This window comes from Anastrepha obliqua, chromosome 3, assembly GCF_027943255.1.
Source record: "Anastrepha obliqua isolate idAnaObli1 chromosome 3, idAnaObli1_1.0, whole genome shotgun sequence".
Lineage (NCBI taxonomy): Eukaryota > Metazoa > Arthropoda > Insecta > Diptera > Tephritidae > Anastrepha > Anastrepha obliqua.
In genome coordinates this window covers 133922625-133994713 of record NC_072894.1, presented here as the reverse complement: position 1 = coordinate 133994713, position 72089 = coordinate 133922625, and the positions used below count along the sequence as shown (strand labels likewise).

The window sequence follows — 72089 nt, the reverse complement described above, 5'->3', positions numbered from 1 at the left end:
CGAATTGCGTTGGTGGTGCGAAGATGCTGCTGTTGCCGCTGGTGGTATGTGGTAGCTACGGCATTAGTAGCGAAGAATATGCGACAATCACCAGCAACCACTGAAATATCCAAGCAACTGGCTTGACTTGAGTGATTGGCTGGCTCACTGACTGTCTGAGTGCCGGTTAAGCGGATTGGTGGCATACGAAATTTCACAGAATTTGAACTTATGGAGATTTGGACAGAGCAAGCGACTAGTGAGAGTAGAGGAAATAGAAGCAACAGCAGGTGAAGTGGCAGCTTTGGATTTAACACTTTTGGTTTGACGCTTATAGTTTTGTGTTTTGTTTTTGTGCTTTTGTTTTTTTCTTATTCCCCTTTTTTTATTTTACATCACTGTTTCCCGCATTTTGTTGTGTATTCAAATCGACTAAATCGCATGAAAAGCTGCATGCGCGTGCGTTTTCAATTTGCGGTGCCTTTAATTTTTGGCCACACAATGCGCCCTAATACAAGTACCTCCCTGTGTGTGTGTGTGTAAGCGCGTATCAGCGGTAGCACAAAAGCGCCATCGCATATCGATTACAATCGAGCACGTTTGCAATTTTTGCGGTGACTTTTTTAATGAAATTTCATTCAAAGATGAAAAGCGCGTTTACAGTGGGCGCGCAACAACAGCAAACAATGGAAGAAAAGAAATGTGCTAACGCGAATATAGGCCGCGCCAAGGGTTGATCTGATTGTTAGGCGTACCACAGAATAGCTGAAGTGGATCTGCACCTACACACACACACGCATACTCGCAAGTAAACATTTGGTTGTATGTAAAATCGTAATAAAAATTTGTCATCAGCTTAAAGTAGCAACAACAAGCGCAGCAAAATTCCCACATTCAACCCAAGTGGCATGCAGCGTTGCAGAGAGCGCACATTCGTACATGCAACACACACTCGCATACATTCCATTCATATTGTCAAACATGTCAAACCAATCGCAAATATTTGGTCGCATTAATTCATCACAATTGCAATCAGTCAAGCCGATCGATTGGCAGGCCATGCAAGGACAAATGCATGCTTACACACACATACACATACAAACATCTATGCCTATATAGGTAAGCATGCGCGTGCTGTGCGTTGCATTTACGTGGCTCACCCTCCATGTGAACATTTGTGCGTTGCGGTTTTTTCATTGCTGCTGCAAATTAAGTCAAGTTGAAAGATAAATTACCGGCTGTTGAGTGCTGCTGCTGTTCTTCAATGTTCAAACGTTGCATTGACGTGTATTGCAAATAGAATTAATTTGGGCAAACAAAAAAAATTGAAATAAAAAAAACAGAAAGAAAAAAATTAAAAAAGAAGCATTAAAAAACAAATCATCACTAGCATAATAGCGGGAGAATCTATGAAAAACTCGAATTGCATGTGTCGCAAACAATGCGTACCAATTACGCACACATACGCACTGATTGTGCGTAGTCGAGCGTAATGAAGAGCTGCCTGAATCGCTCTGGTTTTTTTGTTGCGTTCGCTGACTATGAATTCGGGTCTTCCTTTTCCTTGCTTATGCCACTCTGAGGCAAACAAATTTCTCTTGCAACAGTGTAAACAAATGCCAGAGTTCTGCAAATAGTCGCACGGAATAGTCAGTTATTTTTTAAAGGCTTAACAGGGAGTTGTGGGCCACAGAGATGCAAAGTTTCCGTTGATGAACTCGCTAAGATACAAATATTTCACCAAGAACTCGAATACACTCAGAAAGAAGTGTGATAAACAAGTCTCGTAGTAAACCTCAATGAGTTGAGTAGAGATGTAGATATGTCTGGCCAATCTGGTAGTCATGGTTGGTGTACTTCTAAGTGTTGCCATCGAGGTACTTCAACGGTATGGCGATCGCTATATTCGGTTTGTGTGCTTGCTTGCTGGTCTAGAGGACGGTCTGGTGCTAGTTTGGTTCGCGTGGTGGTCGATTCGATATATTTGACGATTTATGTATTTGCTCTGTCAGTCTGTAAAATGTCTCAATGTGGCCTGCTTAATCAGATGATTGGATGTATTTGTGTTCAGATTGGCGGTTTGTTTGGTCCCTGTTCTAGTGATAGGGAGTAGTAGTTATTGGGCCTGGTTATTGTTGTTGTTTGATCAGCATAACCAATCCCCATACTTGTACGGGGAATGCTGATGGAGTGACAGTCCTTGGCCAGATATACATCCGGCTCGTTCCGGTAACGTAGAACAGGCTTTCGTGGGGACGAGTAGTTTGATTGTTGCTTGCTGTCTGGTCCATCTGGCCTACTTTTGTGGCAGTCTGCTTGCAGTCTAACTATATCGTTCTGGTCCGTTTTACACATCCGGACTGGCTGGTTTACTTGCTAGTAAGTTTACTGGTATACTACTTGGTGATCTGCCGTCGTTCTGGGGTTAACCTGACCTGTATGCAACTCTGTTGCGCCTCTGATAAGTTTGCTGGTGTCCTTGGGCGGTGTGCTACCTGTTTTCTTGGTTCCGATGGCTTAATGTTTACCTGGTCGGTGTGATGGTAGCTTGGTGGAAGGTTGATTGGTTTGATCAGTTTGATGCTCTGTCTGGACGCTCTAGTAACTTGGGTAGTATAAGTGAAATATTCGTTACTTTGCGTGATGGATAGGGAAGGAGTTTGATACATTTTGCCCATTTTGTGATAGATTTCCTGGTATGTTTCATGAATTTGGTGCTCTATCTCATCGCCTTCTGATGGGTCTTAGCGGCTTGGCACTCTACCTGTTCTGTTATCACTTTAGTAGTCTATAAGGTGATTTCCTGTCTAGTCTGCTCGACGCTTTACAGGGGTAATCTGCTACTCTGATTCCTCAGTTTGGTTGTGAGTCTCTAGGCAGTGTAGTCGATATATTTCTTTGTCTGGCCGGTGTGTCGGTAAGTTGGTTGATATGGTTCGCTATGCAATCCGTATATAGGTCAGTTGGCCAGTGCGTTTGGTGGGCTTACTCTATATTTACCAGTGAATGGTTTGATCTGATGATCACTCGGTCGGTTGAGTTAAGATGTTGGATTTTCTGTTAGATCTGGAGATCTGTATGGTCGTTTTCACATTGTTACGGAGGTAGTTGTTATAACGGTTTGTTTCGTGAGTCTACCGGCGTTTTCTGTTGGAAGACCTCGTCTGTCCCATTGGCTGCTGGTACCTCAGTTTTTTGTTTTTATAAAATATTTTCGTGAGTCAAAAATTCGAGAAATTGAACAAGAGAGGACAATTTGTATCTTAAAACATCTGTAGTATGATTATAAGTCGGATATGCCTTAACATTAATATTCATAAACATTTTGTTTCGGTTTTTATTTTATTGTCCACTTATGCATTCACTTTGCTGTGCCGTTTAAATAGAGTATCATATTTCTTAAAAGGTTCATTACACTTGAAACTAAACGCAAACATAGCTAACGTAATTATTTTATGTGCGGCGCGTGAATGCTAGAATCATATTACATAAGTAAACACCGAAAAATTGTTATTGGCTTGCATTGACAAAAATTACTATAAAAACGCTTGTACATAGTATGTAAGATACAAGAAAGAAAACAATCGTTTTACAAGCTGGATGCCTAGCTTGAAATGATAAAATAAATAAATATATTTCAAATAACAAACAATACTTTCTTTAAATCAATACATTTCTTTACATGGCGATCCTGCCAGCTTGAGCATTGATTTTGCTAAGCTATTAAATGCAAGTTTCTTGCACAACCAAAGTGCAAAATGTTGCATGAGTGCTGACAATATCTGCACCAAAAATTGCAATATATTTGCAAGTGCCCTAAAAAGCACCAAATATTAAGTCCTGACGTGATCAGCCAAAACGATCCGTCAGCTGCGGAAGGAAGAACCTGGTTAAGCTATTACAACCAAAAAATAAAAATAGATGAACAACCCAGCTCAAGGGCCGCAACCAATCTCCTTGGAGGAATACAGGAGACGGAACGGCCTCAACAAAAAACCAAAAGAGGTTTCCATCCCAAAGGTGAGCAAGCCAAAAAGAAGAGGAGGCTACACCACCAGAATAAAGAGGGAAATAAGCATACTCATCAGGGAGGTAAACCAGCAGCCACCACCATCCTGGGAAAAAGCTAGCGCAATCTGGGAGCGCGTAACCCAACTGGAATTCCTGCTCCAGCAGAGAAAAGAAATCAAGTAAATATACATAAAACACTGTGCATGATTGAATGCAGACAGTTAGAGTCTGTAAGCGTTAACCGCTCGAGACAAAAATAAAATTTACTCAGAAGGTCATTTTTATGAAAATGTTTGAATTGTTATAATATGTTAAATATAATGTGTTTACTTAATGAATGAATTAACTTGAAAAAAAAAAAAAAAACAATACATAAATCTAATGTAAACAAACAAAATATATATTATATCCTTACATTACGGTATAAGGTCCCCAATAGATAGTCTTTCAGAAATGGTAAAAACCTTATCAAAAGTTGATAAACCCAATGCCAATGTAGTAAACGAAGTAGTCGTTAATACTGGCTTAAATTTAATATTCAGAAATTTGCTTAATTATAATCACAGTCATAACCTTATTGATATTAGCATTAAAATTATATGCTATGCATAATAAAAAACTAAAGAAAAAGTATATGAGTAGATCTAATGAGTTAGACAAAATATGAACAAATGGTCCGAAATTCATAAAACTTTACTGATAGAAAAGGAAAATTTCAAAAAATCGTTTAAATGTATCAATAAAAATATACAAATAAAACAGGAAACAGTTAAAAAACATTTAGAAAATTTAGTATTAGCATTAGAATCAATTAGAAATTTATCTTATATAAATTTCGAGCGACATACAAAGGATCATCAAAAAGAGGCTCTTGACATATTTTGGCAACTACGAGATCAATTAGTAAAAGTATTAGCCAAACACAACATCCAACAGGAAGTATCTCATTCGATTAATGAGAAAATTTCAATAAATATTATTGAAAACCCACCAGCTAATCTATTAACAAAGCTAGAAGCAGTTTCCTCAGAAACAGATTGTCCAATTACTAATTCAGAAATAGAGTCAGAAGAAGAAGGCGAAATGACACAAACAGTTGTGGAGTTTCTCAGCACGGCTGCAAAGCTAGTGACTGAATTCGATGGTAAACCAGAAAATCTACGGTCATTCTTAGATTCCTTAGAATTAGTTAAAGTGATCAAGGGTGAGCACGAAACTGTTGCTGTTTCACTCATAAAAACAAAATTAAAAGGGAATGCCAGAAATCTCATAGACACAGAAACAACAATCTCTGAAATAATCACAAAACTTAACAGGTCAGTTAAAGGAGAATCGGTAGAAGTATTAGCTGCAAAAATAATGAGTATCAGACAGAACAACAAACCAGCTAATAGTTATTGTAATGAGATAGAAGCTCTTACAAAAAACTTAGAAAATGCCTATATCACAGATGGGTTGTCGGCAGAACTCGCAAGCAAATACTCGACACAAACTGCAGTAAAAGCATAGACCAAAAACTGCAGCATTGAAAAAGTCAAATTAATAATGGAAACTGGCCATTTTACAAATATGAACGATGCGATAAGCAAATTCATTGGTAGCTGCTAGAAAAGATAATCACGTCGCGGACGCTTTGTCTCGCATTACAATCAATGACTTAAAAGAAATAAATGAAAAGAATCAAAATTTATACAAAATAATGACTAGATCAATGTCGAAAAATAACAGCAATCCAACTACACAGCAGCACATTAAAACATATGATAAGCCCAAAATATATGTCCCAATTAATAACACTGACGTCAGGAAATACAATAAATTAAAGAGTACACCCACGCGATGTTACGTCAAACGAGGAAAATCTATAATGGCATATATAAAAATTGATGACTTATTTGTTAATGGGAAAATTGACTTAGGACAATTCTTCTCTAGGCTCGACGAAGTGGCCGACAAATATGGCATTAATAACTTACAAGTGGCACCTAGCGAGAAAATTTTCGAATTTGTCTCGATTAATGATTTTAAAAATAAGGGCAATATGATATTAAATAAAGTAAAAGTAGCGCTACTGAATGAGGTGACCCACATTAATGATGCTAAAACTGTAATGGACATTCTAAAAAGATACCACGATGACCCTATAGAAGGCGGTCATTGCGGAATTTTCAGAACACTTATGAAAATTAAAAGACATTACTTCTGGAAAAAAATGTCAAAAGATGTTGCTAAGTACGTAAAAACTTGCGAAAAATGCTAAAAAACCAAAATAACAAAGCATTTAAAAAGCCCCATGACTATAACACCAACACCTACAGGTATATTTGATACAGTTATTGTAGACACAATAGACCCACTACCTACAACAATTAATGGCAATACTTATGCAGTCACAATAATATGCGACATGGCAAAATATTTAGTCACGATACCCATTCAAGACAAAAACGCCAAGACAGTGGCGAAAGCAATATTTGAAAAGTTTATTCTTACCTACGGTCCAATGAAGACGTTCATTTCGGGCATGGGTACAGAATACAAAAATTCAATACTAACAGAGCTATGTGAATTGCTAAAAATAGAGAAAATTAATTCAACTGCTTACCACCACCAAACACTAGGAGTAATAGAAAGATCACATAAAACTTTCAATCAATACGTAAGATCTTACATATCGATTGACAAAAATGACTGGGATGAGTGGCTACAATACTTCACATCAGTGGCGGATCCAGGATTTCATAAAGGGGGGGGGGTCCGGGGTATTTTAGAAGGTAACTGTAACTGACGTTTCTGGACAAGCTTTAGCGAATTCTATCAAGGATTACCTGATCGACATCGGCGTGGATTGTTCTTTTATGTATGGCCAAGGATATGACGGAGCTCCAGCAATGAGTGGCGAATTTCACGGAGCACAGGCTTATTTGAAATCATTTTTTCCTCTTGCAATTTATGTGCATTGCGCTGCACATAGCTTCTGTTTAACAATTAATGCAGCTTGCGAAGTAACCAGTATTGAAAACGCGTTGGGGACTGTGGGATCAATTGAAGCATTTTTTCACTGGCCCAAGAGACAAAGCATCTTGAAGAACGAAATTGCCAAAATGACGAATAAAAGTGAAAAAAGTAGAAAAAAATTGAAGTCTATCTGTCCTACAAGATGGGCTCAATCTCATGAAGCTGTATCAACGTACGTCGAACTTCAACCGTCTGTTATTGAAGCGTTAGAAGAAATAAAAACATGGAAGGATCGAGATACTTCACGCACAGCATCTCAACTTTTGACCGCAATTTTCACAGTCGAATTTCAAATGTCCTGCCAAATAATGGAATCGATTAATTCCCTCGTTCTACCATTAAGTCGAGAATTGCAGTTGAAGAATCAAGATCTAGGAGAAGCAACAAAATTGGCTGATGATGCTTTGAATGATTTCAAGGAAAAGCGGGAAAACGTAGATTCATGCTTCCACATTGTTTATGAAAAAGTTTCTGAAATTTGTTCTAAATACGAAATTGAAATGAAAACGCCTCGTCGATGCCCAGGACAAAAATACCGTTGCAACATTGAAACGCAAACAGTTGAAGAATACTACAAAATCGCATTCTACATTCCATTTCTCGATACGTACATTTGTCATCTCCAGAGTCGGTTTCAAAAACACAAAACAGTCTTTCAAAGTGTCGGACAGCTGTTTCTCAAACAAGAATTTGATGAAAAAAAATGCGCCGATCTTTACCTATTTTACGAAGAAGTATTGGATTGTTCCGAGAGTAATTTCATTTCAGAAGTCAAAATGTGGAGACAACGAATCCGCAATCAGAACATCGAAAATTCACTTGATGCATTATCAGTAAGTAGCTCCTAATATAGAAAAAGCAATTTAACTGTGGATTTGAACAGAATAAGGTACATAAATATTTCTATTGAGAATTTAAGCAGAAGCAATTTTTTCAGATCATGAATAATGAAACTTTCAAAAACGTCAACAAAATGTTGCGAATTTTGGCAGTGTTACCTGTGACAACAGCAACTCCAGAACGATCGTTTTCGACCTTAAGAAGGATAAAGGATTATCTGAGAAACACAATGGGACAGGAGCGTCTCAACGGTCTTGCATCTTTGAACATCCATCATCGCATTGATTTAACTGATGAGGAAATTCTCAGAAAGTTTTTTGAGAAGCCTCGAAAATTTAAAAGTGTTTAAAACCTCTTGTATATTGTTCATCATCTATCGATTTGTCAAAAAGATATTTAATAACACAGTCCTGCGAGGTACAGTTTCTAAAATGGCTATGGTGCTTCTTGAAGGTTTTTTTGTGTTAAAAACGAATCTGATCTTGAAAATGCTCCAGCACGTCAGGACTTTTGGCAATTTGTGGTTAAATAGTCAAGAAATGCCGATTTTGGACATTTTATCATTTTCTTAACGCCCTCTTTAATGGCGCAACAGATTCTTAGAAAACTATGTATGTTCGACATTGGTGTCGATGATTACAAATCTGGTGTTAGTTTTTTAAAATTAAAAATGGCTGATCCAATATGGCGGACGATCTTTCGAAAATTTAATGTAATTCGCTTGAAACTTGTTATGCATGTCTAAAAGTCTTAAATTCAAAATAGTATAACTTTTTTTTCATTCATCCTAGAAGTCTTTTAAAAAATGGATTTTAAAGCTACAGAGTATTACTTTGCGATTCCGTTGTGGAAAATAAAAAAAAAAATTTACCTTACTCAAAAAAAATTCATAAAGATGTCCAAAATCGGCATTTCTTGACTATTTAACCACAAATTGCCAAAAGTTCTGACGTGCTGGAGCATTTTCAAGATCAAATTCGTTTTCAGCACAAAAAAAACTTCAAGAGACACTCGTAGCCGTTTTAGAAATTGGACAAAAATGAAATTACGCAGGCCCGTGTAATTATTCAAAATTTTGAATTGCGTCCGTCGTATTATAATTGTTTTTATTATAAAATAAATTAAAACTGGAAGAAAAATTTAATAAACTGCTAATGCATATAAAAAAATATTGTTTTTTTTAACTTGACTCATACAGAATTGAAACATAAAATTTTAGAGCATGATTCCAATGGGGGGGTCCGGACCCGAAAACCCCCCCCCCCCCGTGGATCCGCCACTGCTTCACATACTGTTTTAACACCACTCCTTCTACAGTACATGACTATTGTCCGTATGAATTAGTTTTTGGAAAAACACCAAACATGTTTCAGCAGTTCAAAAATGTAGACCAAATTACTCCATTATATAACATAGATAACTACGCTAGAGAAGTAAAATTTAGGCTAGAAGTAGCACATAAAAGAGCTCGCAATATGATAGACATAGCTAAAATTAAGCAAAAAACATGTTATGATAAAAATAGTTTAGATCACAATTTTAGCATAGGCAATTTAGTTTTACTTAGGAATGAAGTGGCCCATAAACTGGAACCCCAATATTGTGGGCCTTATACCATTAAAGCAATAGATAATAAAAATAATGTTACTATAGTCGATAAGTTATCTTTAAAAGAACAAATAGTTCACAAAAATAGGCTTAAGATTTATCAACAATAAGTAGTTTTAAAGACGCGTCTAAACTTAGAAAATTAATACAATATATACATATATGTATATAAAATTAAGATTACTCTTATGTACATATTTTTATTTCAACAATTCAATGTAAAAGAACAAAAAAAAAGTTGTATGAGCATTCTTCCGAAGAAGGGAGGTGTAGTATGATTATAAGTCGGATATGCCTTAACATTAATATTCATAAACATTTTGTTTTGGTTTTTATTTTATTGTCCACTTATGCATTCACTTTGCTGTGCCGTTTAAATAGAGTATCATATTTCTTAAAAGGTTCATTACACTTGAAACTAAACGCAAACATAGCTAACGTAATTATTTTATGTGCGGCGCGTGAATGCTAGAATCATATTACATATGTAAGTAAACACCGAAAAATTGTTATTGGCTTGCATTGACAAAAATTACTATAAAAACGCTTGTACATAGTATGTAAGATACAAGAAAGAAAACAATCGTTTTACAAGCTGGATGTCTAGCTTGAAATGATAAAATAAATAAATATATTTCAAATAACAAACAATACTTTCTTTAAATCAATACATTTCTTTACACATCTACTTAGTTACGTAGTTAAAGTTATTTTGCTATAATAGATTTTTCTATTTACAAAACTTTAATTCCCATAAATTGAATTAAAAGTTAAATCGAAGTTAAATTCCACACAATTTTCAATAAATAAAAGAATTTTAAAAATGTCTGTATTTTGGCTGGTAGCTTTCAACTTGCGAACCAAATTATATAGCATTAGGCCGCCCCGAAGTTTTCATATAAAAAAACGCAAATTTGCCATAAATAAATTTGCTAAATTTGCGCATTGCCACTGTAACTACACGAACAAAATATGTGCATACGTATGTACGCATACAATGATGCTTATGTGACTGTTCCTCGCACATAAGCATTCACTGCAAATTACGCTATTTACGCAAATTTTATTGCGATCATTTTTTGACACCCTTCCTGCTTTATTTTGGTTATTTTTGTTATTTAGAAGACTCGAACGAAGAGTACAAAGCCAAGACATTTTAACCCTTTTAGGGCGTTTATTTTTAAGTAAAAAAATTGCCAAAATAAATGTGCGAAAATAGTCGGCAAACGGCCAAGCAAATGCGAACGGTCACACATGGCGATGAATGCGCCTGGGGATATGCTTGTGCATTTGGCTAAATGTATGCTAATCTCGCTGTCGTTGTGTGCGGTGTGGCATTGTATTAGGATGCTAAAACATTTTTTCTGCACATGAATTTGCCGAATTCGTGTGTGCGCTATGGGATTTTCAATTTCCGCACTAAATCAGCCAATTTTTGAAAATATTTTTTCCTTTCGATATTTTACACATTTTTTTAACCTTCTTTCGCCCTTCTTACACATGTGTTTCATGTGTTTATAGCTTATTTTTAGCTGTTTATAGCAGCTTTCTTCTGTCTTTCATGGCCTGCTTTGCTTGTGTTTGTGTTATATTTTATTTAATAGCTTCCTTTGCTCCAAAACAATTCGCTTTTCACCCTTTTATTCACCCTCGGGCCATTTATTTGTCGCTTTGTCTATTTTGTGTAACTTTTTTCTCTGCCTTTGTGTATATAAATACATACACATATTCGGCTCTATGTCTTTACAATATATTTGTTTGTCTTTATGCGCCTTTGTCAGTCACAATTTGACGCCATTATCTACGTTAAACGACCTCTCGCCTCAATAAGCAATCACTGTGATTGAACAGCGCATCCCGTTGCTCACCATTCCTCCCGGCTACTTCATGTTTACATACATACACACATATCGACATTCATTGATGAGTATGTACAAGCGCTCTTCTAAATAAAGTTGTAAACTCAAAGACGTGCGACATTATCGAAGATGTGTGTATTTTTGAATGAAGACAGCAATTCCGTGGCGGAACCAAAATAAAAACAAATATACATTTATTTTAAAAATGTATCCATGTCACGCTTACGGCCGCGGATTTCTTTGCAAAAATTGTTTAAGTGGATTTGCACGAGATTTTTAGGCTTTACAGCAATGCAAAATATTTCCTTCAGAGATTTGACAGCAGCAGAAATTTGACAAAAGTTTAAAAATTTGCGCTTCCGGATTAAAGATTTTACTAAATTTGTACTAGGGTAGTTTGAATAGAATATATGAAGAATAAATAAATTTCAATACTTAACTCTCACTCTTAAGAACCTATATGAATTGAAAAAAAGTTGGAAATATTCGTTTGCTTAAAAAATCTTCATTTAGAAGTGACATACTTTTTATATGGAAAAATACACTTTTTCGTAGATTTGGTAGAGAAATCAAAAAACAATATGTATTTAAAGGGGTTTCCAATAACAGGTGTTATTTTGAATAGCCCGCTATTTCGGTAGATGTCACTTTTGAAGCTGTCATTTTTTGATATTTGACAAGTAGAAACTACGCCATTAATAAAAATGGAACGATATGCGCTTAAACAACGCATTGAAATTATTAAAATTCACTATAAAAATGGTGAAAATTTGGGAGACACGGTTTGTAAAACTCGAACATTTTTCTGTCATCGTGAAGCACCTTGTCGGACTGCAATACAGAAATTGGTGAGGAATAAAACCCGTGCACGTGGCTCAAGAACAGCTGAAAATATTGCTGTTGTAGCCGAAAGTGTTGAAGAAAACCCAGGATTGTCCATTCCTCGTCGTTCTTTGGAATTCCACACATTCCACAAACGTCATTACACCGCTTAAGGCTTATGAAGTCCATTTAACACAAGCACTCAAGCCGGTTGATCATCAACAACGTCGTATCTTGGCAGATTGGGTCATTGAAATGCATGAAAATTATCCGGAATTTATATGGCCGGAATTGGATGGTATTGATCTGGACAACGCTCATTTTCAACAAGACGGCGCTACAAGCCACACAAGCTAAGAAACCATTGATCTTTTATCAAAATAACAGCTCTTATTTGCTTTATTTTTTTCAAGACTTCAATTCACAATACTCAGGAATTATTTTTTAATTTTCTATACAGTTTAATACTTAATTATACAATTTGTTGTATAAAATTTGGGGGAAAAAAATATAATGCTCCCAGAAATTCCACAAAATGTAGAAACGCGAAAAATCGTTTGCTGAAATTATTCAATTTGACTTAGTTCCCCATAAATTTGTCACAACCATGGCTTCATCCCTGGTAAATCGATTGTTTCAAATGTGGCTGTTATCAGATTGCATATCAGCTTTTGACAAAGATTGTTGTAGGAAAAGTTTTATTTCATCTGTATTATCTAAAAAGTAAAAAAAAACCAAAAATCAAAAATCAAAAAGAAACAAATAGTTCTAAACTTCACTCAAGTGTAATTAATGATTTTTCAACAGCCAACTGCGCTGAAAGTTTCCAACTACATACATAATTATATACCAGAAAGCATATGTTTTAACTGAAAGTAAGGCACTCATATTTGCTCTCACTTTTAATGTAATTACTTTGTGGTTATGTGCATTTCGATACGAACGCCTCAAATGGTATGGAAAACTGCCACTTGTGTGGTATAATCGTTGGTTTTCTCAATGGCATTCTGGTTTCTTGTTGAGAGTCAGGGGAAAGATCGGTGGAAGTAGTATTGGTAATTGTATGGCAAAAAACAAGTAAAATTATGTAGAGGTATGCAATCGGTTTGAAACAATTGAAACCCAATTGGGTATCATTACACGGAAGAGACTTTTACTTAGTGGAAGTGGAAGATTTTGACTGCATGCGATGAAAATATAAAATTAATAATAACGAAAAAGCCGTAAACTTTTATGTAGAATTATAGCAAAGCCTCAGTCATTATTAAAATAAAAGTAAGGAGAAAATCTGAATTGCGCTAATTTTCAAATTTGGAAAACCAAATTTTGTTAAAATTTTACGTAAAGTTTTTTTTCCTAATTGAATTATTAATAATGAAAGAATTATGAAAAAAATGTCCCCAAAAAAACTTTTCCTAAACTAAGTTTCCTAAACATTTTTTTATAAAGTATATTTTGTCTTAAAAGTACTCTTTCTCTAGTCTCAGCTATTTTTAAAACAATCTGAAAAAATTTGAGGGGAGGAAGATTTTCAAAAAAAAAAAAAGATTTTTTCCAAAAATTTTTCCTAAAAAATGTTTTAATTTAAAAACATAACACATTTCTAAAAAAATATTTTTTCCTAAAAAATGTTCCTAAAATAAGTTTCCTAAAAACCTTTTTTTAAATTTATTTTATCTTAATAATACCCTTTCCCTATCTCAGCTATTTTTAAAAATTTGAAAAAAAGAAATTGAGGGGAGAGTGAAGAAAAAATTAAACAAATTTTCCCAAATATTTTGAATAAGAGAAAATTATTATTTTCCTAAAAAGTGTTTTCATATTAAAAAATGAAGGAAACCATTTTTTTAAACAGTTTAGCATAAGTTTAGGAAATAATTTTTTCCAAAAAACTTTTTTTAAGTATATTTTATTTTAAAATCTTTCTTTCTTAGTCTTATACATTATTAAGAAAAAATCAGAAAAAAATTTGAGGGGAGGGTGATTTTCAAAAATAAAAAATAATAATTTCCCAAAAATTCGGAATAACAAAAATTATTACAATATTTTCCTAAAAAAAGTCTTATTTTTCGAAAATTATGAAAATAAATTTTTTCTCCCAAAAAATTTTCCTAAATAAGTTTCTTAAAAACTTTTTTTAAGTATATTTTACCTTAAAAGTACTCTTTCTCTAGTCTCCTATATTATTAAAACATTTGGTAAGTGATTTTCAATTTATTATAAACAATATTTTTTTCATAAATACGTTTTCCTAAAATAAGTTGTAAGGTTATCATATACATTTATACATCCGGGAAAAAAGGAAACGCACTTGTAAATGCTACGGTTGCTTTATTTCAACTAACTATACATATGAAAACTAAGAATAACGATTGAACAATATGTACATGGTTTGCTATGATTCTTACAATCATGGGTTGCTATGATTCCTACATAAGTTTCCTAAAGGAAGTATATTTTACCTTATATATTTTTCTAACTGTTAAAACGTACCCTTTCTCTGGTATTTCTTTTTAAAATTCTTTACCAGAATTTATTTAATACCTAAAAATTAATACATTTTTTTTAATTTCTTACTTCCTATTATACTCAAGCCCACAAGTTTACCAATTTTTAGAAGAATTAACGCCTATGCCCAAAATACTTGAATCACTTGACAAGGAATCACTCACTCCACACTTAGTCCCTCATTGTTTCTTAAGGGGTCCCGGTGGTCTAGAGCTCGAAAATTTAGGGTACCTGTATTTTTAGGAGTTTACAAAAAAAAAAAATGAAGAACGATATTTAAATTTTTTAAACTTAAAAGCTTTAAAGTTAAATGAACTTCTTTTACATACAAAAATGAAAACAAATTTTTTATTTTAATTTTAAACATTTTAAAAATTGGGCTGAAGTTGACCCTCCCGAAAAATTGGACCTGGACGGTGTTGTCCACAAAAACCTGCAGCATTATTAATCAGTATGACTGTAGCTATGTCCCGTACTGAATTGAAAAAAAAAAATTGACAAAATGGCGCGGTTTTAAGATTCACGCTTTAAAGCTCAGGTTTGTCCAGTTTTTTAATAAAAAAAATACGAAATAATTGAAAAAATAATATGATTCTAGTGCAACCGATAGCCATTGATGTTGTGAACACTATACTAAGATTTAAGATGATTCGATTGAATAGTTTTTTTGTTTTGACAACACCAGGCCGAAAAAAGTAGTTTTGAGATAATTGAGTCTAAAGTTTTTTTCATTGATGCCGCCTGTAGAATAAAAAATACTGGGAATATCCTTCCAAAAATTTGACAGTATATTCTTAAAAGTCAAAACTTTCGAAACTAAAAAAAACGATTTTTTGAAAATTCTAGACCACCCTTAAGTAAAACTTTACAACAGGAGCTTGATGTGTGAATGAAAAATTCTAATGGTAATGTTAATTCAAGGTGGTGTAAAATTATTTATCCAAAATATTCGTAATATTAAAAATATAAAATTCAAATAGAATAGCGTTTGGAGAAAAAAATGTTTGATAACATTTGCACATAACAAATCCGATATTGGTTAGCTAAACAAAAGCATAACCTTTAAACTCGCCATCTGTTCAGTTTCACTAAAAGCGAGCCGTAATATTTTTAAATATGCAACAACAAAATGAATTTCTATGAACTTTAAATTGCAACACTCCACCTTTTCAATTACTCCAGCTCATAAACCACAAATCATCGTTGGATCGCTCATTTTATCGCACGCATTCCCTGTCTGTCCCTCACCATCATTTCTTCGTTTGTTGAAAACAAAAAGAGCCCCAGCTTTTGTTGCCCGTGCGCGAGAGTGCGCCAAATATTTTTGTTTAGTGGCAAATTAAAAATTCAAACAATGTGTTGATGCTTCACACCCAACATGACCGCCAACATATCTGCATATCCATACATACTTAAACATACTCACACATATGCATAACTTAACTTTTTCCAACTGCCACAACAGCTTCTGCCTATCTCATAAGCATAATTAATATGCAAAAACAACAAAAGCGCAAATGCTGCTAACAACCCGCGGCTCATACACACTGACATACATACATGCCAGCTCAGACATATTTTTATATATAAAGGTTCACTTATCTGTTTGGGTTAGTGAAGAAAACAGCTATCGAAGCTAACTGCAAGGTGGTGAAAACTGTTGCTGCCAACAGCGCTTGACTTGTCGCTGATGAGATGTCTGTTGGTCGGGTCGTTGGCGTTAGTGGTGGAGACTGTGGAAAGTGAATTTGTGGGTTTGCCGTTGTCGTCTCCTTCAGTTTTTTTGACCAAACAAGCATACATTTGAGGCTTCATTATCACTGCTTCCATGTCATCCCTTCCGGAGGACTCGCTTTTATTTTATTGTATTATGAATTCGCTCATTTGTTCATTCAGAGGCGATTTTGGTTAAAGGTACGCACATACATAGACATATTTGAGTAGACAAAATTACAAAATTACATATGCGAGTGCATTAGGGTGCATCACTTTTGATACAAACAAAAAACAAAAAAAATCGGATCTGTTTTTAGGTGGGAATTTTAGAAGCCTTAATATTTTAAGACATTTGCAAATATATCTCGAAAAAATATTAAGTTTTACATTAGATAGAGCCTATGGAGAGTTACAAGTGAAATACATCTCATTTTTGTTGCTCCTTTAATAAAAATTTTAAGCAAATCTCTTTAGGGTAAACTCTTCTATCTGTAGTCTGAGGAGATTTTAGGAAAAATCATTTTATAAATTAATTTTAAATATTTATTTACATAACAAAAAAAAATCGATTTTACAGGTATTTTGAAGTCTTCCAACTCATGGAAATCTTAATAATTTTCCGAAATATTTTTGTGGAATAATAAATTTTATAAGAACCATTTACTTTTTGACGCACTCTAATACACATATTTGTATATAAGTTCGTATGTGTTTTGTTAGCTTTGAAAGTATTGCTATTTACATATATTTAATAATTATGCGGTCTCCTTCTGTTAGAAGCCAGCAAAAGCCACTATATCCGCGTTTTAATTCTATCAAAACCTTTTAGTCGTAAAAATGTATGTACACCTCGACATTCATTCGCATATGTGGACTCTCAAAAGGTGTGTCTGCGAAGGGGTTGCCTTTGGGCTATAAAGCCCCAAATAATTTATGGTTATTGTCAAGTGCCTGACATGCTGACAGTAACTCCTGCATTTCCTATCTCCTGTTGAAATAAAATAACAAGCAAAAGACCCAACAAAGGTTTAAAAAATCAGAGACATATCTGAGAAAACGTCAGCGTTTGCACTTAGAAGATAACAGCCTTTTCGAATGCGAATTTCCATTATTTTCCAAACACCTTGCAATTATTTTAAAACAATAAATTCAATTTAACAATTCAGGACGTCAGCAACATAAGGCTGATTAAGCATGAATTGGATCCTCTTGGAGAGGAATTTTCCGGTACATATCAATTATCTTAGATATCCACTATAGACTGTGCGTAATTGTTCTCGAAAAAGATGGTCTCTAAAATGGTAAAGCGCAACTGTTGAAATGCGGGATATTCATAATGGAAGCACTGAGAAATTTATACCTATTCCTCCTCTGGCAAATATTCAAAGGGGCCCAATAATCTGTGGGTGACCAGATTAGTCCAGCAAATCAAGCTTCTACTTGTGAAAACATCATATCCCGAGGCGTTTACATAATGGAATCTATTTCCCAAGTCTTGTCTGAAACTCTCTGCTTGTATTTTAGTCTGCGTTCTCAGTCGTTTCTTTCTCATGCTAATCGGTGCCAGTTGGAAATACCAAGTTAAACCAAGTTCTTCTCTACCTGATCTTTCCAACACAAAGGAGGTCTTCCTCTGCTACCATCACTTTTTAAAAATTAAAAAAACAAAAAATCCACAAATTAAACATATTCTTATGAAAATTTCAAAATGTTTAATTATAATTCTTGGTCAAAATTCGGATACACAGTTGTATGGCCTATTGAATTAAAATAGAATAAAGTTTTAAATGGCTCGCAAGTCGCGCTGATTTTTATAATTTTTTTGCTAGTAGTGTCATACATTTTCCTCATATAAAAGAAATATCGAATGTTATATGGAAGAAAATGCTATAGCTAGAAAAAGTCATCAGATGCTGTTTCAACGTTAGTTTTTCGTTCTTGGGTGAAGATTGGATCCTTTCAGTAGCCTCAAATGATTTGAAGAATTGGTCCCTTTCGGTGAGACACTTCGGAAGGTTTTTGACCACAGTCAATAATTTAATTTGTTAGTCACAGCTTCACCCTGATCCTCCTTAAGATAGAGGCTTGACCTTTTTCTTCCATCCGTATTCAATCCTTATACCATCACCTAGGCATCCCTTGCCAGCCTAAGTGCTGTTTTTACTGCAGAGCAAAACATTTTATTACTAAAGATAAAATTTTCAGAAGCGTATTTTGCGCCACCTGATTAAGTAAGCTATTTGCCGTCCTTAAAAGTTTTTTTTTTTTTTATTTTGTTCATTGTATATAATTTCAATTTTTATATCAAGAAATTTTTTTTTGCTGTAACAGGAGCAAACCGTTTGAGATCTCGAGATAGATAAAATTATATTAAATCATATTTTCTGCCCTTCAGAATGTTTACTGATCCGCCTGTGCGTTTCCACATATTCAGCAGTAGTTATAATTTCATAAATGTATGCGCATGTGTGTGTGTTGGTGATGAAAGCTATGAAAGGTTCATGGCAATTGTTTTAATTGAAGCCGTATTAACATATTTTCATTGCCACATCGCCATCCTTTTTCAATTAGTCACGTGAAAAGGGCAGTTGCTGTCCATACTTTGTGTTTCATGCAATCAGCGCAGACTGTAGCGCTTAAATGTATTTATGGCAAGTAGAGGTTTAAAACATTATTCAACTACAGAGTGGGATGAAAGTATTTTCTTTAATTTCATGGACTTATTTAGTGCGCAGGAAAGGCCTTTGAAAAAAATATTTAATTCGAGTAAAGGCTTATATATGTCTTTTGTGTCTTCGGTAACCTTAAATGAAATTTCTAACGAATATTTTCGTAGAACATTACTGCAATTCTGACTTATTTCAAATGAAGTTCTTCTTTTATTAGGTGGAGGCGTGCCAATCTTCATATGATCATTAGTTTCATAAGCCTCTTGGGCTTCGGGTAAATCATAAGGCTCCAAAGTTGAATATTATAGACTTATCTCCCATCTGGACCTCAAAAATCATACCCCTACGAAAGATATTTTTTTAGCGATTTAGGATTTTAGTAATCTGGAGCTGAGAATGCTTGAGGACGGAAATTTAATTAATATAATTTTTTTGACAAAGTAGTTAATTAGGAATACCAACGCTCGTTCTTAATTCAGAATATGGAGACAGTAGTGAAAGAGATTCACCCTGAGTTATTTACCTCGAGTTATTCTGCAGAGCTTCTACTTCAATTTGATAGAATACTCTTTTTAGACAATTTTGATGTAAAAAGGCAACCTTTCTTTTTTCCATATAAACAGTGATGAATGGCACTTGACATGGTTCAAATTATTCTGCGCTGTATTTCTTTTTTAGAGTTTGGATTTAGTACTAAATTCGACAGATGGGAACTAGTACAAAATTTCACAATTTATTTTATATTTTCCAACTATTTAGTCTTAAATTTGAATGGGCACAAAACTCGGTTTCTGCCAGCGCCTGCTTCTAAATTCGATGGAGTAAATCCTGAGATTCTAGACTCGACTTTTGAGAAAGGCAAGAAACTGTTCAGTTTTACTTAAAAGAAAAATTTTACTTTAAATAAAAATGTAATCATTTAAGCTTGAGTGAATTTGAAAGAGATACTTTAGATGCTGCTGAGTTTCCTTTTTTCTCATTTTTTATGGAACTCACAATGAACGGTATTTTTTATCACATCTCTCTTTTGTTGACAAAAAGTTGCCATTTTGATTTAATATATTAAACAACTTTTCTTGTGCTTTTTGTTTTAAAAAATAATCAGCGTCTAAATTTCATAAGCGAAACGTGCAATCTTAATTAAAAATTAAACAAAATAATTCATACAAGCGAAAACAATCCCAACTACAAAAGTTAATCACAATAACAAATTTTTACTACAATTTTCTGACTAACTCCCATTCCTTACTGTTTTTTTTGTAGGTAAATCGCGTCATTTTACGGTGAATGGTTTTAATACGCATGCACAGCAACAACAACAATCGCAACAGCAAAGCCAGAGTGACGTGCGTAACATTTACAATAATCCTTACATACCACCATCAGCACCAACAAGCACACCAAACCAACAACAACAACAGCAAACTCATCGTTTACAGCAGCAACAACAACAACAATTGTTGTATAAATCTATCGCCAGCGGCGTTGTGGGAGGTGTTGGAAATAGCGGTGCCAATCAATACGATTACCCACCAACAGCCTCCACTGAACTTCAACATCAGCAGCAACTGCAGCAACAACAACTACAGCAACATCAGCAGTTTCAACTACAGCAGCAACAACAACAGCAATTGAGCAACGTCTTGGAGGCAGAGAACAGCACCTTCACCAGTCATAACAAAGGTAGGATCTTGAAATTTTTTTCAACACTTTTTATTTTTGATTGAATTTCGGGTAAGTATTATATTTAAAATTTTTGGAGAAAAAGTGCACATTGTATGTTATAAATTTAGATGTTTGATTATTTTTGAGAACGACATATGTTTGAAAAAATTAAAAACTTCGGGCTAGCATCTCGAATATATTGATAATCTTTGAGTTTTCATGTGTCAAAAAGATTCTGATTCTAAACAAAATATGCTAAAATTTCAAAAGGAAAATTTAATTATGGCAAATGCTTTTAGATAAGAAGTTTCTGGTTTTAAGAATGTAAGAGTAAGAGTAATGCATTATTGACACGATTTTAATGACCAAGGGCAAAAAAGTATGGTGACAGGAAACTGACGAAAAACTAAAATTTTCGGGTCAATATCTCTAAGGAAAACAGTGGACGTACCTATGCTATATATCATTTTTTAGTTTTTTCTGGAAATTTTGTATATAAATTAAATCAGTTTCTGCCACTGAATTAAAAAAAAAAAATAAACAATCCAGTTGAAGAATTATGTATACTTCAAGTTTGAGTTGTAAAAATATCTCGAAATTCTTCACAACTCGGAAACCCAAGCGAACAAAAACCCAGACAAATAATTTAGCAAATTGATTTCTGTTCCTTTCTCCATTTTAAAATTTGTGAATGAAGTCAATTCGCTTTTAGGAAAGAGAAATTTGCAACAAGCTATTGCTATATTTTTAGATGTTTATTATATACGCTTAATTCGATAATTTCAGTAAGAAAAAAATTCAAAAATATTTCGATAAAATTTCGTAAACACTTGCCTTATGTCTTATGTCTTATGTCTTATGTCTTATGTCTTATGTCTTATGTCTTATGTCTTATGTCTTATGTCTTATGTCTTATGTCTTATGTCTTATGTCTTATGTCTTATGTCTTATGTCTTATGTCTTATGTCTTATGTCTTATGTCTTATGTCTTATGTCTTATGTCTTATGTCTTATGTCTTATGTCTTATGTCTTATGTCTTATGTCTTATGTCTTATGTCTTATGTCTTATGTCTTATGTCTTATGTCTTATGTCTTTGTCTTATGTCTTATGTCTTATGTCTTATGTCTTATGTCTTATGTCTTATGTCTTATGTCTTATGTCTTATGTCTTATGACTTATGTCTTATGTCTTATGTCTTATGTCTTATGTCTTATGTCTTATGTCTTATGTCTTATGTCTTATGTCTTATGTCTTATGTCTTATGTCTTATGTCTTATGTCTTATGTCTTATGTCTTATGTCTTATGTCTTATGTCTTATGTCTTATGTCTTATGTCTTATGTCTTATGTCTTATGTCTTATGTCTTATGTCTTATGTCTTATGTCTTATGTCTTATGTCTTATGTCTTATGTCTTATGTCTTATGTCTTATGTCTTATGTCTTATGTCTTATGTCTTATGTCTTATGTCTTATGTCTTATGTCTTATGTCTTATGTCTTATGTCTTATGTCTTATGTCTTATGTCTTATGTCTTATGTCTTATGTCTTATGTCTTATGTCTTATGTCTTATGTCTTATGTCTTATGTCTTATGTCTTATGTCTTATGTCTTATGTCTTATGTCTTATGTCTTATGTCTTATGTCTTATGTCTTATGTCTTATGTCTTATGTCTTATGTCTTATGTCTTATGTCTTATGTCTTATGTCTTATGTCTTATGTCTTATGTCTTATGTCTTATGTCTTATGTCTTATGTCTTATGTCTTATGTCTTATGTCTTATGTCTTATGTCTTATGTCTTATGTCTTATGTCTTATGTCTTATGTCTTATGTCTTATGTCTTATGTCTTATGTCTTATGTCTTATGTCTTATGTCTTATGTCTTATGTCTTATGTCTTATGTCTTATGTCTTATGTCTTATGTCTTATGTCTTATGTCTTATGTCTTATGTCTTATGTCTTATGTCTTATGTCTTATGTCTTATGTCTTATGTCTTATGTCTTATGTCTTATGTCTTATGTCTTATGTCTTATGTCTTATGTCTTATGTCTTATGTCTTATGTCTTATGTCTTATGTCTTATGTCTTATGTCTTATGTCTTATGTCTTATGTCTTATGTCTTATGTCTTATGTCTTATGTCTTATGTCTTATGTCTTATGTCTTATGTCTTATGTCTTATGTCTTATGTCTTATGTCTTATGTCTTATGTCTTATGTCTTATGTCTTATGTCTTATGTCTTATGTCTTATGTCTTATGTCTTATGTCTTATGTCTTATGTCTTATGTCTTATGTCTTATGTCTTATGTCTTATGTCTTATGTCTTATGTCTTATGTCTTATGTCTTATGTCTTATGTCTTATGTCTTATGTCTTATGTCTTATGTCTTATGTCTTATGTCTTATGTCTTATGTCTTATGTCTTATGTCTTATGTCTTATGTCTTATGTCTTATGTCTTATGTCTTATGTCTTATGTCTTATGTCTTATGTCTTATGTCTTATGTCTTATGTCTTATGTCTTATGTCTTATGTCTTATGTCTTATGTCTTATGTCTTATGTCTTATGTCTTATGTCTTATGTCTTATGTCTTATGTCTTATGTCTTATGTCTTATGTCTTATGTCTTATGTGGTTATGTCTTATGTCTTATGTCTTATGTCTTATGTCTTATGTGTTATGTCTTATGTCTTATGTCTTATGTCTTATGTCTTATATCTTATGTCTTATGTGTTATGTCTTATGTCTTATGTCTTATGTCTTATGTCTTATGTCTTATGTCTTATGTCTTATGTCTTATGTCTTATGTCTTATGTCTTATGTCTTATGTCTTATGTCTTATGTCTTGTGTCTTATGTCTTATGTCTTATGTCTTATGTCTTATGTCTTATGTCTTATGTCTTATGTCTTATGTCTTATGTCTTATGTCTTATGTCTTATGTCTTATGTCTTATGTCTTATGTCTTATGTCTTATGTCTTATGTCTTATGTCTTATGTCTTATGTCTTATGTCTTATGTCTTATGTCTTATGTCTTATGTCTTATGTCTTATGTCTTATGTCTTATGTCTTATGTCTTATGTCTTATGTCTTATGTCTTATGTCTTATGTCTTATGTCTTATGTCTTATGCCTTATGTCTTATGTCTTATGTCTTATGTCTTATGTCTTATGTCTCATGTTTTATTTTTTATGTTTGTATAATATTTTATGTCTTATACGTTAAGTTTTATGTCTCATGTTTATGTTTTATGTTTTATGTTTCATGTTTTATATTTTAAGTTCCTTGTCTTTTTTTGGGCTGTCACTTTCGGGGTGTGATTAGTGGCCAACAGCTTTCATGGGTTTTTTTCCTCTAAAAATTAAATATTCCCCTTAGCAACTTTAACCGCAAAATGAGACTGAAATATGTGCAGCATTGACAAGAAGTTAAATTAAACCCTAAATCATAATGCAATTAAATGTGAAGAAAACCTGGAGTGGGCAGATTAAAAGAATCTTTCCCCTAGAAAGTACCCTCACTACCATATTTAGCCATTCCTAGCATAGTTTAGTGTCGGCTGAATTAGAAAGGACAGCAATAAAGGGATAACAAAAGTGGACAACAGTGGGATAACAATTGGAGCAACCAGACGCAAGAAACTCAGGTGGGCAAATGCCCGAGAAGTACTACTAACAACGGCAATCAGCGTTGGATATAAAAAAATTATGGCAGCCGAGCTATTCAAAGAGGCAGCCAAGTAGCTGGCCGACAGTGGCATTAACAACAAATCACACCACTGGGGGCAAGAGTGTTGCGGATAACTGCAAAGGCGAGACTGACCATAAAATGTGGCCAAGTGCAATTGCCACATTGAGGCAGTCAGCTATGGCAGCAGCAACATCAGCGGTGATGATGAAGCCGATGGTGCCAGCGAGCGACTTTGAAGACGCTGAGGAGCAACAGTGAAATAAAAATTTCAACAGAGATACCAAAGAGACAGGGAAGGGAGCGAGGAAGAATAAACTGTGTATAAAAGCCTGAACTGCAGACAATTTAACAAGCAGCAAGTCAGCAAGCAATACAAATACAACACAGAGAAGCGAGTATAAGGAAGCCAGTGTAAAGAGGTTAAGACGGTAAAGAAAAGAAAAAGGATATAAAAAAGTAAAAAAAAAACACACATGCACAACCACGCGTATGTATGTGTCTGACAGCGAAGCGTAAGGCTCTGCATCGCCTAGCTGACTGTGTGAATGCTTGTGGCAAGTCTTGCTTGCAATAAACTTAAATCACGATTAAAAGTGTGATTATCCTTGCGGCGTGCAACAAATCGCTTGTTGCAACAGAGCACGACAGCCTGCTGCCAACTGGCGCACTCACAGCCAAAAACATACACTGAAGATAACAGCGTGGGTGTTTGTGTTGGCAACTGGATTATGCCGCCTATGCGCTGTTGCAAGCGAAAGTTGCGCTGTATTTTTATGTTCTACTTGCTTCGCATTCCAGCAGAAGCAATGCACACAGACGCATACACGCACGTGACTTTTGTATAATGCATTGCAACAACACTTGTTGGCAGTGCCTGTGATTTCTGTTCTTGCAACGCGCAACAGCTCAATGACACATCATAAAATCGTATGCCTTACGATTATACTGTTGTTGCATGTAGAAGAGGCTGCTTGTGTAAGCAATGTGCGTGTTGGTGTTAATGTTTGATGCTTATCATGCAGATGATCCTGTTTGTGGAAACGAACTTTGCAGATGCCAGCTACACTATTTTGAATTTATGCGATCCCTTCGGACTCGTTGGCCAGAAAACGCAAAGTGTGTGTTGGGGACTTTCGCTGCCCTTTGATGGTGTGATTTTCTTGTAGAGTATAGCAATTGAAAGATTTTGGGTAAACCGGAACTGAGGACTCAAAATTATCTAACCAAAAGGCCCACGTAGCATCTCAAAAAATAGTTGAGCGGCGTTAATTCACACAAACTCAGAGTCCAGTTTCCTCGAACTTCTAGTCCAATAAATTCAATGTTTCTATGCAATACAGTAAGTGGCGCTAGTCCATTGGAATCACATATTGGTGAGATCTAAAATACCTGTCACAGTCCACAAGAATCCGATATCCGTCAGATTCCACTTGCGCATCTTTTAAGAAATGCTGAGCCAGTGCGTTTTTCAGGGTGTAGCACATTTTGTGACTATTCCATTACTTTACGAATCCATTTAAAAATTAGCCTCATTACTTAAGAAGATTTCCGTCAAAAAGGCAGGGCCAGCCTTGCACCCCGCCTGGAATGAGGTGTCTTGAATTTTCTTGTACAATCTATCAAACGCTAAAAATATTCCCAAATGGTATATTCACTCCTTCATCTATTCTTTATACGTTGATTTGAAATTTCTGGATTGAACGATGGTATGTGGCTTCTGCGCATTGTCGAAGCTCGGGTGTACCTATTGAAAATCGTTCCTTAGAGTTTAAGTACCTTTTTATACACAATTATAAAACCAGTTTATTTGTAGGAAGTCCATGTATGTATTGTGGAACTCGCTGGAAAAGGTGACATCAGTTAAGAAGCTGGAGTGGGTCCAACGGCCTTGCCTTGTTGGAATCAGTGGGCCGATTCGAACCACTCCTACTCCAGCGCTCAACGCTATGCCGAATATAGCAACCGTAGACATTCCAAAAAAAAAAAAAAAATTGCCGCTGCATTCGCCGCAATCAGTTTGAGGTATTCGGTCCATAAGTTAGACTTAAGCTACAGACACTTTCGTATTCTTAAAAACTTTGTGTTCATCCCCATGGTGCTGGATCATTGTGCACCCGCTCTAGATCTGAGAGCAACTTTTTCCACTCATATCCCATCAAGGAAAGAGTGAGCGGGGTGTATCATTTGGAGGTAGGGCATGCGAGGAGCTCCTCATCAAGCTCATATTTAGGCTTCCGAACTGTTGTAGTATTTTCCAAGCGGAAGTAGTCGCTATTAAGGAATCAGTGGATTGGTTGTTTGCTTACGCAATTACTGTAAAGGATTTAAATATCTACTTCGACAGCCAAGCGGCAATTAGGGCCTTGAGCTCGTTGTTTGTGCGTTCGAAATTAGTCGTGGAATGCCTGACTTCTCTCCCGATTGCATCCGAGTACTTCGATATTGGGCACATTTGGTTCCCGGCCACAACGGCATAGAGGGAAACTGCTGGGCAGTTGAACTGACTAGGCAGAGAACACTGGTCAGCTTTGACCACCTGTGGTTTGCTACTGGAAAGATGGTCCTCATGTCAACTAAGCGAGCGCTGAGCTAGTGCGCAAAAAAGTCGTGCAAGCCTTCTGGCACGGGTAGATCAGGGCTGCTCGAGAAACCTTCCAAGACTAACAAAGCCGCAGCTCTCAAATTTGGTAGGTATTCTTACCGGACATTGTCTGTTAGGTGTCCATGCGGTGAGACTTGGGATTACGTCAATTTCTTTCTGAAGAAACTGTGTGGAGGACTAGGTGGAATCATCTCAGCACCTACTTCTCAGGTACCCTGCTCTCGTCGGACAAAGGTTTAGAGCTTTCACTTTTTCGCTCCACTTACGGATATTGCGGGTTTAAATATCACACCTCTGGTGAAATTTATCAGTAGCTTGAAGCGGTTAATACGAACGTAAATCCCCACTGCTGGTCGTCATCCACTAATCCAAAGCCTTTTTGTTACTTCTTTCCACCAGTCTGGTTTCTTTCCTTTTCCTCCTCCCCTCCTCCTGTATGGTATCATAGCGTACAAATTTTGAATTCTTGTCCAAATGCGCCCCTCGTAAGAGTAGCCATTTATCTTAACCTAACCTAAGTACCCTTTGCCTTTGCAGTGACCCTTGCTAGATATTTATATTGTGGCGACAAAATGCGACAAATGCTAATAAACCGAGCTGTGTTGAATAAACATTTAGAGAATTGCAAGCCGTGTAGTATCTAAAAAACAAGAGTGCTGGATTGCAGGTGTAAGACCTTATCAATATATACTAAGTGGAACTCTTACTCAATGATATTCGATTCCGATTATTGAGTGAAGCGAAAGAAATCCTTAACATGTCGACCCTCAATTAAATTCAGACAGGAAACAAGGATAATAAAAAAGGAGAAATTTATTTATAGGCGATAAAAATATAATATCAGTATGCATAAAGTACAGCCAGGACGCTCTATGCGCTGTTCTCTAGACAGATATGCGTTGGTACAAAATTTACAGAAAAGCTAATTGCCGGGGTAGGAAAGAAAATTGCCGGGGTAGGAAAGAAACATTTTGCGAATTTTCTAAATTTGCAATGCAATGCAAATAAGCAGATAACAGGCAGATGACACTGCCACATACATGAAATACACCTCCGCAATGCTGCAAATAACAAATGTATGGGCTGTGGGTCAAAAGCCAGACAGACATATTTCAAAGGAAGTAGATGGGCAAATAAACTCAACTGTTGGGGCGCAAATGAACTACACCGTCCAGCGATGCTCGCCCATGACTGAGGGTGCAGGCGCTTGTCAGTTGTTTCTTCATGTAATTTCTACAAACGCACAGACACATAGACTTGCACAGTTAAATAAACATACGCATGGGCCCATAAAACCCCTCCGTTAATTTCCACATGTCGGCCTTTTCTGCCAATGGCCGCAACGAATTTTCCTATTGCCAATATTTACATTGTCATTTAAGATTATCCAAATTGAGAATCTCGGCGGAAATTTGCACTGTAAAATGCACATAAACGCACAAGCACACAAATAAATAAACAAACTTGCAGGACATCGCCTATGCACAAAGGAAATGCCTATTTATAGTTACTCTGTGAGACGCTAGAGGACACGAGGGACTAGCAATTTGAGTTTAGTGTCCATTTGACTGAATTTGTTGTACCCATCCACAGTCACATGTATGTGATTGCATATCCAAGTATTTGTTTATATGTTCAGATATGTGCCTTATGCTTGTTTTGTTGTTGTTGCGCGTAATTTAAACAATACGCATGAAAAGGCAATCAATTGATTAGAGAGCGGGCATCTTACTCGACTCGGCTCGCTTCGAATTCGTTACACCCAACCGATAGTGGGAAAGAAATGTCCGAGGGTACGAAAATATGGTGCAAGTTGGCTATTTATTTTTGCGTATTAAGGATTGGCTGGGCTGACTGGTCATTGGGTGTCAATTGTATATTTAAGAAGAAACTGTTGACTAGCTTTGGCAAAATAAAAAGGAGTGAGTGAGTCGGCTGTGTGGGGAGCTTACTAAAAGGCAGTGGAGTAGAAAATAGGATTTTCATAAGATAGAATAGGCTGGCGACTTAATTTATTGGGGTTATTTTGTGTGTTACAATCCGAATGACAATACAAATTTCAATGGCAAAAGCAAAGATTTCAACTATAGCTTTTTGACATTTATTGTAAAGGCTACCAACACTGATTGTCAAATGAGAACTGAGTACTACTTCGTCGTGAGCTACATACGAAGTTTCACACATATTTCACGGCACTGCAATTTGTATGGATTTAGACAGCCATTTCACGTAGAATGCAAATTTAATACTATGGGTATATTTTAAATAGTTTTAAAAATAATTTCAAAATCACAGGATTTTGAAAAAATGCTGTGTGAGAAAATAAAAAATTTGAACTAAAAAGTTTGAACTAAATATGTTGAAAATATAAAGAAATGGATTCTAAAATAGTAAAAATACTATAATAATAATTTATCCTAGTAGGTGGTCCAATGACCGACACTGCGACCTAAAAGATCTTTTGTGTCAAGCTACCTAATTTAATATGGATGATCCTTCTGATCATCCGCGAAAGTTGCCCGACCACTACATCAGGTTCTAGTTTGCCTAGTTGTTCTCTGCCTTTGGAAAGGAGTTGGTTGAAAGCCATGTTCTTCCAACAATTTTTCTGCTATACGTATAAACCTTAGTATATCTGTAATAGGAGCTTTCTTTATTTCTTCCGGATCCAGTTGATCACGGTGGAAAATTTGCATTCTGGTTCTAGCCAGTGCAACGCACTCGCACAATAAGTGCTCCGTTGTTTCATCATCTTCAAGACAGAGTCTACACTCAGTGTCCCTGAGGAATTGAATTCTGTTAAGATGATAGTTTAGATAGTAGTGGCCCGTAAGAAAGCCTACTATTTTCCTGATATCTACTTTTCGTAAGTTAATCAGTTCCTTTTTGTAGGTAAAGGGTCTAACCAACCTCTTGGCTTGACGAAGTTTCAGATTATTTTCCCAGTAAGCTATTCTGAGAGTATGTTCCCACTGGTGTACCCTGGATTTAGCTTCCGCCCAGTTGATACCACAATATGGTTCTGGTCCTATAAGGTCTGATGTCGATCCAGCCCTTGCCAGTTCATCAGCAATTTCGTTACCCTCGATTCCAGAGTGACCTGGAACCCAGCAAAGTACAACCGTATTTTTTGTACTTAATTTTTGAAGATTGTTTACACATTCTTCCGCTAGTCTCGACTCCAAAGAATGAGACATTAGTGCTTTCAGTGCCGCTTGGCTGTCCGAATATATAGTTATGTGGGCCCCTTTGATACCCCTTTTTAGATTTGTCAGTGCACAGATCGAAATCGCTTGGATTTCGGCCTGGAAGACACTGGGCCATTTGCCCATGGGTTCTGAAATTTTTGTGTTGGGTCCAAGGATCCCGGCACCAACTCCAGTATTTGTTTTTGAACCATCAGTGAACCATATTAGACTTTTTGGGTTAACCCAAGGTCCTCCAATTTCCCATTCATCACGGTCTGAGATAATTATCTCATAATTTCTGTTGAAGACCCGTTTCGGAATCATGTAGTCTGTTACTGAACAGCTAATATCCTTATCCGGTATTTTTCTTAGAATACTCATATGACCAAAGTCACTGTATTCCTTATTTGACAAGATTTGCATTTTTAGTGCATTTCTGGCTGCACATTTCCATATGAATATATGCAGTGGGGATAGTCCTACTATCGCTTCAATTGCAGTTGTGGGACAGTTTCGCATGGCACCTGTTATAGACAAACAGGCCTGCCTTTGAAGACTTGCCAGTAATTTCTTGGCTGTTTCTTGTGTGGTTTTGGGCCACCAAACAAGGGACGCATAGGTGATGATTGGTCGAATCATCATTGTATACATCCAATGAATCATTTTGGAGTCAATACCCCATGTTCTCCCCAGGAGACTGCGACATGCCCACATGGCTCTGGTGGCTTTATCTATCACCGATTTAAGGTGAGAGTTCCAATTTAATCTTTTATCCAGAACAACTCCTAAATATTTGACCTCATTGGAATAGTTTATATTTGTTCCTTCGACAGTAATTGAACCAAGGTCCAACCTAAAAAAAAAAAGTAAAAATACTAAATTAAATAAATATATTTTTAAATTGATAGTTTTATAGATTCCTCGTGAATTAAGGACACAACAAAAATTAAAAAAATATTGATGATGTGAAGTCATATTTTGTCATATTTTTTTAATAAACTGAGATTTTTTTTATTATGACATTTGTAAGAAAATATATGTATTTTTGTATATTCAAAATTTTTTCTTCGTTTGAAATTTAAACCATTTCAGTTTTTTTTTTAACTATATTTTCAATTCTTATTTATATATGTTTATATTTTAAAATTGTATGTAATTATATTTTATTATAATTTTTTTATATCCTTTCGTTTGTTTTGGGAATTTCAATTTCCAATTATTTCGAAGTAATTTTTTTAGATTTTTGTAGGTACTGAAACATATTTTTTTAATTCAAATATTTTTATTGTAGTTTGAAAATGTCTTGAAATTTTAAGTTTTCAGTCCTTTACAATTATTTTAAAATTTTCTTTGGTGATCAACATCAAGACGCACCCCGCAAAATAAGAGGAGGAGTGCGGCCAAACATCTAACGGAAGTGTACCCGCCAATTATTTATTTAGTTTTTTAATTTTCTAGATATTACATTTTATATGTATAATCTACTATTTAAATATTTGGTTTCTATTTTGGAATTTTAATTTTGAATTATTGATAAATGTGTTTTAGTTTCAAAGATTTATAGGAATTCAATAACCATTTTCATAGAAATTTAAATATTGATTTTATTTATGTAAAATAAATTTAGCTTCAAATTGCGTTGAAATTTAAAATTTTTATTTCCTTACCAATATTTTAAAATTTTGATAAGTGTTTGAAAACAATATTTTTGAAATCTTTTCAGTTTTATTTTTTGAAAATTTCAGTTTTCAGTTACCAACAAATTTTTAAAAATAGTCTAAATATGTTTTTTAGTCTCCATTAGACAACTTTTTTGTATTTAATATTTTTTTATTTAAGAAATATTTTAATAAATTTTATATTTGAATATTTTTTTTTATTTCAAATATTGTGAAGTAATATAAATCTGCGTGATTAGAAATCTTAAAATTTTGAAAGTTATTATTGTATTTCTGCAAAGTTTTTCGAAGGTATATCTGGCTGATCAGAATGATCTCACATAGACCACCAAACAAACAATTTCGGAATCTAAAATTTTCAGTTTTTCATGGCACTTTAAATTTTCTTCTACTTGTATATTGGCATCGAATTTTAAGTTGAAAAATATGAAAAATTTTTAAATTTAGAACTTTGAAATGTTTATCATAATAAAGTTAGAGTTAAGCCTTTTTAAAAAAATTTTATTTAAAATTTGTGTAAGAATAATAAGATTTAAATTTAAAATTATAAAAAAGAATTAAACTGATAATTTTTTGGAAAATTTCAATAGCAAAGTACAATACAAAAAAGGATTGAAGTGGAGATCATTTTTGTACATAAGATCCTTTCAAATTTTGAGTTTTCAGTTTTTCTACAAATGTTTTAAAATCAAGACAGACAGATTTAATTTAAAAAAATTTAAAAATTTTTAAATTCATAATTCATAATTTGTTGGAAAATGTTCAGACCAAAGATCAAAAAGCAGCAATGAAATGAAAATAGGTTTTTTTTAACTAAACATTTTTAATTTTTCGTTTTAAAATTTTATGTCTGCAGTTATCATATTTTAAAATATTTTTTTTTCTTATTTTTTTATTTATTTTACATTTGAGAAATTTAAGAATAGTGAGCTCAAAAGTATTAAGAATTTTAAAATTGGTAATTTTTTCACAATATTCCACAGCAAAGTACAAAAAAAGCAATGAATTGAAAATAGTTTTTTTTTTTGGCTTTTTCTTAAAATCTTCTTTTCTTGGAAATTTTGAGTTTTCAGTTATTAAAATTTTCCAAATTTTTTTTTTTTATTTGTGTGCGAATAATACAATTTTGAAAAAAAAAAATTTAAATTAAATTATAAATTAGCCCTAAAAAATTTTAATATATGTTTTTTTAAAAATACGTACCCTCAAATCTATAGTAACTTAAAAATTAACTCTTATACGCTACCATATTCTAATATTTTTTTAAATGTAGCAACACCTTGCTTTTTCCCCCGCCTTTTGAATATCATTTCCAAGCGACAGACAGGTTTTCGTTATACAGTAAGAGAGTAAAGGGTCACTTTTTTTCCCACAAAATCAAAAGAAATTTGCACGAAATTGTCACAGTTCGGCAGCTGTTCACTTGTTAAGAAGTCTATAATCTTCTGCTATTTGAAAACTTCTAATGAACTTTGTTTAGCCTTGCGCTGCCAGCAACAAGCAGCAAAAGGGTCAATGTATGTCCGACAAGGCAAAGATAATACAGCAAAAGAGGATTACTTATCGCATATTTTGACATAAGTTAGGCTGGCTGAAGGAAAAGGAGGCCAATTGCTAGTTCTTAGTACACTAAAACAAATAAAAAGTACACATAAAGTACAAATGAACTCATTCCGAGCAAATATTGTTTGGGGTGGAGAAGACCCGGTGATTCAGCAGATTCGCACTTTTTGAAAGTTTTTACGGCGAATCATTTTTGCTTGAGAATGTTTCAAATTAAGTGCAACCACACACTGAATCCATGTCGCTTAGTGTAAATCTGCAAATTTTCAATGACCATTTGTGCGTCGCCTATTTGCCTTTCCACCCCAGTTCAGAGGCTCAGTGGCGTTGAGTAAAAATCTAAAAGGCCGATGGGTCAGCAGTGATAAGTCAATGGATTTGTTTACCTTCTGTGCAATGCCGAGTTAAGTCTGCACGAATTATTTTGCCTTTTTTATTTATTTTTATGTTCATAATTGTTGTTGCGTTCAATGTATGAGTTCCCATTTTTGTTGTTATAAATTTAGCCAACTTATTTACCCAACCGGTCGGCTTGAAGGCTTTTGACTATTGTTACTGCTTACATATACATACATATATTTACACACACACATATATACATACCTAAGTATATCCAATGCCATGCCTCACTTGTCGGCACAATCGCTTAATTTTAGTTGCTGCCCTGCTGTCCTTTTCAACAATATTTCTACCTTCTACTCAGCTACCCTTCACTCTTGCTTTCAGTGTCCATTTTAAATATCACATATCTTTTTCCCCCACTGCCGCTTTAGCGAAAACAATTGACGGTTTTGCGCTGTAACTGGACATATGTATGGCCAATTCTACTATTTGTTTCATTGTGTTTTCAGAATATTGGTTGTTTTGCCTGACTTGGAAAGGGGTAATCGAAAAAATTATGCCATTCTCTGTTTGCTTACTCAACTCACACTGCCCCATATTCTGCCCTTTACTATCCCTTCGTCATTTTCGCTAAAGCTAAGCTTTTGTTTTTATTTGCATTCCATTCAAGGATATTCGATCAATCCTTTACGAACAAATAATGCAAAATTATTTGCGCCTTTGCTGACCCTTTCTCCCACAATTTTTTACTTCCTGCTTATTTACTTGATTAACACTTGTCGGTATTGTCAGCAAGGATTTTTTGGGCTCAATAAATGTTAGCTGGAAACTTGATCATTAAACACTAAATTTTATTTAATCCTTTTCCATCGTTTGGTTCACAGAAAAGATGTATTTTATGTTGCCTTAGTAAAGTTGTAGATAAGTTAAAATTATGTTGCTAAAAAAGAACGTTTTCTTCGGCAGCCTGGGGCTTCTCACTAAATACGAGTACCAACAACCTTCTCCGTTACGTCAGCAGCTCTGGTTGGCTGTAGATATCGGCCTACTGGAGGTCTTATACCACTACTACTACTTACCTACCTTAGCTAAACTGGAATCAAAATGTCTCATGAATAAAGCAATAAATTACTTTTGCATAAATTTCATAACCAAATTCTTTATTTAGAAGTTCGGAAAAACGAGCTCCTAAATCTGGAATTCCGATATGTACCTACTCATACATTGTTTGCCTAAACCATTCGACAACTCATTATAAGGTAAGATCGTGGGGAATTCTGTAGCAGAAAGGCTTTAAGCGGAACAAAAGAGCTGTCGGTCTCACAAACGATGTCTGCATGGTCGAGAGCGTTTCAGCGAAGTATCTAAGGAATATCCTCAAAAACTATTAAGAACAGAACAAGGATCTCATCTCAGTTTGTGGCCCATTGAGCTAGTTCAAAGAGATTAAGACAATCAAAGGACTAATTTCCCCCTTCTCGGAGGGTAAAAGTTGCACCAATGAGCTGGAATCATAAGAATATGGCTACTGAGAAAGATAATAATATTTTTTATTTGGTACGAATTAGTGATACCAATACCTTCATATTCGACGCCTTTTTATGGCGGATCCAGTGACAAGCCTAATTGTTAGCACACTGAACGTTGTCTTTGGGTTATGACAGTGAATACAACATAAGCATTTTTGACATTTACGAAGATTTCCGCAAATACTTCTATCAATTCAATTTGGTTAACAGCTTGGATGGTCTTAGGACAGCTTAGAGGTTTTCTACTGCATCCTTGCTGCTGTCGTCATAGAAATTTGGATTGTAAAACGACATTTATAGATAGTATTAGAAATTTAAGGAGGTTATGAAGAGAGGTGAGGAGAAACTCACATTGAGAAAAGTTAACATACTTTCAGACAGCTACAGTGTTTTACTGGCCGAGATTTTTCCAACTGGTATTTGCTTTTTTAAAGCAAGCCCGCGTTTATAGAGACAGACTGCGAGTATAGACTCTGAGATAATGACTAATGCCAAGTGTATTCAAAAATGTTGAAAGCCACCACAATCTTTTCAAGATCTCTACCATCTCTTCAATAGCAAAGCGCGATTGTGTACAGGGTCGAGGACGTGCTGAGAAATGAATCTGTAAAGCGAAACTAGCTAGGAGAGGAACTGGTCGCAGACAATGGGAATATTCAGCATGAAAAGGATACCATCCATTCAGCTTCCCCTGTGCAAACGCGATACAATGCCAAGAATTCCAGGGGACTTTTTCAAAGTATTTGGTACGGATCTGCTCGAAGAGCTGATTCGATAGCAAAACACCGATATTGCTTCGGAATATATGTATATAAGTATAAGTAGAGAGGTGATTGAGTAGTTCTTTCCTGAGAAAAACTACTGATATGCTCACGTAGAACAACCTTCTAAGCCTCATTTAAACTAAGTATTTTAAATTGAATGTCTATGTTACACGGAAGTCCTCAGAAATGAAACTACATCTCGAATAGAGATCGATCACGAAATTACCTAAAATGCGTTAGAAGCAAAGAAAAAATGCGGATTTCTTGGAGCAGAAGACCTCGTTTAGGTACAATACTGAGATGCTTGGATTCACTTGCTTAAGTAAAGAAACGAAAAGAGAAGGCGGGAGATTCATTCATTTGAAACCACTGAAAAGACAACAGGAAGGGAAAGAAATTTGTTTCACTATGAAAAAATTTAAAAACAAATAAATAGTTGGTGCGTGCACTCCTGTTAGGTACATGGCGTGTGTCTTGATGTTGTTCCACAATTGGAAGCCGACCTTGAATGGCAAATGGTATATGCCTGCCAAGAAGCGACCGCCATTAGAAAAAAAAAAGTTTTCTACTATTTGATGACCATGCATGGAGATTCGAACTTACGCACTCCCGAATGGTAGTCACGCATCAACCCTTTCTGCTATGACGGCCGCCGTAAATTTATGATGAAAAATTATGAAAAAAATGTATCTGATTATAAAATGCTTGGATTAAGAAATCTTTACTCGTGACCTCGTGTCTTATTATAGCAAGTATAGCACCCTCGTAAAGGTCAATATTTTCAGTCGTTGTTTAATATATATATAATTGGCGCGTACACCCTTTTTGGATGTTTGGCCGAGCTCCTCCTCCTATTTGTGGTGTGCGTCTTGATGTTGTTCCACAAATGGAGGGACCTACAGTTTCAAGCCGACTCTGAACGGCAGATATTTTTATGAGGAGCTTTTTCATGGCAGAAATACACTCGGAGGTTCGTCATTGCCTACCGAGGGGCGATCGCTATTAGAAAAATATTTTTATTAATTTTGCTTTCACCGAGATTCGAACCAACGTTTTCTCTGTGAATTCCGAATGGTAATCACGCACCAACCCATTCGGCTATGGCGGCCGCCTGTTTAATACGAATGCTTAAAAAATGTATTTCTTTGTTTTTTCTGATCCACAATTTACATCAAATCTCAAATTAAAGTAACTTAAGTGAAAGTGATAAATTCCCATGAAATGTCAAAAATTGGCCGAAAATTGGTCGTGACAGAATAGTGCGGCGCTGGGGTAAAGCGCCACTGCCACATGGTCAGTCAGAAATTTGCGACAACAAAAAAGTTAAAATTGCCTTGTATCTGTAGTTACCAGAAAATGAGATTTGACCCAGTTAGTAAAAGCAGCAGCAGTGAAATGGTTAGAGAAATGTATGACAAAAACTTAACTGCTTTGCAACAGCAGATAAACCGAGCGACCAGCCAACAGAGGAACTGACAGCCGGGCAGCCTGAAATGAGCGTCATGGGAGTCACTTGTTTGCCGGACAACAAAAACCTGACCAAAAAGAGGCAAAGATGTAAAGTAAGTGAAACAAGCAAGAGTGAATGAAATGAGGCTGAGGCGGGGTCGGAGTAAGTAAGTTGGAAAGTGTTGTTGTTGGGCAACAAAGCAAGGCGACCAAGAGAATTGGCGAATGGTTGGGAAAAGTTGCAGACAATGCCAAATTAAATTTAGCACTACATATAAATAATACAAGAGCAATAATATGCGGAGCTGGTGGCAAATGTTGTGTGTATGCGCCTTAAGATATGCAACGCCACTTTACACACACACACGCATCCATGCAAATCTCTCGCTTGGCTTTTTGCAGTTGCTTTGCTGTTGGGTTTTATCACTGCATTGCAATATTTTCGCAATAATTCATAATTTATTGCACAAAACGACATGCAGCAGGCGCTGAGGATGCACAAGCACACACACACAAATTGCGGATACACATGCACATGCCAGCTCACATATTATATTTCTGCTTTGACCGAGTTAAAAGCGAGTGTTGGCCAGTTTATCGCATTGTTGCATGCAAATGGTCAGACGTTTTGATTTTGTTGCCTTCGTTATTCATTTCTGCCTGCTTGTTGTTGCTAGGCAGTGCTCATGCAAGCATACTGTACATGTGTATGTGCTCTGCAATCAAGCGCTTGTCTGCCACTTGAAGATTGTTGTATACAACAAGTTTTGGCACTTTAACAGCAACAAGCGACATAGTGTGTTGTTGTTATGTATGTATGTGTGTGCATGTGTATGTATATAAGCGAATTCTTTTGTCGCCTGCGTTGTAAACCAGAAATTTGAAATATTTTACATTTACCCACGAGTGTAAAAACAGCATTGAACGAAAGGAAGGCTTATTTCCAAATGTAGATTTGTGTGAGTGAAAATAAGATTTTTGGCCTATTTGCGTCGCACTATTGTCCATCAGTTTGATCATTTTATGGCTCACATAAGCTAACCGCACTTACTTATAGATAAGTCGTAAATGTGTGCCCTACACAGTAAATATATTGTGGGTCAGCCTTGCCAGAGAAAATCTGAGGTAAATTAAGACATCTGCTAGTGAGCTTTTCTTACTTCAATGAAGTTGAAAAAAATTAAAAAAAAAATATTTCTTTCAATGGCCTAAGCAATTCCTGAGGTTGCACAGTAGGTAATAAAAAAGGTCCCGAAACTATACGAAACTATGTGTTTAGTTTATTATATTTCTTTTTTCTTAAAATTTTTTTTTTGTTAATTTTAATATATTTTGTCTCTTTATTTCAAATTTTTTACTGTACTTTATTTTGCTTTATTTAAATTTTTTTTCATTTTATTTTATTTTATTATATGCCTCTTATATAGGGTTCTCCAAGCAGTGGTGTTATTTTGATATTCAAAGAAAAATGCTATTTTTTAATTTATAAATGATCGGATGTTTATTTCATTATAATGAGGAAGGTATGCCCGTAATAACATCAGGCAAATGACCACCAGGGCAATATCCTTTTCATGAAATTTTTCATAACCGTAGTGTAAAGTATCTGCCCTCTGTCCTCGGTAGCCTCACGAATTCCATCTTTGTGGTCTTGAATCGACTTTGGGCTGTTGGCGTAGACCTTCTCTTTCACGTGGCCCCAAAGAAAAAAGTAATAAAGTGTTAAATCACAAGATCTCGGTGGCCAATTGTGATCACCTCTTCGAGAGATAACACGGTCCGGAAACTTTTTACGTAAAAGATCAATGGTTTCGTTGCTTGTGTGGCAAGTAGCGCCGTCTTGTTGAAAATAAACGTTGTCCGGATCAATCCACCCAATCCGGCCATAAAAAATCGTTAATCATATCTCTTGTTTAACACCTAACACCTGTTAGTGGAAAACCCTTTATTTCGGATTTTTTTACAATTTTTTTTTAATATCATAATTTTTGATTTATTTATATAAATTTTGTTTTACTTTACATTCTTTAATTTGTTTTATTTAAAATTTTAGCTCACTTTATTTCTATTTCATCTTGATTTAATTTAATTTGAATTCATCATTTGCTTGTTCATTATTTGGTTTTTATTAGTTATATATTTATTTTTTAATTTGTTTTTCTTTATTTTATTATATTATTTAATTATATTTTAACATATTTCACTTGAGATTTTATTTAGTTTATATTGCTTCACTATTCGTATTTAATTATATTTCATTCAATTTTTTGTTTATATCAGTTTTGGTTTGCCTTTTTTAACTTTCATGGTGATTTATTCTATTTAAATCAGAATTCTACATTCAGAGCTAATTGCTGAAATTCACGCACGGCAGTCCGAGGACCAAGGGTTGACTAATTCATTTTAAGGTGTTAGGGACAGACAGAATTTTCAAAAAATTGTTTTTTTTTTGCATTGTCGTAATGTATGATACCTTTAAAATATTGTGTGAAAAGTTGAAGCGAATCCGACAAATACTTTCCGAGTTATTCAACAATTAACAAACGGCGCTCGGGCGCTCCGGTAGCCGATAGCAAAACTTTAAATGCGTTTTTCTCAAAACTATATTTTTTGAAATGGTGATCACTGTAACTTAAAAACCGCTTGGTAGATAGAAAAAAATCGGCTTGGAAAGGAAAAAAAAATTGCTGAGGCAGCCACATTGTTAATTTAAAAAAAAAAGGTTCGACCAGGCGCAAGATTAACTATTAATGGAACTAATTTCTCTTGTCCGATTGATTTTAGATGAATCTCCAAAGACTTGTGATGATCACTGCAAGGGACTTCCGGATAAACGGACTCCACACAAACAACAATAACTTTTACAATTATTATTTTTTTCTTTTGAAATTTTGCTAAAGTTAAGTCGAAACATGGTTTACTAATTCTATGTTTTTATTTTTGCAAAATAAAGCAATTGACTACTAAAAAAAAAAGTTATTGGGAATCATGATTTTTTCGGGCCATAGACTACCCTTAATTAATATATATACAACTAATACACTTCATTTTGTTGTATTCTGTTTTATTAAAACAAAAATCGTTCTTGTTTTTTGACTTCTTTTTTCTCTATTTTTTCTGATATTTCTTTTATTTCAATTTTTTTTATTTTGGGTTCAATTTGAGTTAATTTTCATTTATTCACTACATTTCATTCCATTTCATTTCATTCCATTTCGTTTCATTGAATTTTTTTTTCAATTTCAATGTGCGTTTTGTTCAATTAAATGTGATCTTCCTTCAATGTTTTCCTCTTTATTCCAATCAATTTGGTGTCCACATCGTTCCATTTCTTGTATTGTAATTTCATTCGACCTCATTTTTGTTCACTTCATTCCATTTTGTGCCGGTAAATTCCATTCTTTCCTTATCATTTTATAATATTTTATTTCATCAGCTGCATCTAAATAATTCCATTTCCCTTTTTAATTTATTTGACTGCACTCAATCTTTATCAATTTATAAAAAAGAACTCTGTTTACAGGTTTTCTTCATTCATTGGGAAATATAATAAATACTTAACTCAATCAATAGACGAGACAGGTAAACGGGGCAAATGACCTGTGGAATATTTAATTTTGACTCAAGGACTTACTTATGGCAAATTGAGAGTGCTCAGCGAAATTTGTTGTATTATAAAATGATCTTTTGGTAGAAAATAATTTGCAAAACGTAAAAGACCATTGGAAGAAGAAAAACCGCAACAAATAGTCAAAGTAGCAAACGGAATAAATGTGTAAAAAGTAAAGCTTTCAAGCAGCGCATACAAACGACTGAAGGAAAAAATGTTGTTAGTTAAAACTATATTTTTATTGCTTGGTAAGTCAAAGTTTTCCCACCCGTTTCCTTGCAAAAAATTACTCTTTCCTACGATTGCTTCAAAACAACTTGCAACCTCTTCCGCTCCGCCTAATGTGCATTCACTTCCTGTCGCTTTAGAAAGCCAATACTGCCTTCTCTTCACCTCTTTCTCCTCACTTCGTTTGCAATTCACTCATAATCAAAATTTATTGCATTTTTATTGAGACACCATTTATTGGCAATTTGGAATTGTTGCCAGAAACTGCGCTCGCGAAACTTGCTTGCCTGTTTGAAATAAGCCAATAGACTCGCTGTCGTCATCGTAGCTGTTCATTTTAGCGTTGAGGCTACAAGAAGTGACTTAAGGCAATCAAAAAATAGGAAAAAACAAAGCCATTTGTAGTTCCAAAGCGTATTTTTATCGTAGTTTCAATTCGTTTGCAAAAATCGGTTGCGCCTAAAAGGCGGCCAGGCACTTCGTGTTCACAAAATGCGACTTATGTTTGCCGTTTTCATAAGTGCAGTTAAAACTTAAAAAGTTTCTATAAGTAAAAAAATGCATAAGGTTTTTATTTTCGCAATAGTAAGTGTTTTTTATGCTTTTTCAATAGAAAATAGTCAAAGAATGCCTTTGATTTTCAGGCTCAAAATGATTTGAAAGAAAAACTAAAAGAAATCTGTGGTCATAAGCAATAATCGCCTAAGTCGACTTAAGAAAGAAATGAGTTATGTATACTAGCTAATTCAACTAATAAAACTGTATATTTACGCGAAGTTCCTATCACTCTAACTATTTTTTTAGTGTAAATATTAATAAAAACATATTAGCCTAACTCGCAACGAAGCGCTATTGCATTTCCTATATGAGTCTAAGTATACTTAAGAAGATGATCAATTACAATACTGTTATATTTAAATGGCCTATAATAACTTAAGTTGTTTTTGCACCAAATTTTTTTTTAAGTTTGTCATACACAAGAGAGTTGACATAAGAGCCAACGTGAAGGTGAGTGTTTATTACAAATTGAAAATATATATAAGCATGCACTATCTCTTCAAAAGTTGTTAATGCATTTTTGTTGTGAGTTTTTAAGAGAACTATGTCTTCATACGCGACAAATGCGAATGACATATGCTCTTATTCTTTTTTCAAAGTGCAGTTAGATTGGTATGCCTAAAGCGTCATTGTAAAATCATTTGAGTTAAGCAATTTCCTGTGATTAATGCAGAGGTTATAAGAGGTCAGAAAAAAAAAGTTTCGGTTAAATTGAATATTTTCTGAACTAAAAAAAAATAATAAAGCAATTAATAAAAATATTTAAAATTAATGAAATAGAAAACGAAGTAAATGTGACAGGTAAGATTGAACAAACAAATAGCTTTGCTGAGTTGCTTAAATTTTTGCAATTAATAGGTTATGATGAAAGCAATCCACATGTCGTTTTTAGAGGGCAGTGGGGCTGATTTACTAACAAATGTTTCTAATACTCCACTATGCAGTGAGAATGAGGCAGATAAATCAAATTTACAGGAAAATCTCCGTTTTGACAGTGATAACTCAGTCCTAGATTCTGACTATGAGGACTCAACTTCTACTAATAATGGAAATAGTAGCAATTTAGATGATGATGAACTGCTCAACGAGGCCCCGACTACATCCCAAAGAGCTTATTCGAGGAAAGAATCACGCACAAGACGGAACTTGGGAAAGGGATATGTTAATGTAAAGGGTGTTGTTGTGTCGGAAAGAAAATTGAGACCTCTTATTATTGATTGTCGCATGAAGTGCAAATCAAAGGTTCCGCTTGCATTTCAGAAAAGCATTTTTAATAAATATTGGTCGTTGGGTACGTACAATCAGAGAATTTTGTTCTTTGCTTCCTTAATTGAAATCAACGACAAAAAAACTCAATATATGCAAAAACACCCTGAAAGGCCACGTGAGCGAAAATTTCAGGCTGCTTATTATGTTGAATTTGAAGACCGAAGAGTGCAGGTATGCCAAAAATGCTTCCTGTAGTGTTTTGATGAGAGTGCCAGTTTCGTCACAACTGTTTTAAAGAAGAAATTACACTATACTAACAGTGACCTTGTTGATAAGCGTGGATCAGGTGGAGGAAAAAATAGACTTACGGATGATAAAGTTCAACTTGTAAGGGACCACATAAACAGCTTTCCAAAATACGAAAGTCACTATACCAGGAGAGATACAAGTTGCCAATACTTACATGCGGAATTATCCCTGGCCCAAATGTATACTTTGTTTTGTCATTCTTTTTACACTCACGTATTGTCGTATGACTTCCAATGCTTTAAGTAGTTCAATTTATTTGCTTTTTTCTTACAATAAATAAATAACTCCAAAAAAATGTTGCCAAAAAATTAAGGAATAGGTTAATGTAGTTATGTGTCAGGCGAAAATAGAATCGTTTCTATTTTGTATCTGCAGTTTTCTAAATAGACATATACATATGACAAAACATATAGTGTAAGAAGCCTTTTACGCATATAAAATTTAAGAAGCCAATGCTTGATACCTGTTCTACGTGCGAAAAATTTAAAGCTAGAATTTCTATTGCTAAACAGGAATGCGATGATATTCTACTACGTGATTTAGAAAAGGAACTCTTAGCCCATCAGAGTAAAGCCGATTTTGCATATGAGTAAGAAAGAAATGACAAAACTTGCGCTTCCGATGATCCCAAAGTTAAAGTGTATACTTTTGATTTGCAGCAGTGCTTGCCTACCCCATACTTAAGAAACTCAGTAAGTTTCCACAAAAAACAGCTTTGGACCTATAATTTAACCGTATGCGACTGTACAACTGGCACCCCACATTGCTTTATGTGGCATGAAGCACTTTCTGCCCGTGGCGGCAATCAAATCGCATCATGCTTATTCAAACATATAAACAATCTTCCACAAGTTAATCATGCAATCTTTTACAGTGATTCCTGTATGGGACAAAATAAGAATTCATTCGTGTGTGCAATGTTCACATTGGCTCTTGAAATTAACCCCACTTTAGAAATTATTGATCACAAATTTTTAGAACCTGGGCACACGCACATGGAATGCGATGTGGATCACGCTGTGATAGAAAGAAAAAAGAAAAGAACTGAGGCACAAATACATCATCCACGTGACTGGTACAATTTTATAAGAAGTGTACGTTCCAGAAATCCGTTCAACGTAATTGAAATGAACTTAGAAGATTTTTTTGATTTCCAGCTTTTCTTAAAAACAAAGCTAATGTGGAGAACCAATAATCTAGATGGGGAAAAATTCGTTTGGAAAGATATTAGATGGCTAAGATTTACAAAGAGTAATTTTGCAAAAATTCTTTATAAAACCACTTTAGACGAACATGCTCCTTTTAAAACATTGAACTTGTTAAAACGTGGTGTAAATTCAATAGCAATAAGCGACATATCAATGCTAACTCAAGACATTAAGATCAGCTCAAAAAAGAAAAAGGATCTCCTTGATTTACTACCATTTGTAAATCCATGCTTTCATCCTTTTTATAAAAGTTTGTTAACAGATAACTCAACTGATGTACATCCAGATTTAGTAGAATGTGAATCAGAAACCGAATAACTTCGACTGATATATTATACTTATACTTTTAAATAAATATTACACATAAATAATACAATATATAAATAAGTTTTCGGAAAATATCATTTAGTTTAAAATAATGAATTTGTAAAATTCCTTTTTTTTTTTAAATAAACTCGTATTAGTGAAATGGACTAACTCTTTATCTTGGTAAATTTATATATGCAATAGTTCCTTAACTCAATATGTGCCACACAAACAGCAACCAATTCTTTTACAATAAAAGCCTTAGTCAACATAGTCATTCTTATATCATATGTTATGTTTGCAATAAACACTTTTATTTCTTTTTATTAAATATCTCCTAAACAAAGGCAAGTTTCATTATAATTGTTTAACTGAGCATTGTGCTTGAAATGATCAATAATTATGTATATACAGTTTTTTAAAGCTCCTCTCAACATTTCTCAGAAACGCTTCTGAATATAAAAAGCTATTTATCTCGGAAGCAAAGTTAACGACTTAGGCGATTATTGCTTATGACCACAGAAATATTCAGGCAGTTTAAGAGGGTTCTGTATCGGTGAATGACTATTAAAAGTGTAATGGAGTCCATAAGCATCCACCAGCTGCTTGTCTGTTATTGTTGTTGTTGTAGCAGCATAATCATTAACAACAGAGAAGCTTGTTAATGATTATGCTGCTAGTGCATCTTCCTTTTTTGTCCGCCACACAGGCTGCTATTTAGAGAATGGGGTTCAACTTGACTTAAAGGATCGACACTCAATACATAAAGAATAAATAAATAAATATTTTTATTAAAAACACATTCTCATAAAAGTCAGTTTAAATTCTAAAATCCGGAAAGAATGCGCAATATCCAATTCGGTATTCAAATTAGGTGCCTTCACTAAAGAAAATAGTGCGGAAGTGGAAGATATGCAACCCGGATAATCGAAAAGTTTGTCTGTGTCTCGATTTCGTTTAGTTTAAGCTTTATTGCCACTCTGGGCAATATAAAATAATAAAACTAATTTTTCCTGACAGGGCTTCGAAATCGACAGGCAAAGGGAAGCTTCTGTGTATATTTCTGCCAAGAAGAAGCTTCTCATAAATACCTCTAGCGATTTTGTTCAGTATAAATGGTATTCAGCAGATGATGTCTCAGATATCAATTTCGTTTAAATGAAATCTCAAGCTACAGTGTCCAGTTAGAAGTCTTAAGTCTACTCTGCTGAGTGAAAGAAGCTTATAAGAAATTAATTTGTCCGGCGTTAGGAATTGTTTTGCTATCGCCAACCGATAGAATTTCGGCTGTGTTCAACGAACTTCTTCTCCTCCCACCTCCTGAGAAGTTCGTTGATGTGGCCCTTCGCAAGTCCACCTTAAGGCTTAGGACCATTTCATTTCCCTCATGTTTTAAGCCGACTCGGAACGGCAAATTGTGTTTTATGAAGAGCTTTTTCATGGCAGAATACACTTGGATGTTTGCCATTTTCTGCCGAGGGGCGCTCGCTATTAGAAACAACTATTTCTATCATTTTGGTGTTTCATGCGTGGAGATTTGAGCGGTAACGGCGCCTGTAGATGTGCACTTATCTCTCATTTAAATGACATCCGAAGATCTATCGTAAGATTTTCAACAAATGCTGAAAGACAAACTGGCAAGACCTTTATAAAAGAAAGAATTCTTGGTTAAACGTAGTTAATTTTTTTCGCTTATTCCTTGCTCTATTCGGCAGATCTTTGTAACAGATCATTTTTGCCAAGCAAATGTTTTATTACTTAAGCGGCTATATACGTAGCCACATACAGAACAACACCTTTGTGACAAATAGTTTTACTTTCTAAATCTCATTAGAGTGACGAGTAAAAGCAAGTAGCAGCAAATCCAACATTTGTGTGCATACATATTTTCTATCTCTCATGTGAGTACGCAGCACTGCACATGTGCATGTGTATGTGTCTCCCACCTGTGAATATTCCAAGGCGAGCAGATGCTACTGATGGTTAGTTCAAAAATTTATACTCGTAGCAGCTACTTAACGCCTCACCAATTTATGTTGTCGCACTCACGGGGTGTGATCAAAAAGGAAGGAGTTAACAAGCGCGTAGTAAATAATTGTCAAATGGGCGAAGAAAAAAACTGAGGAATGTAAAGAATGGGTCACATGAGCCAACAGGCGACAGCAGCGCGGACGGCAACAAATGGGCAGCAATTTAATGGGGTGTCATTTATAAGAAGAGGAAATCGCAAGGAAAGGAGTAGTGGGTTTTGTTATTGTTGGAGCAGTTAAAAGTCAAAGCAAAGATACCTATAAAACGTACGAGTGTATGCAAAGAAATACATAGCTTTCTTGCTGCTAAGTATGCGAGTGTGTTAATGCATGTGTGGCTGTTAGCTGACAGAGGTTAGCATAACTGAAGGCGCACGCTGGAATAAGACGAGAGTGCATGTGTGCATATATGATGCTGTATGTGCGGGTGTTTATGTATTACTCACATGCACACATGCACACGCAGGCTTACTTATTTACACACACTTGCAAATGAGTTTGTGAGATTCGAGCAATAAGTGGCGTTGGCCATAAAAATGGCTTAAAATGATCATCATAAACGTTGAGTGAGCAAATATTGCAATAAAAATAAATGACTGAAGGACGTCGTAAAATATTTATACGTGATGCTGTGAGCACGGCAGTGACGGCAGCAACATTTTGGCGCATATTGTGTGTGCGGGCCCCGAGAGTAAGGCAAGAGAAAGTTCAAGCTGAAGCGGTTATAACAGCGGTGGTGTAGGCTGAAAGTAGTAGGAAAGTAGTAACAAAGTACTGGCAAGTTACCCGTTAGACGAAATGCCGGATGACTTCTCTTTGCTCTGTGGTGCGTGCTGTAACTGTGTGAAAAGCACCTCAAGGCAACAAAGTGGCAAAAAGTCAGATGGTCAAAAATTTGTAAAGGGATGTGTGATGAGCTTCAAGGCCTGTGTATATAAAGCGTTTCATGTGATTTTTTTTTTTTCTACTTTTATACTAACAGATTCCCATAGGACCATGCATGAGTATATATATATATAAACTATGTGGATAAATAGGCGCATATATCTTTTCTTAGCTGACATGCCGAGCATCTACTCCAAATCATATTATCCATCCTGAAAAGACTATACAAATTTAGGAATGCGCAGCTGAAATTTTTTTTGACTTCTTTTATTTTTCTTTCTTTTAGTTTTTTTCGTTTTTTCTTTTTTTTACAGTTTTCTTTTGGCTGTGTTTTAATGAATAAATACATTTTCCGAAGGTTCTCAATAAATTTTGTTTTGTGCTTTTATTTTAGTTTTTTTCGCAAAGGTTCGCAAACAATTTGTTTTGTTTTGTTAGGCTTTTTGTGTGTTATTTTTTTTCATTTTTTTCGTATTTTTTTATAACTTTTTTAATTTTTTTTTTTGAGAAGTTTTTTCATACACAGAACAGAGTTCTTTCGAAGATTTTTGATAAATAAATAAGTAAATCTTTCGGAGGTGCGCAATTTCGACTACTGCTGTGTAATAATTTTCACAGAAACCCGGAACCAACGAACGAACTGAAGTCACGCCCAAACCCAATCAACTACAGCGATCAATAACAGAATTAGTCACGAAGCCTAAAATGCACCTCATCCAAAATTCTGGTGTTGATTTCAATACCTAAGATCTTCTTTCCTCCATCCCAAATTTTATTATATATATAAAATTGACACCCTTTGTTGATATTTGGCCCAGCTTCTCCTTCTATTTGTGGCGAGCGTTTTGATGTTTTTCCCATAAATACCGTGTAGCTTCTTCTCAAAGATTATAAGAAACCTCCTCCACACAGAACACATGAGTCCTAATAAATAGATTAACTTCCCCACTATTTTAAATCATTATTTCTAAAAGCTTAACATTATCGGTGCAAGGCCCTGAAAATAAATTCAACCTATTTGAGCCACAATCTCTATGGATCTGACTTCACAATAAAAGCCGCCCTCGTAGTAAATTTGTTGCTTTCAGCTTTAGATCAAATGTCTATCCATAATAGAGAAATTTGTCTGAAAATTTTAACGTTCTTAGCCCTAATTTGATGCCCAGTTATACTTTTTTTTATGGCAAGAACAATAAATGGTCTACATAAATTGTAAGGCTGCACAACCAAAAAGGGTGAAACAAAAATAATAAAAAAGTTATGTGATATAACTATAAATAGTTGTCTAATAATAGTTGCCTAATTTACCTGAGACTTCATCAATTTTTTTTTTTTTTCAGATATATCCAACCAAATATCTCCACCTTATTCCCTTCTGTCATTCATATTTAGAGAGCGGAAAGTTTTATGTCGACCTTTCCACTTCTTTAACGCAATTCACTGCTTTCATTTCAACTAGTTTTTATTATGCATTTTTTTCTTCTTATTATTTTTTATACCCATTTTATATGTTCATTGGCTTTTTACTTCCCTGTGTCAGGCAATGATTTTTTGTGTTTGCCATTTTCGCATAGCAAACATTCCGGGGGTATTGAACAAAAATTATGCCTCAATATTCCTTTGTGTGTTGGCATAAGTATATTTTTCCATATAAGTGTATTAAGTTATTGTCGCATATGAGTAGTTCAAAGGTGTACGCTGTTGCTTGCAAGAAAGATGAGGCTCGGCAGAGGTACCAAAGGAAATTTGGTTTCACCTTTTTGATGAAGTTTAGCGTATAAGTACTTGCACCTTTCCAAAATGCGAATTATATTTAAAAGAAAAGTTAGTAATACTTTTTTAGAAATTTTTTCTCATTCTATAGATATTTCAATGAAATCATAAACATTTTATGTTTGAGCTGTGCTCTAATATAACATGAATTGTTATGCTGGTTAGAAGCAATTATGTTTTCGCCCAACTTTTTGAGCAGCATTTTTTTTCATATCGTAGCACATTGAAGCTTTTGCTATCCCTAAAAACTTCATTTGAAAAGCTCCTAAACTGTTCCCTCTGCTGTACAATTGCAGCCATTTGCGTTTGCATAAATTACAACAGATGCCGTTACATGTAACAAGCGCGCACCTCCAACATTCTTGTGGATAAATTCCCTACAGCTCTGATGTGTGCAACAAAAACAAAAAATGTTTGCATTGCTTTACTGTAAACGACCTAAAACGGATTGGCTTGTTTCTACTCGTATGCTCCCATTTTACCGCTGCTAAATTCCAACACAATTCAAAATCATTCACACTCGTATGGGAGCCAACAGCGTAATAAGCCGACAGTGCGGTCGCTGCAACCCCTGTTAGGTATACGATGCTCAACAGAAAAGGATTGGCAAGGCAGCGCAGAATAAGGAATGAGCGAAAAAAGCGAGAGAGAGAGAGCGCTTATTTGAGAGTAAACATTAACGCCATATTGAGAGGATGCGAAAAAGTGCTGAATGTTTCGTTAACTTTATCTTTTGCTTAACAGATAACGAGAAGAGTTTGAGTTTTGGATTTTAGCTGCTGCTATGGAGAAGCTGTTATGTTATGATTAGCATAAATGTTATTTGCAGCGGTTATGGCGTAGCGACTGTTGAAGTAGGGGTTGGTAAAAGTTTCGCTAAATTAGCAACTGCTTATCTGAGTACGAGTAATAGGGGTGCGCGATGTTAATTCCAGCGAAATCAATTGAAATCTCGCTTAAATGTAGGCAACACAACTGTTAGTGGTTTAGCTGCTGGATATCTGTTGAAGTAACAGAAATGCAAATGTGGGTTCATAGGCGAGTTGGTTGGTAAAGTATTGTTAAGAAAAGAGCGCACAATAGATTTTCAGGTCGAAGTGCATATTTAATTAATTTAAAGACACATTTTACTGAAACTCGCAACCACATTTTTCAATAATTTTCAAGCAGTATTTAAAACAGCATAACATATTTTACTATGTATTTACATTAATGTTAATTTATGAGAGGCATATTTTTCCTAATCATTTTGTTCGTTAAGTTACCCCAATTTGGGGAATATTTTGCACGAATTTTAGCGTTCTGAGTTTATCAGATAAAAAGTCCTAAGCTTAAATTCAGTAAAGGCTTAGAAATTATTTTATGACTCTAAGATAACTAAGTATGTTACTTTGAAATTTTTCATCGATACGAACCAAATACTGTAACTTCATCAATAATCGCAAAAATGTTTTCAGAATGTTTTATGCATCTACAACAACAAAAACTTAGTATTTTTTTGCCATGGCAAAGCTTTTCGTAAGAACCAACGCCTTATAGAAGCAAAAAACCACATCTATGCATTTTAAGCTTCGACAAACATATTTTCAGGTATAGCCAAGAATTTCTGAGCATGACTTCTTATTGAGGTCAACATATCGAAGTCACAATATTTGAGGTCAATTTCGAGAAATAAATAATAGCAAAAACATAATTTGTTGTGTTGTTGTTAAGCCAGCCTTGAGCTCACAAAATAAAACAACGGAGACCTTTAAATAGTTTAAATCCGTTAAAAATAAAAATAAATACAAAAGTGTGGATCATCAAATCAAATGACTTAAATGACTTAAATGAAGTTTGTGCAAATAGTCAAATGTTATTTTTTGCCCTACACAAAGTCCCGGCAGAATAGTCTAAAATTTTGTAAGCATCCTAATTTTTGCTATTAGGCAACTTGATCTTTATCTTAGGTTTCAAAACATCCCCAGAAAGCTTCCAAGCGAGCTTTCAAGATAACAGTGGTACTACAAGCTTCTGAACGAGCTTTTAGGAACCCGCATATGCCTTACAGAACTTATGCTAGGAAACTAGGCAACACTGTCAACATTTTGTAGGAGCTTCCGGGCGCCTATGCACCTAAAAGCTTCTACTTCTAACATTCTGTTATTAGCTTTTCCCTGTTTCGCCACAGTTCCGCATATTTTTTAAGCACTCATAAGTCGATGGTACCTGAAGGTTCTGCATTGAAGTTAAGTCAAGAAAAGGGAGATAATTCAGCTACTGTGGGCAGAATGTATAGGCAACAGTGCCGCTGATTGCTCTTGCCACTGAATATTGACTTCTGCGACATCATTAAAATAGCGACAAAAAGCTTTGTGTGCTTTCTGAATTTAGTAACTATATAAATATTATTATAAAGTATAGCAAATTGCAAAGCAAATAAAAATATTTGTACTGCTTCTGCCAATAATCTCTGTTATTGCTGAGGTACTGTTAACTATCACAATGCTGTTAAAGTCACAGTCGTTCAAAGCGAAATTCCGTTGAACTTTTCACACTAGACTAGATTATTTTCTGAAAGATGAATGCTAAGATAAGATATTTATTGGGTTAAATTACAGTTTAGCTTAATTTTTGAAACAATAAATTTTGTTAAAGTAAATTATAGTCGGTGCACTTTTCATTGGAAAATATAAATTTAATATAATAAAATAATTTTTTTCTTTTTTTCTAATTAATCGTTCTCAATTCGGACGCATTTAGCTCTTTTACTTCTAAAGCAGAGTTGCTATTTTAGACTCTATACTTCCGTGCATTCTGTGCAATTTAGTTGATCTTTGTATGAAACCAGCAACCACTCACCTTAAAACTTTACTACTTGTTTAACAAGAAGTGTTATAGTGACAAAGGGCTGCGTATCGGGGACAGTAATGAGGTAATCTCCGTCGTCAAAACACAAATATCGTCAGGTCATCAGAAAAGCTAAGGAGCAAATGAAGATACAATATGGATTAAAATATATTTATTAAACTACTAAACTAAATTTAATTAATTGGCTAAAACCTGCTGAAATGTGCGTAAAAGCATTATTAATTTGTTAGCTATCTTATGACTGCAAAGCTTGTTCTTAGTAGTTTTTAAAAATTTTCGAATTTTTTTTTATTTCTTTTAATATATTATTTAAAAAGTTTTTCTATTGAACTCTAAAAATTTTTGAAATAAAAATAAAAATAAATTTTTTATGAATTGTAAATAAAAATAAAATAAGATAATAATTAAAAAAATTAAAGAATTTGGAACAAAAATTAAATAAAATAAAAAAAAAATGTATTTAAAATATTGTCAAGTATTTTTATATTAGAAATAAAATAAAAAATATACACAAATAAAGAAAATAAAATAGTTTTATTTTTTATAAATTTTTACAAAATTAAATTCTTTATATAATTTTAATAATTTTTTTTTTATTTAACATTTTTTGAGTTTTTTTAATTTATTTTTAATTTATTACTTTATTTTATTTTACATAAATTTCATAATAAATATAATACATTTTTTTTAATGTTTTTTTATTCAAATTTTCTATATTCTTAATTCAATTTTGCTTGCACTGTTTTTATTTGTGAATACCTTTTTTTTATTTAACTATACCAATGGAACTTAAAATTTATTTGAAAAAAAAAATATCGAGAATGCTGCAACAACTGTTATTGGTGGCATTAAGCTCGCCGCTTCATGAGAAATTTCTGAAAAACCAAGCATACTTTTCAGCACACTGAGCAAAACAACTTACAGAGCATAGAGCATTTATACCTCTGCTGTAAGTAATGAGAGCAATAAGGCTGCCGACTCAGCTGGGCCTATTGCTGTTGAAATGAGAACACAGAAGCTTATGATAAAGATTTTTAACACATAAACACGACGGCAATGGCGATGATGATGGCGATGGGCACACAGCGACCGACCATAACGAAGACGACCCGGCAACGAAGTTTTCAAAGTGCTCGAAGTGGCAAATGGCAGCAGCAACAGCTGCAATAATCGGCTGTTTAACTGCAGTTGACGGCGCTGCCTGTTGTTTGCTGCTTTCTGCTCACTGTGCCACAGTGCGCTGCCACATTTCAATTGCCATTAAGGCTGCTTTTACAGCCGCTGCTCTGAATGCTGCGCAGTTGCTGCTGCCGCTTGCATTGCCCATTTGCAAAAGGCTTTATATGTTTGCAAAAAACGATGCACGAAGCGCAACAATGAGCTGAATCGCTGTCGGTGCCACCATCACTGCTCCTACCATTGTCATTCTGTCGCTGTTGGTGTAGTTGCTGAGTTTACTTTTTGCCTGCAAATCTTCTCATTCGTTGTTTTCCCTCACGCACCGTATTGTTGTTTTTGCTGTTGCTGTTGCTCCAAACGTTTTATGCCGTCGTTGGTTTTTCACTCTGTTCGCATTTTATTTGAAATGTTCGCCGCCGCCGTCGCATCGTGTGCGCATCCTTTACACCGATAAACCAATCCAAAGGTAATGCCAATCGTGTTTGTGTATATAAACGTGTGCGCGTGTGTGTGAGTGAATATGTGCTTGTTTGTGAAGAAAAGTTTATTCAACATTTGTTTGTTGCTTGCTTACATTTGTCTGCTCATGCTGTTGCTGCTACCGGCCGTTATTACTTTGCGTCCACTTTAGTTTCTGCTTCGGCGTCTGCTGTCTCTGCCTCAGTCTCAGCTTCAGCGTCCGTTTCAGCCGCTGTTGCTTGTTCTTATTCTTCTTCATTTGGCGATTTTTGCGTTTCTACGCTCTACCCTACCATAAGCAATCAAGTTAAAAGCCAAAGAACAAGCCAGCTAGTGAGCCGAGTCGGTCGCTTGCATACTTTTAGGCGCAAATGCAGTACAATGTCGTGTGTGTATGCGTGAGCAAGCGTGTTGAACGTAACGTCGCGCTGTGCAATTAGCCGTGAAGTAACGTGAGCATTTTGCAAAAAAAAATTAAACAACAAAACTCAGCTACGAAAAATTTAAAAAAAATTTGTATAAGAAATTTGCAATAATAAATATTTTTTTTTTTTCAAATTTGACAATTATCGTTTATGTGTGGGCATTCTAAACAGGTAGTGGCGCGCGTGTCTATGTTTGTGTGTGTGCGAAATGCAGCTGGCGGCAGCCGAACAGCTGTGGACACATACGCTTGCCCACAGGCGTTAACTGACCTTAAGTTAATATTTTTTTTGTTTTGCCATGTGCCGGCTTTAAATATGGGTTTTTACAGAAAATAAATGCTACTGATTTTGTAAAATAAAGAAAGGAAGTCGCAATAAATGAAGAGAGATGAGTGTTGAAAAGAAAAAATGTATTCAAACATTGTATATAAAATTTTGAAATGACAGTTGGCCACTTTATCCGATGTGGTGAAAAATAATATATATAATATTATGAAAAATTATTGAATACAAATAAAATAAGTATAATAAAATATCACTATGTGAATACAAACTCGAAAATAACCAGCCCACAGCTACAAGTTAGACGTTACTCATACGACTTGGTGTACCATTTAGTGAAGTAGGCATTATAAGTATTTATCTAACTGTTGGAAACTCATCAAAAGTGTGGACAAAAAAAGCATTATTTCACATATTTTAACTACGTTTCATGAAATTTTTAATTAGCTGTATAATTACGAACAAATGTTTTAATATTTAACTCTTATTTGGCAAGAATTGTTTGACAAATGCGCTATCGAGCTAAAAGCAAGTGCATTCCTCTGAAACAAAAATGTCTATAATCATTAAATTCTATGACGGCCTTTAGCAAAACTTTTGCGTATATTGCAAATGCTCACAAAACCATCGCGTCGAAAAGCCTGAGTGCGCGTAGTTTTTATGCCACCAAATATTTTCATAAATCTCGTATGGAATTTTTTTGCATTTTATCACATTACTTTATCTTTGTGGGTTAATCTTTCAACAATAAAATACAAAAACAACTTAATAACTTTAAAATAACGCTCATATCGTTTGGGTTTTCATCCTCTTACGAACTCCTCTTTCCTGCATACCCTTTGCGAGAAAGGACGAATTCAATCGCCCCTAACCTCTTTTATGTTTGGAGGCTATACGTTTGCCACGGAGAAGGAGAAACCCATCCAAACACTCAAGAAAGGGTTTAAGCGCCATATATACATACATATTCTTTAATTCAAAAAAGGTTTTTTAACTTAATTTTTCAATAGAACATAATTCAAAAAAGTTTTTTTAATTCAAAAAAGAATTTTTACATTTTTTTTTTAGTTTAAACAGTTTTTTTTTTATATTTTTTTTTTTTAGTTTTTTAATTGAAACATTGCTTTAGTTCAAAAAAGTATTTACTAAACGTTTTTTTGTAGTTTAACTAGAAAAAGTAATCGTATTTTTTGTAATAATTAAAAAATGTGTTTTCTAAAATGTTGTTTTCTTCAAATGAAAGGGAAGCCAGTGCTGAAGAGAACAAGCCATAGTTCATTCCAAAAGCCTCTTAAGTTTTTATTTTTCAATTACGCGTAATTCAGAGAAATCATAAAAAAGAAAACACATAAACCATAAAATAAGAATACTTTTATAAACATCACAGAAATTCTAACAGCGCACTGATGCATAAGTGGAACACCTGGGTAAACATATTTTACCAGAAAAGGTAATAAAACTCTTTAAAAAGGACAACCATTAAAATTTATAGAGGAAGTTTCGCTCAGAGAAATACTCTGAATCCATGAAAGGGCACGATAGATCTTTCACGTCGAAGTGCTAAGTCCGCCCTTAGTAATAGAAATAAAGTATATACTTATAATATATACAATTAGGTATTGAGCTTTTCTTCCAATTTGTGGTATGCTCCATGATACTGTCTTACTAATGAAATGACTTAAAGTTTTATGTCGCCCTAGAAACGCAGCTGGTTTTCTTATCATTTGATGTTTCATGTCAAAAATTTGCTTTGAACTCAAATGAATGTTACAAAGACTACCAAGGCAATCAAACTATTTTGAAAGGTGGTTTGCTTCTGAAAAAACTTTGATACCTATGAATAGGTTAGGTTAAGTTATGGTCGTAGTTGGTCTGTACGACAAACTCACTTAGACCTTACAGGTTCATCGTGATACCACTTTGAGATACGGGAACCTTATTTATTTTTCTTCGTAGAACAATTTTGAAGCGCAGGTTTGGTCCCATCGCGCCAGTTCGGTAAGAGCATTGGAAAAATAGTCTGCTCTTTGTATAACAAAATACTAGATTTTTTAAAGCAGATCATACTGCATATTTTCAAGACAATTAAGGAGTTCGAAACAGAATCACTGCGCGCTTGGAAGGATATTCTCGAGATCGATTTATATTACTGCTACGTCACTTGGAGCCCAATACCAAATATTTATTGCGCTTAGCCGTGGGAAAGGGGTTACTGAAGTAGAATTGTGTGTGTGTGTTTTTTGCCACAGATTTAGTTGACACAGATTTAGAATACCAAATAAAAATTTTAAAAATAAAAGCTTCAAAACTAAAAAAGTACGCAAATGCCCCACATATTTCGATCGCAATCCCTAAATGTATTAACAAATATTTAACAGTGAACGAGTGAAAAACTATATGAAATTTAACACAAAAATGGATTTCGATTTAATGCAAGTAACAGAGAAACAATTTGGCAGCCTGAAGCCTCTCAAATAACAGTGAAATCACTAAAAGGTCAATAGTTTAAATTAAGGCAACAAGCGCGTGCACAACAACAACAACGAAATATACAATAAATATATAAATAACTAGCAACTAAATTAGCAAAACAAAAACATGTTGCAACAACACGTGCCGTAAAAGCAAGTAAATTGCCATAGAAGCAAAAACAGGAAAAAAGTGCAAAAAACAACAGAGATAAAATGTGAGGCAGTCAGCAAAATTTAAACCACTAACAAGTAGCAACATGCCATAAAAAACACGAAAACAAAAAAAAAAACAAACAACGAAATAAGCAGCAAAAACAAAAAGTGAAAGAGCGAACAGTTTTAGCAATAATAAAAATAACAACAACAACACAACCACGTTATTGCCTCACTGCGTCAGCTGCCACACCCACCAATTCCAGCCATCGCCGGCAGCAAATGCATGTCAGCAACACGAAAACAATTCCAACATACAAGTTGCAACAACAACAACCATAGCAGAAAGCCACAATAGTTCGAATAAGCGCGCTGATGCAGTGGCAATTTAAGTTGCAACGGTATTCGGCCAACAAATTTACGTAGAGCAACACTTAACAACAATAATAATAATAACAAAAATAGCAACCATAGTTATAATAGCAACAAAACACTGCACTACAAACGAAATTTGCTGCCAACTAGACGAGTTAGCCGCTTGCTTGCCCCGCTGCTCGTTTGTCATGCTTGTAGTTATTCTTGAGTGGGCGTGTATATACACATATGCATGCATGTGTGTGTGAGTATGGAGTAGTGATGAGATTGTTCTGCTGGCCAACAAAAGCATCGATAAAGTTTTAAGTTGTACGATTTGTTTGATTGTTGCTGCTACTGCCGCCACTGCCATTGCGCTGCTCCTACGCCTAGCGGCAAACGAAGCAGTCCATGAACGCCAAGTCAACAAAACACCTGAGTGTGTTGTTGTTTTTGGCATTGTAGTTTATTTCCAGCTTGGTGACGTGCATTGTCGCCAGCGGCTGCTGCCTGGCTGCCGACTCTTTACCCTCGAACAAATTGCACAGCCAGCACAACTTTAGCTGTCAACTGCCAGCAATTGCATACATCATCTAAATCAACAGCAGTAGAGGTGAAGGCAAAAACGAAGGCAAAAACAAAAGTAGTGGCAACAACAAAAGCGGAAGCTGCCTTCGACATTTCTCTCAACTGCGTTTAGCTGCACGCGCGTGTGTGCGTGCGCGTATGGTAATTAAATGCCTTCATGCGAGATAAATGTACCATGAAATTGATTGTCCAAAAGGTGAGTACGTTTGTGTGTATGTTTGCCAGTAGCTATCGAAAGCGCCTGGAGAAATCTCTAGAGTTGCAAAAGTGACAGGTGGCTGACTAGGCTGGTCAATGAACTGGAATGGACGTGCGGCATCCATTGAGTATTTGACCTATAAAAAATTCTGCGCCTAGTCTCTAAAACTAGTATTTCGAGATTGCTCTTCATTGGCCACAATTGGGTATTCATTCGATTCATTCAAATCACTTCTTCGGAAATATTAAAACTTACAAAGCCTTGATTAGCTCAAAAAGGCTCAGAAGGAGTATCTTCTTTGTGCCACCAAAACACATATGAAAGAAGAGAAAAAAGGGAGAGAAATTGGTAAATGAGGCAGAAAAAGTAATGACTTATTATTGTTGTAGCAGCATAAACACTCGCCTACATAAACGGGGAGTGGTGCTGAAGTGACAGTCCTTGGCCGTGACAATCAGGGCCGTTCCGGTTACGCAGGACCGACTGACGTGGGAACGATAAAATGTTTATTATGCAAACTCTTAAATAGCTCCGTAAGCACCTAACATCGCTTTTTGATACCAAAGAAGACTCATTTAAATTAAACGAGCCAATAAGTCTGAATCTCAGAATAGGAATTCTACCTCAAGCTTCTCTATGCAGCTATCGTAGAAAGAAACTGAGGTTATGCTGACAGTTTTCGGACAGTTTTCCATTTAAGATTCCTACTAGAAGCTAACCACCAGATGCCTCCCTTAGGTGAGAGGCTCTATATTTCCGCAATGTGCCTCCTGCTAAAATACAAACTGCCTAGTGCCCTTTAATTGTTTTGCAACTACGAATCTCTCTGCAGTCGCCCTCGGTACTCAATGGCAAACCTTTGAGTGTATCATCCAAACATCACACGAGATTACCGGTTTGTATGTTTCCTCAGCCATAAGTGCAACGGTGGGCTTGACAATCATCTCAGCCACTTCTTTCCATCATTCTGCCATCAGCTGTACCTATGGAGAGTAGCAGTCGCTCTCGTCCACTATTATGTGCTACTTGCCTGCTTTTTGCATTATGTTGATTGCTTTAGCTTTACCTCATTTCGAGTAGGAGGACGATTCCCCACACATATTTTTGCGTATCGCACTCTTTTTAACTCTGCGAAACTCTTTGCAACGAGCCACCACAGATTTACCAAGCTTTGACTAGTTATTTATTTACCATATGTTTGAGTGTACGTAAATATAAAAATAAAATATAGTTCATTTTATAATAAAGTCGTTATTAATCCATGTCTCAAACTAAAAATTCATCAAATTTTCATGAAAGTTTCGAACGTTTTACTTAGAATTTTTGAAAAGTTCTAGATATGTAGTTTTGTAGTCTATTTAATATAGTATAATAAAAGCTTGAAATAGCTCAAAACTCACTTTGATTTAACAAATGCACGACATATTTTTATATGGGGAAAATGCGCAACATCGTCAGGTTAAACAAACTATCATTATTGATAGTGGCTGATGATAATTGGAGCGGCTTGAAACTTACACTTTACGAAAATTCAATGAGCTACAAAACTTTTTTTCCAAAAAAAAAAAATAATTTATTATTTATTTTTATAAATACTCAATACGTGGTGGCTCCATAATGTTGCAATGGCGTATACTGTTCCTAAAGTGTAAGCACGCACATTTCTTTTACCCAGAAATATTCCCAGGTTGCAGCTTTCCATATCAGCGCCTGAAGAATATTAAAAAAATACTTTTGCTAAACTAGGATTTATTCATAATTTCCCTTGCCCCGCTGGTTCTTTGCATTAAAATACATTTCAGAGTGAATGTAGATGAGAGCCGAATGCAATTTATAAAGCAGTTTTATTCCAAGGTAGCAATATTTTAGAAACTTTTTGTAAGCAATAATCTGCTTTTTATTCAAAATTTTCATTTGCGCCACTTCAATGAATTTCATTTCGGCTTAAGTAAATTCGAAAAGCTTAAGAGTAATATTCCGTTATCACTTGCATGCTCACCTCGTACAATGTTTAGGGTATTACAGAAATGTGAATTAAATTAAATTTCTCACATAGAATGCAAAACCTTTACGCAGCAACGATGATCGCAGCCTAGAAGCTGGCAACGATGCACGCACACCTTCACAGCGTCAAAGTACTGCCAGCAATTTAGATATGTTTTGGATTATTGAGTAGAAGAGTTGGAAAGCTGTTGCGCCTTTATGATAATAATTCAGCTTCAACTTCACCTCGACTTACGTAGAATCTTTTCACAAAAACACGCAGTCAACACACACACACACACACATACAAAAAAGCTCTTTCTACGTATGCGAGAAAATCGAGCGTTTTGTATATCCTTTTCTTTTAGATATTTCCACGCATAACCCTATGCCACATGCCACACATTTCACCACTAAAGACACACATGAGCACAACTACAAAGATGCGCATACGTGTGTGAGTATATACGGCCGCATGCCATTCAACTTTACGCAATTCAACTTTTCCAACAACAAAACGAGCGTTTATATGTATAAATTCGTAAAGCAACGGTAACAATAAAACAAATAGTTCTCCATGGAATTATAGGCAGGAGGCGAATTCTCCTTTACATTTTCCATTTCCCATTTTGTATTTCACTTCAATTCCTTCAGAAATCCTTTTTATAGTACTGAGAATTTTTCAAAGGTCTTTCCCATTGCTGATGTAGCTTCTGACGGGCGTAAAGATGATTATTATGTGTAAGTGGCAGTGGCAGTTTGGTCTTGTGTGGTTGCATGTTGTGTACGTGTATGTGTGGGCCTCTTCATGCTTTCAAAGTTTATGGGGCCAGTGGACGTACCTTTGTGGTTGCAAGTTGTAAGTACGGAAATCCATCCACTTTTTCGTGCGATTCCACAACAGCCCGTCGCTACTCTAAGCGCAGCGCTCTCTGCCAACAGCGTGAAATGAGCTCCAGAGTTCAGTGGAATAGTGCAGATATACAGGGTTTTCGGGAAAATCGTCCTGGATACTTAAGGCCACTATTATTTAAGTAATTTTTGAAGCGCAAGACGGCATTAGCTGGCTAAAGAAAAAAAATTCATACAAACAGTGAGGCATGCACACATAGAAGGTCTCCCGACCCAAAAACAATTGTTCACCCGATTTTTCCGATTGCTTAAATTATGCCAGGTACTAAGAAAGTTGTGCTTGGAATCGATGTTTTGTTATGTAGTCCAACAGTCCTGAGTCTACTCAATTACGTTATTTTTAGAATACTAAAGGGTGGCTAAGTTTCAAGAGCCGATGTTGATTTTAAATAAAATACAATTTGTTTAAGAAATTATTGTCATTTCTCCTCATTATGATAATATTTGTATGACTCAATTATAATACTGGTCAAACAGCTGCCGTGGCTTCGGCGGCGCACCTCCATCCGATGGCCCCAATTTTCGATGACTCTGAGGCATAATTGAGGTTCTATGCCGTTAATGTGCCGAACTATCTCATCCTTTAGCTCTTGAATTGTTGCTGGCTTATCGGCATACACCTTTTCTTTCAAATAACCCCAAAGAAAGAAGTCCAACGGTGTCAAATCACATGATCTTGACGGCCAATTGACATCGCCGCGACGTGAGATTATTCGGCCATCAAACTTTTCGCGCAAAAGAGCCGTTGTTTCGTTAGCTGTGTGATAAGTGGCACCGTCTTGTTGAATCCGCATATCGTCCACATCCATATAGTCCAATTTGGGCAATAAAAAGTTCGTTATCATCTCACGATAGCGAACACTATTGACAGTAACTGCCTGACCGGTCGCATTTTGGAAAAAATACGACCTAATGATACCGCCGGCCCATAAACTGCACCAAACAGTCACTCTTTGTGGATGCATTGGTTTTTCGGCAATCACTCTTGGATTATCATTCGCCCAAATGCGGCAATTCTGCTTATTGACGAATCCACTGAGGTGAAAATGTGCCTCATCACTGAAGATGATTTTCTTCACGAAGTGCGCGATATGCATTTTGATTTGAACGCCCGTTTTCATAATAAGCCTGAATAACTTTAGCGCGTTGCTCGATTGTGTATCTTTCCACGATTCAAATTGAGTTAGTCTGAAATTGAAAAGTATCAAAGGAAATGCAGAAAAAACTTGAAATTTAATTGTGGTTTACATTCAACATCGGCCCTTGAAATTTAACCACACTTTACTATTTTTCTTCTTCTTAATTGGCGCGATAACCGCTTACGCGATTTTGGCCGAGCATGGGATACTTTTGGGATAGCTAAAAAGACATAACTTTTAAAAAGACATCATCAGGAAATAGGAAATACTCAAAAAAAAAAAAACAGTAAATTCAGAATTTCGTCAAGTAGCAGCTTTTATTTGTTAAAAAGTTAAAATTTGTTGAAAAGTTAAAATTTTGATGATTTATGATTTTACTTAATTGACAAACCCTTGAACTAAAAGAAGAAAAAAACTTGGACACTTGAAATAACAATTAACAAAAAGCTTCCATCCAAGCAAAAAAAAAAAAAATGTTTGATGAAGTTTAATTTTTTTTAAATATTAATATTCATTTTTTTAAATAAAAATATATTTTTTTTATTTAAAAAATTTTTTTTTAAATAAAATTGAATAAAAAAATTATATATATAAATATAAATGTAATATATATTTTTTTAACTATAAATATATACATATATATTTTAATCAAATATCTCGAAAACAGTCAAGTTTCGGACATCATTTCCTGTAACCAAATGAATCAGACCTAAAGAACAATGACCTCACGTATCTTGGGCGAATTTCCCGGTAGCGCTCATTCAAAATTAGTGAGCTTCGCCACAAACTGGACTAATACTGTGTGTGGTACGAACTAGTTCTTAACTGGCATAAAACTGGGACATGGATAATGGCAACTAAGTTTTCGAGATGTCAAACATACGAAGACCGTTTGAAAAGTCCGTGCAAACATAAAAACTACTTAGTTGTTTGCGGTTAGCTTACACACTGTGTCCAACGCTGTTTTAGTTAGTTGATCCCTTCCGAATAATAGCATTTGTTTGTTTGGAAAATAGCCATTCGTTTCAGCAATCAACTTTTCGTTTCCACAAAATCTTCTTCCCGCCTGCCATTTCTTCAAATGGGGGAGCAATAAGTAAATAATCCGAGGGATCCGAGGTAACCAAGTCTGGTGAATAGGAAGGATATGAAACGAGCTGTACCCCTATTTCTATTAATTTTGCGCCCACAACTCGAAGGTGCAGAGTCACCATAATGTAATCAAATTTCTTTTTAGCCTGCTGAAGCGTTTTGGCCTTCATAAAGTAATGTTTAATTACCTCGAAATTCTCTTCCGTTCAATTTTTGAAAGTCCCTCGCCTTCCTTAATTCAAGTGAATGCCAAACATACTAAAAATAGCCTCATCTGGCTGAAACTTGTTGGGTGTTCTTTCAAGAGTTAGTACTAACTAACCACAACTTTGATATGCGCCAGCTGTGTCATCTTTGTGATCTTGTACGGGCTTTCCAAACGACCTTTGTATCATTTGAAGCACTAAAACGAAACGAAAACAAACCATTTCAGCTGCGAAGCAAACTGGTTGTAAGGTACATAGTTCAGAACTGGTAGGCTCGACTACAGCTGGAGTACAATCTTTCATATGTGTAAGTAAGTGTACATTTCCCTGATATTTTCACTTCGACTTTGAAATGATAATATTTCCAATTACTTTTCCTTTTCTTGCATTTTCTTCCGTTTCCTGCAACAAACCACAGCAGCCTCTTCCTAAGCACCCAGCGCATTACTATACAGAGCACGAGAGTATGTAGAGCGCTGCATGTTACATCTTCATGCAAACTAATCTTACATGTGTACATATGTGGCCATAGCTTAACGCAGCTAAAGATACACAAACAATTGCGCATAAATACATACATAAATGTAAATGTTTGTTAATGTGCGTCTAGTTGAAAATTTGTTATGCAAAATAAATAAAATAGAATTGAAAAATTTCTTTCACAGTCTTAAGGCATTTGCCTGGCTGCGCCCCACTTTCCACACAACACAGCTGAGGGTTTTTGAATTTGAAGCATTCACCGGAGTACTTTTACAACGGTAATGGTAACGATAACGATGATGATGATGAGACTGGCTTAGCTCGCTTTCATTTGCATTCGTATTGTCTTATTGATGTGCGAAGCTGGAAAATGCGTATCAAACTTGGAGCTGTGCGGCCGTATGAGTTATACGAGTATGTGCAGCTTACGTTGAAGGGTTGCATTAAAACAATCAAGGAGTTGTAAATTGTATTGTCAAAGATACACACAAACACAATCACACACTCGAATACACATACGAGCACATATTTTCTGCATTTGTACGCATTTTCATTACGAAACTTCACTCCTTGCAACTCAATTCATATCAATTTATGTGCTCGACGAGTATTCGCCTCATCTGCTGGAAAATAAAATTCTATATCTCGCTTTTATTTATTTATGATAACTTGCTGCATATCGTACGAATAAACCCCACTTTGTTGGTAGTATTTTATTTTTGTATTTATTGTGATTCCCAGTGCCATTTCTATGCTCGTGTGCTCTGTAGTACTCGTAAAACTCGTCAAGGCGTAAAGTTGATTAAATCAGTTGTATTGCAAGATTTTCATTTATTGAAAACTATTGAATTTTTACTTGGCTCTGCATGCATGAGGCATTTCAAAGTCATTGCTGTACCAGCGTTATTATCTACCTACGTACATATAATTATAGGTTGTATAAAGTATTTAACTGAAGCAGTCAAGTCAGTTATAGGAACTAAATTTTTGGATGAGGGATTAGGGATGTTGTAGATTAGGGAAACAACAAATAAAAACAAGATAGGAAATAAAGAAAATACAAAAAAGCATTAGAAAAAATAAAAACGAAAATTAAAAAAAAACAGATTCAAATACGAAATAAACCTAAAAACAAATACAAAAAAAAAAATCAGAAAAAACAAAGAAGAAAACCAAAAAACAAAAAAAAAACCAAAAATAAAAACGACAATACTAAGCAAAAAAAAACTGCAAAAAAAATATGAAAATATTAACAAAAAAAAAATTAATAAAAAAAAATACAAAAACAAGTAAACCATTAAAAACAAAATTATAGAAAAAGGAATAAAAATTAAAAATAAAACGAAAAATACAAACAAAGAAAAAGTAAAAATAAAAAAATAAAAAGAAATTTACAAAAAAAGAAAGAAAAAAAACAAAGGCACAAAAAAATTCAAAAAAAGGCAAAAATTAAAAAAAAGTAAAAAGTAAAAACAAAATTACTGAAAAAGAAACACCGAAAAAAGGAAAATAAACAAAAAAAAAATCAGAAAAAACAAAGAAGAAAACCAAAAAACAAAAAAAAAACGAAAAATAAAAAATAAAAACGACAATACTAAGCAAAAAAAACTGCAAAAAAAATATGAAAATATTAACAAAAAAAAAATTAATAAAAAAAAATACAAAAACAAGTAAACCATTAAAAACAAAATTATAGAAAAAGGAATAAAAATTAAAAATAAAACAAAAAAAGAAAGAAAAAAAACAAAGGCACAAAAAAAATTCAAAAAAAAGCAAAAATTAAAAAAAAGTAAAAAGTAAAAACAAAATTACTGAAAAAGAAACACCGAAAAAAGGAAAATAAAAATAAAAGAAATATAAAACGAGTATACAAAAAAAAAAACAAAAACAAAATAAAAATAAAAGCAAAAATACAAAAAAATATGTCCTTTGAAATTATCAGAGCGCGCTAAAACGTAGTCATCTTTCAACGTAATTAACCTGATGATGAAGTTTATTTGACAATTAACTTCACTATTTTTCAATTTCATAGCATACAACAAAAAAAAATTAAGGCATTAAGGCATTAAATTAAGACCGTCGTACCTTTATATTGAAAATACTAAAAAAAGTGTGGTGGATACAGAAAATGAAATACAGAACCATACAGCAAAATTAACTTTTTTCTGGGAATTGGACCTAACCCTTTTCTTAATAAACGCTGAGCCATAACTTAAAAAGCAATTACTCCGATTTTCGAAGATAGCTCTCAATTTCGAGATATGAGCCCTTGAAGTTCAAAATAGCGGCTTTAGTAAAAAATTATTGTGTGCAAGCAAATAAAAAAGGAAATATTTATATGGGTGTGATTCACTTAATCCTTGTATTGAAATTGCGTATCACTTTTTGCGAAGAAAATTTTATTACTGTTACTATTAGGGATATTTTTAAATATTTTTCACCGATTTTCAAAAAAAACTTGGTGTTGTTGTAAAGGAGATACGCTCTTTCCTTTTAAATGTATATTGAACTATTTTGCATATAAAAATCTCGAATAAAATTTTTAAAACGAAAAACAAAACATGTTTTGCTTTTTAGTTTACCAAAATATTTCATTAAACAGAAAAAATAGAATAAAAAACTATTCATATGAAACAAATGAAACCTTTACTGCTTCATTCTTCTCACAAGGCACGAATTTGATTTCTCATAATACTATAGTAGGTCTTCTTATAGGTAACCATAAACTAATCTAATCGAACCTCAGTGAAATGAGCTGATCTTAAGAAGAGGTCACACTGTATTCAGTGCATGGGAAATATCCCTTCAGCTCTGTTCTGGTATGTCTTGAAATCATTCTGACAGTCTGATAAAAGACTGTGTAGCTGCTCGAAAAGGTAGTTGCACCGAAATATGAAGCATATTACTTGAAGCTCGAAAATGAATTCTACATCTTCATCATATCCAATCCTGGCGGCCACCTCCAATTAGTCCAACTGCTACTAGGAGCTGCTCCAGTATTCTGCTCAGAGGTTTGTAGTTTCGACTTGTTTGATTTCTCATTTCTGGGAATACGACTACATTACGGAGCTCTGTGGAGATGGAATGAGGTCTCTTCTACTCACCAGCTTTACATTTAAGCCAATTTTAGTTGTAGATCTTGACTTCAAAAAAATACTAAAATATTATTTTTTAAATTTTTTTCTCTAACTCTATACTCTATAACAGCTAGGCTACTATGGCAGCAAATAAGCAAGAAAAGAACAAAGGAATTGATTAGTCTCTCAAGAGACAATATCTCGAAGATCGTGGCTTGTTTAACCGGTCACTGGCTATTTGGCAGGCATACCTCGAGACTAGGAGTTTTCTCCCATGAATATTGCAGAAGTTGCAGAGATGAGGAAGAGCAAGAAATAGTCGAGCACTTCCTTTGCAATTGTCCAGCCCTAGCTAAAATCAGAGCAGCTTGTCTAGGTAAATACTTTTTTAATTCTCTTACAGAACTGTCTGGCGTGGGTTCGGCATCAATACTACGTTTCATAAGAGCCACAAAATGCATCCACGAAGAAAGATAAATGAGGTTCCCGTGTAGTACAGTGGTAGCACAACGGACCTGTAAGGTCTAAGTGAGTTGGTCGTGCAGACCGACTACCACTATAACCTAACCTAACCTTATTTAACTCTAGCATTCACCGTTGCTGCGGTTCTCAACTTGACATCGTGACATCTTAGGCGGATAGTCTAATGTTACCTCATATTACATCTGATCACTAGTATTAAGTATGCTTCTGTGCATCCCCTATATAACCTCTACCTCAGGCTGAGGAGCCACATCATTTTTTTAATTTAACAATTCACTTATCCCCTTAAGTAGGAAGTAATACTTTAAAGACTTAAATACATTACGGTATGTACATTAGGATTGGACCACAACCAATATAAGATATACGCTTCCTCATTACCTTTTTTTATCGAAAGTTGTGTAATGAAATCCCCAAAAGTGAAATCTATACATAAGCCATTACAAATTACACAAAAAGTCAACCAAAATAAGCTACAATGCAGCTATGCGTAAAAGCTAGACATACATATGCACGTTAATAAATATACACCTGTGTGCACAAAAATAGCAGCGCGATATAATGGATAGTTTTTACTATTTTTTTTTCCTATTTTGTTTATAGAAATATAGTTTATACTATGATACAATGAAAACCATGTAATCTAAATTTGGAAATTTTATATACAATTTTTAAAAATTTTTTTTCAAATTTAATCAAAATTTTAAAGATTTTAATCAAAGTTTAATGCAGCTAAAATATGTTACTGATTACTTTTAAGCTTTTCGGATTTACTTAAGCCGAAATGAAATTCATTGAAGTGGCGCAAATGAAAATTTAGAATAAGAAGCAGATTATTGCTTACAAAAAGCTTCTAAAATATTGCTACCTTGGGATAAAATTGCTTTATAAATTGCATTCGGCTCTCATCAACATTCACTCTGAAATGTATTTTAATACAAAGAACCAGTGGGGAAAAGGAAATTATGAATGAAATCTAGTTTAGCAAATATTTTTTTAATAATCTTCAGGCGCTGATACAGAAAGCTGCAAAGTAGGAATGTTTCTGTATAAAAGAAAATTTTGTGCTTACACTTTAAGAACAGAATGCGCCATTGCAACATTATGGAGCCACCACGCATTGAGTATTTATTTATTTTTAATTTAAATTATTTTTTTTTGTAAAAAAATAGCTTTGTAGCTTATTGAACTTTGGTAAAGTGTAAGTTTCAAAAACATTTCTTATTTTTAAATTCTAATCAAAATTTTAAAGTTTTTAATCAAAGTTTAATATTGCTAAAATATGTTGTTGATTTTTTTTTCTTTGTTTTTTTTTTTTTGTTTTTGGTGGCAGTCTTGTACATTTTTGTCATATATAAAATTTTTATTTAATTTTTCACAATTTTTTATAGAAATATCTTATATACATATAAAAATGGAGACGTTTTTTTGTGTTCGTTAGTCGCCGATTCACGCCTAAACGCATTCACCGATTTCAATCAAACTTTCACAGATCATTGGTATTGGTCCATAGATGGTTTATGTGAAGTGTTAAAGAAATCGGTAAAAGTATGCGTGCGTTGTGTAAGTGTGAAAAATGCAATATTTGCGTGTTTCCCTTATACGGACATTAGGTATACGGAATGAGAATACACGCGAATGAATAGAATATACACAGACATGAATAACATTGCTTCGATGTCGAGTGACGTATGGGACTGTATTATTCGTAACGCAATAGTTGACCTCTCTTATGTTTCCCTTTTATGCATGCGTGACACGGCATCAAAGCACATTGCTTTTTTTTAAACTGGAAAAATATTTTGAGCTTCATTTGAACGTTTTATGATTTAGATAAAATAAAAATTCGTTAAATATATTATATTTGATTCCATTAATAACCATAAGACTGTATTTTTCGAAGTTCAAAGCCGACGAGCAAAATGTAAAAAATAAATCCTCCTGTATGTATATATACTCGAAAAAGTTATGCTAACACTTTTTTCATGCATTTAGGTAGTCAATTTTATATGGGCAAACGTACGTTTACGAGATAAAGGTATAGCGCTGAAGACAAATGCTCAGGATATAGTAATATACAAAAATGCATATTTCACATAGTAATATTATCATTGTTAAAAGAGAACAAGTTTGTATTAGGTAATAATTAAATAATGCAACCTTATGTTCTGCTTTGACGAGTGGAAAAACAAAAATAAATAATTATATTTGTATGTGTGTTTAAAAGAGTTGGATTATTTTGTGAGTGTAAGCGGTTTCAAAGCCAAAGAATAGTTGCAACATTAAAAAATTGCTGAAACACATTTTCATTTAAGAACTAAAATAACAAATATGAGCAAAATATGTACTTTCTTCAATTTTCTTCTTTCTGAAAAACGTGAACTCACCGCGATGCGATACAGAAACAAAAAGACAGCGACAGCGCGCAGAGGGTTTTGAGCAATAATATAAATTTGTATCAAACAACGCATTAAATAGTCATTTTAGTATACTTTTGGTGTTTACTTATTCAAGTAAATGCATGTATTAGTTTTTCTTTAAGAAATTAATCTAAAATTTGCAACTTTTTTTTATGATTTCTAAAGATTACTTTATTTTTGCCCAAGAGCAACCTTGCGTACAGAAAATTGTGTTGTACCTAAAACTTCACCACTATAAACTTGGTCCTTATAAAAGACTTTCACCACAGTTTTTTTACTGGATATACTGAGGTCAAAATAATCAGCTGTATCGAAACCATTTGATGAGTGGTCAACAATTTTAAAATGCGTTTTTCATTGTTGTTTTTTTTTTTTTTGGGAAAAATGTATAAAAATAAAATATATTGTGCGTAAAATTTTAATAATCAGTGAAAATAAAAAAACGGTGGTTTCGTTGTTGTTGTTAGCGATTGTAATGCACATTGTGAGTTTTTCATGTTTTTTTGATTAAATTCAAATGCGAATAAATGATATCGGTCGTCGGTCGCGTAGAACGCAAAATAGATCAAATGAAAGGCAAAATCAATCACAAGAAGAGCGAGAAATTCAAAACCAAAATCAAAGGGAACGTATGGCCAGATTACGTTCAGGCCATTCACCTGAAGAACGTATACAACGTAATGAGCAAGATAGATTAAAACAAACACAATAAACAAAGCACAAGGACAATCGCTAGAATTATGCGGAATTGACTTAGAATATCCATGCTTCTCCCACGGACAATTATATGTATCATGTTCACGTGTAGGAAAACCATCAGTTCTGTTTATTTATACCACAACTCAGGGCAAAACAAAAAATGTAGTTTACGAAAAGGCTTTGCGTTAGTTTAAGTTTAAAATTAACATTAATTTTATATTCTAAAAAAAGAATAAATACACATAGAGTGAATTTAAATCGAGTGTTCATTATTCATTCTTAATTTTGATATGCCTAGCGAAGCAGGCAGAGGGTCCGCTAGTAAACATATAAAAATTTAACCTTTCTTCCAAAATTTCAAACTTTTTAGTTAAAATCTCTCAGCACCAAAAAACAACAAAAATCAACGCAAATTTCCAACGACTTAAAACTTGCGCTTTATTACAACAAATTTTAATGGGCTATATAACTGCGTACTCGAAATTTTTCTAGAAATTGTGATGACAAAGTTAAAAGTTTTTTATAAAGATTGGTTAATTTTTTTTTTTAAATATTGCACATATTTGAAATTATGAGTGGTATGGTTTTTTCTGTATTATGAATTATTTTGGTATAAAAAATAAAAAATCGGTCTAAAAACTGAATATAAATAAAATAAATATTAAAAACTTTGTAACTCTTTATGCTGCTATTATTGTGAACACAGCTGTTAATAATGTTCCATATGGGCATGCAACATATTTACCACACACACAACCGTATGAAAGTGTTTCTGGTAGCAAGCGCTCCACACACTCTCACACCCACATGCACGAAAACATTTGTAATTTAATACCAATAAAATTGCTCGCGGCCACATTCTTCGCACTATCGCTAGGCATACAAAAGAAAGCTCACTCTCATTCATTTGGAGCTCAATTGTCGACTCTTGTCTGCCACAAGCACTTTTTGTCTGATTTTATGGCTAACTGTTTAACTTCCATTACTCAAAATTGCTCAGCATATTTCCTTATATCTCTTTTT

The 72089-nt window shown here is 34.4% G+C and overlaps 2 protein-coding genes across 2 annotated transcripts; both read left to right on the top strand.

Moving 5' to 3' along the window:
* The first annotated feature begins 7750 nt into the window (after window positions 1–7750).
* On the top strand, window positions 7751–8331 carry LOC129240220 (52 kDa repressor of the inhibitor of the protein kinase-like). Its single transcript, XM_054875873.1, has 2 exons — window positions 7751–7841; window positions 7946–8331. The coding sequence occupies exons 1-2, from the start codon at window positions 7785–7787 to the stop codon at window positions 8195–8197; spliced, it is 309 nt and encodes a 102-aa protein (XP_054731848.1). The 5' UTR covers window positions 7751–7784; the 3' UTR covers window positions 8198–8331.
* Window positions 8332–20027: 11696 nt separating this feature from the next.
* On the top strand, window positions 20028–60751 carry LOC129242239 (putative uncharacterized protein DDB_G0274435). The gene is made up of 4 exons (XM_054878795.1): window positions 20028–20034; window positions 20294–20713; window positions 42788–43062; window positions 60632–60751. The coding sequence occupies exons 1-4, from the start codon at window positions 20028–20030 to the stop codon at window positions 60749–60751; spliced, it is 822 nt and encodes a 273-aa protein (XP_054734770.1).
* The last annotated feature ends 11338 nt before the right edge of the window (window positions 60752–72089 follow it).

Coding starts and splice junctions, on each gene's coding strand:
- LOC129240220 (XM_054875873.1), top strand. CDS start 7,785: ATGTGGAGACAACGAATCCGCAATCAGAACATCGAAAATTCACTTGAT. Junction 7,842..7,945: donor ATTCACTTGATGCATTATCA/GTAAGTAGCTCC, acceptor CAATTTTTTCAG/ATCATGAATAATGAAACTTT.
- LOC129242239 (XM_054878795.1), top strand. Junction 20,714..42,787: donor CTTCACCAGTCATAACAAAG/GTAGGATCTTGA, acceptor TGTCGTTTTTAG/AGGGCAGTGGGGCTGATTTA. Junction 43,063..60,631: donor TGGGAAAGGGATATGTTAAT/GTAAAGGGTGTT, acceptor TTTCTCACATAG/AATGCAAAACCTTTACGCAG.